Here is a 72089-nt window from a genome sequence, read left to right as displayed (position 1 = left end):
AACACATACGCCAGTTTTTAGGACTACCTGGTTACTACAGAAGGTTCATCCAAGACTTTTCCAGAATAGCAAAACCCTTGACTGCATTAACGCATAAATGGAAGAAATTTGAATGGAAAGATGAACAAGAGAAAGCGTTTCAATTGTTAAAGAAAAAGTTAACTACGGCACCTATATTGTCATTACCTGAAGGGAATGATGATTTTTTGATATATTGTGACGCCTCAAAGCAAGGTCTCGGTTGTGTATTAATGCAACGAACGAAAGTAATTGCTTATGCATCTAGACAATTGAATATTCACGAACAGAATTATACGACACATGATTAGGAATTAGGCGCGGTTGTTTTTGCATTAAAGACTTGGAGGCACTACTTATATGGGGTCAAAAGTATTATATATACCGACCACAAAAGTCTTCAACACATATTTAATCAGAAACAACTGAACATGAGGCAGCGCAGGTGGATTGAATTGTTGAATGATTATGACTTTGAGATTCGTTACCACCCAGGGAAGGCAAATGTAGTAGCCGACGCCTTGAGCAGAAAGGACAGATAACCCATTCGTGTAAAATCTATGAATATAATGATTCACACTAACCTTACTACTCAAATAAAGGAGGCGCAACAAGGAGTTTTAAAAGAGGGAAACTTAAAGGATGAAATACCCAAATGATCGGAGAAGCATCTTAATATTTGGGAAGACGGAACCCGGTATAGGACTGAAAGAATTTGGGTACCAAAATTTGGAGATATGAGAGAAATGGTACGTAGAGAAGCTCATAAAAACAGATACTCAATACATCCTGGAACGGGAAAGATGTACAAGGATCTCAAGAAACATTTTTGGTGGCCAGGTATGAAAGCCGATGTTGCTAAATACGTAGGGGAATGTTTGACGTGTTCTAAGGTCAAAGCGGAGCATCAGAAACCATCAGGTCTACTTCAATAACCCGAAATCCTGGAATGGAAATGGGAAAACATTACCATGGATTTCATCACTAAATTGCCAAGTACTGTAAGTGGTTTTGATACTATTTAGGTAATAGTTGATCGTCTCACCAAATCAGCACACTTCCTTCCAATAAGAGAAGATGACAAGATGGAGAAGTTAGCACGACTGTATTTGAAGGAATTCATCTCCAGACATGGAATACCAATCTCTATTATCTCTGATAGGGATGGCAGATTTATTTCAAGATTCTGGCAGACATTACAGCAAGCATTAGGAACTCGTCTAGACATGAGTACTGCCTATCATCCACAAACTGATTTGCAGACCGAAAGGACGATACAAACGCTTGAAGACATGCTACGAGAATGTGTTATTGATTTCGGAAACAGTTGGGATCGACATCTACCGTTAGTAGAATTTTCCTACAACAACAGCTACCGTTCAAGCATTGAGAGGGCGTCGTTTGAAGCACTTTATGGTAGAAAGTGCAGGTCTTCGATTTGTTGGAGTGAAGTGGGGGATAGACAGATTACGGGTCCGGAGATAGTACAAGAAACTACCAAGAAGATTATCCAAATTCAACAACGGTTGAAAACCGCCCAAAGTCGATAAAAGAGCTACGCCGACATTAAAAGAAAAGATATAGAATTTGAAATTGGAGAGATGGTCATGCTTAAGGTTGCACCTTGGAAAGGCGTTGTTCGATTTGGTAAACGAGGGAAATTAAATCCAAGGTATATTAGACCATTCAAGATTATTGATCGTGTAGGACCAGTAGCTTACCGACTTGAATTACCTCAACAACTCGTGGCTGTACATAACACTTTCCACGTCTCGAATTTGAAGAAATGTTTTGCTAAAGAAGATCTCACTATTCCATTAGACGAAATCCAAATCAATGAAAAACTTCAATTCATCGAAGAACCCGTCGAAATAATGGATCGCGAGGTTAAAAGACTTAAACAAAACAAGATACCAATTGTTAAGGTTCGATGGAATGCTCGTAGAGGACCCGAGTTCACCTGGGAATGAGAATATCAGATGAAAAAGAAATACCCGTACTTATTTCCAGAAGATACGTCAACACCTTCAACTGCTTAAAATTTCGGGACGAAATTTATTTAACGGGTAGGTACTGTAGTGACCCGAACTTTTCCATGTTTATAGATATTAAATGAAATTGATATTTACATGATTAAGTTTTTCCAACATGTTAAGCAATCAAACTTGTTAAGACTTGATTAATTGAAATAGGTTTTATATAGACATTTGACCACTCAAGTTGTCCGGTGATTCACGAACGTTAAAACTTGTAAAAACTAAATGATGACTTATATATGGTTATATATATATATATATAGTTAACATTTAACATGATAAATGATAAGAAATCATGTCATTAAGTATATTAACAATGAACTACATATGTAAAAACAAGACTACTAACTTAATGATTTCGAAACGAGACATATATGTAACGATTATCGTTGTAACGACATTTAATGTATATATATCATAATCAAATATATTAATACATCATGATATCATGATAATGTAATAATTTAACATCTCATTTGATATAATAAACAATGGGTTAACAACATTTAACAAGATCGTTAACCTAAAGGTTTCAAAACAACACATACATGTAACGACTAACGATGACTTAATGACTCAGTTAAAATGTATATACATGTAGTGTTTTAATATGTATTCATACACTTTTTAAAGACTTCAAGACACTTATCAAAGTACTTCTACTTAACAAAACTGCTTACAATTACATCCTCATTCATTTTCATCAACAATTCTACTCGTATGCAACCGTATTCGTACTCGTACAATACCCAGCTTCTAAATATATTTACTATTGGTATATATACTCCAATGATCAGCTCTTAGTAGCCTTTTGAGTCACCTAACACATGTGGGAACCATAATTTAACATCTAGCAAGAAATATCTAGCAAAACAACAAACTAATGGAGCCTATATGGACTCCATACTTCACGTGAATATGGCACACCACAAACACATTCACTTTTCAATTTTATTGAATCAAATTACTCTCTATCAAGTGTTCTTCCATTGTTCTAAGTGTTCTTCATCATTTTCAACAAAATCTAGCTCAATCTAGTTCATAAATCCATACATAAACCAAGTTATAAAACAAATACTCAAGAACACACCAACAACACTTTCAAGTTTGCTAGCTTACTTCCAATCTTGCAAATACACTTTGAGTGATCATCCAACCTCAAGAAATCTTTCTTATTTACAGTAAGATATCTTTCTAATATAAGGTAATACTCATATTCAAACTTTGATTCAATTTCTATAACTTTAACAATCTTATTTCGAGTGGAAATCTTACTTGAACTTGTTTTCATGTCATGATTTTGCTTCAAGAACTTTCAAGCCATCCAAGCCATCCAAGGATCCTTTTGTAACACCCCAGCTTAACATGACCACAATATTGTCCGCTTTGCCCGCAGGCGCACGGCTTTTTCTTGGCGACCACACACGAGAAGCACTTTCCCAGGAGGTCACCCATCCTGGTAGTGCTCTCGCCCGAGCACGCTTAACCATAATGTACTCGCACTTCTACTCAGCATGTGATCCCAAAACGCGTTGTGTCATTTAAGCGTGAGTATTACCTTATAATCCCATGATCACTCATGTTCGTGGGCGATGTGGGATTTGCCTCGATGAGGTTTGCCCCACCACCCCCAACGGTACATGAGCGGCTCTGATACCATTCTGTAACAGTCCAGCTTAACATGACCACAATATTGTCCGCTTTGCCCGCAGGCGCACGGCTTTTTCTTGGCGACCACACACGAGAAGCACTTTCCCAGGAGGTCACCCATCCTGGTAGTGCTCTCGCCCGAGCACGCTTAACCACAACGTACTCGCACTTCTACTCAGCATGTGATCCCAAAACGCGTTGTGTCATTTAAGCGTGAGTATTACCTTATAATCCCATGATCACTCATGTTCGTGGGCGATGTGGGATTTGCCTAGGGTGTTACACCTTTGAAGCTAGATCTATTTTTCTCATTTCCGGTAGGTTTATCCACAAAACCTGAGGTAGTAATGATGTTCATAACATCATTCGATTCATATATATAAAACTACCTTATTCGAAGGTTTAAACTTGTAATCACTAGAACATAGTTTAGTTAATTCTAAACTTGTTCGCAAACAAAAATTAATCCTTCTAACTTGACTTTTAAAATCAACTAGACACATGTTATATATCTATATGATATGCTAACTTAATGATTTAAAACCTGAAAACACGAAAAATACCGTAAAACCGGATATACGCCGTCGTAGTAACACCGCGGGCTGTTTTGGGTTAGTTAATTAAAAACTATGATAAACTTTGATTTAAAATATGTTCTTCTGGGAAAATGATTTTTCTTATGAACATGAAACTATATCCAAAAATCATGGTTAAACTCAAAGTAGAAGTATGTTTTCCAAAATGGTCATCTAGACGTCGTTCTTTCGACTAAAATGACTACCTTTACAAAAACAACTTTTAATCTGTATTTCCAACTATAAAATTATACTTTTCTGTTTAGATTCATAAACTTAAGTTCAATATGAAACCATAGCAACTTGAATCACTCAAAACGGATTTAAAACGAAGAAGTTATGGGTAAAACAAGATTGGATAATTTTTCTTGTTGTAGCTACGTGAAAATTGGTAACAAATCTATATTAATCATATCCTAGCTAACTTATATTGTATCGTACATGTATTCTAATATATTATAGATAATTTTTCTTGTTGTAGCTATAGACACTTTATATGCAGTAATGTTGGAGTTAACTATACAGGGTTGAGGTTAATTCCAAAAATATATATACTTTGAGTTGTGATCTAGCCAGAGACGTGTATACACTAGGTCGTGGATTGATTCAAGATAATATATATCAATTTATTTCTGTACATCTAACTATGGACAACTAGTTATAGGTTACTAACGAGGACAACTGACTTAATGAACTTAAAGCAGCAAAATGTATTATAAATATTGTAAATATATTTTGAACATACTTTGATATATATGTACATATTTGATATAGGTTCGTGAATCGACCAGTGGCTAAGTCTTACTTCCCGACGAAGTAAAAATCTGTGAAAATGAGTTAGAGTCCCACTTTTAAAATCTAATATTTTGGGATGAGAATACATGCAGTTTTATAAATGTTTTACGAAATAGACACAAGTAATTTAAACTATATTATATGGGTGAATGATCGAAGCCGAATATGCCCCTTTTGCTTGGTAGCCTAAGAATTAGTAAACCGATCTACTAATTGACGCGAATCCTAAAGATAGATCTATTGGGCCTAACGAACCCCATCCAAAGTACCGGATGTTTAGTACTTCAAATTCATTTTTATCATGCCCGAAGGATTTCCCGGAATGATAGGGGATATTCTTATATGCATCTTGTTAATGTCGATTACCAGGTGTTCACCATATGAATGAATTTTATCTCTATGTATGGGATGTATATTGAAATATGAAATCTTGTGGTCTATTGTTACGATTTGATATATATAGGTTAAACCTATAACTCACCAACATTTTTGTTGACGTTTTAAGCATGTTTATTCTCAGGTGATTATTAAGAGCTTCCGCTGTTGCATACTAAAATAAGGACAAGATTTGGAGTCCATGCTTGTATGATATTATGTAAAAACTGCATTCAAGAAACTTATTTTTTTTATGTAATATATTCTTATTGTAAACCATTATGTAATGGTCGTGTGTAAACGGTATATTTTAGATTATCATTACTTGATAATCTACGTAATGCTTATTAAACCTTTATCGATAAAACGGTGACTTTTGACATCAAGACAAGTGGTCAAGCAGAAATCATCTAACGTCGTTCATGTTCTTCAACTTCCCGGGAGATTAGAAGGTAGTTGACTTATGGAAAACCTTCAAACCATTCGGTTCAGTCAGAGATGTCTTCATCCCACACAAGAAGCTCCGTGACGGCAGAACATTTGCTTTTGTAAGGTTCGCTGAGGTTCTTGATATCTACAGGTTACTCAAAACACTTGAAGGTATCAAATTCATTGGCATTCCTATAAAAATCTTTCCTGCTACCGAGAGAAACCATAGGTCAAATGATAGGGTGACAAAAGACAGAATGGAAAATGAGTATGGTGTGAAGGAGAAAACTGCTACTTGTGGTCCTAGATCTAGTGTTTATTGTAATGATAAAACATTTTGTGATCTGTTGAGAAATCAAATGGAAGATCTAAGATCCATTCTTAATAACAAAAAGGGCAGGGGTTTTAACAACTCACATACATGAGGTGACTTGGCTAAATTTAAGATGGTGGTGGTTGATGATATCTGCAATGAGGAGTTACCTTAAAATGCAATAGTATGTGAAGTTTCAAGCTTGGAGGTCCTAAAAAAGTTTGAGTTAATTATCAAAGAAGAAGGCTTCAATGACCTACAGGTCAAGATTCTCGGTGGTCTTGGGGCTTTGATTATCTTTAACTAAAAGGAAACCGCCTCTAAAGTGATCGAACAAAACAATCACCTGCTGAAAAAATGGATACATAAGGTGACTTGGTGGGATGCGGATAATTGGCCGGAAGGGAGGATGACATGGCTCAGAATTACAGGAGTACTGGTTCATTGTTGGATGCATAAGACTTTCACCTCTATTGCAGAATGGTGGTGAACGCCATACGAACTCGATAACTGTTCACTTGTAGGGAACCAAAAGTTAAACCATGGTCAGGTATTTGTAAGATTATCCAACCCTGAGATGGTAAATGACTCGATTAAACTTAAACATAAATCGCGCACATACTTTATCAACGTTAAAAAATAAGAGAAACTATGCCCTGATTGGTGTGTTGAAGAAGACGATAGCGACAGTCAAAGTTACTTCTCAGAAGGCAGTTCGGAATTTGTGGACTCTGACGAATTGTCGAACAGTAATGGTGATTATTGTGTTTCAATGGATGAGGAAGATCTCCATCGTGATGTACACAATAGTTTAAATCAGAATGATGGTTCAGAAAAGACGTCTGATTCTGTTAAGGGACCTGCAATGGAAAACTCCAGCAACGATGCCGGAATGTCTTACCTGAAGGAAAATGATAACGAAGAAGATAGAGAATCAAGTTGCCTTGGGGTGGATCAGCTTTTTGTGGATACCGAGGTCGTGAAAGAGACGTGTGATTACAGTGCTCAGGAAAACAAAGAGACGGTTGAAGAGTCAAGGGAGAATCCGTTGGTTAATAGCCCAAACCCTAGCCAGAAGACAAACCGCTCTGAACCTGAAGTAGAGTACGGAGAAGAGAATATTGGGGGGTCAACGTGTTAATGCCAGGTGTGACAACTGTTTTGATATGGATAAATGTGTCGATGGGGATAAATACAAGCCCAATTGTTGTAAGCCCAGTTGTATTAATGGTGTGGACAACTATATCAATGTGGATATATGTAGTGTAGTGACCCAAACTTTTCCATGTTTATATATATTAATTGAGATTGATATTTACATGACTAAATATTTCCAACGTGTTAAGCAATCAAACTTGTTAATACTTGATTAATTGAAATAGGTTTTATATAGACAATTGACCACCCAAGTTGACCAGTGATTCACGAACGTTAAAACTTGTAAAAACTATATGATGTCATATATATATGGATATATATATAGTTAACATGGTATTATTATAAGTAAACATATCATTAAGTATATTAACAATGAACTACATATGTAAAAACAAGACTACTAACTTAATGATTTCGAAACGAGACATATATGTAACGATTATCGTTGTAACGACATTTAATTGTATATATATCATATTAAAATATATTAATATATCATAATATCATGATAATGTAATAATTTAACATCTCATTTTATATAATAAACAATGGGTTAACAACACTTAACAGGATCGTTAACCTAAAGGCTTCAAAACAACATTTACATGTAACGACTAACGATGACTTAACGACTCAGTTAAAATGTATATACATGTAGTGTTTTAATATGTATTTATACACTTTTGAAAGACTTCAAGACACTTATCAAAATACTTCTACTTAACAAAAATGCTTACAATTACATCCTCGTTCAGTTTCATCAACAATTCTACTCGTATGCACCCGTATTAGTACTCGTACAATACATAGCTTTTAGATGTATGTAATATTGGTATATACACTCCAATGATCAGCTCTTAGCAGCCCATGTGAGTCACCTAACATATGTGGGAACCATCATTTGGCAACTAGCATGAAATATCTCATAAAATTACAAAAATATTAGTAATCATTCATGACTTATTTACATGTAAACAAAATTACACATCCTTTATATCTAATCTATATACCAACGACCAAAAACACCTACAAACACTTTAATTCTTCAATTTTCTTCATCTAATTGATCTCTCTCAAGTTCCATCTTCAAGTTCTAAGTGTTCTTCATAAATTCCATAAGTATAGTTTCATAAAAATCAAGAATACTTCCAAGTTTGCAAGTCTACTTCCAAGCTTTCTAATCCATTCCAAGTAATCATCTAAGATCAAGGAACCTTTGTTATTTATAGTAGGTTATCTTTCTAATTCAAGGTAATATTCATATTCAAACTTTGATTCAATTTCTACAACTATAACAATCTTATTTCGAGTGAAAATCTTACTTGAACTATTTTCGTGTCATGATTCTGCTTCAAGAACTTTCAAGCCATCCAAGGATCCTTTGAAGCTAGATCCATTTTTATAATTTCCAGTAGTTTTATCCAGAAAATTTGAGGTAGTAATGATGTTCATAACATCATTTGATTCATACATATAAAGCTATCTTATTCGAAGGTTTAAACTTGTAATCACTAGAACATAGTTTAGTTAATTCTAAACTTGTTCGCAAACAAAAGTTAATCCTTCTAACTTGACTTTTAAAATCAACTAAACACATGTTCTGTATCTATATGATATGCTAACTTAATGATTTAAAACCTGAAAACACGATGAACACCATAAAATCGGATATACGCCGTCGTAGTGAAACCGGAGGCTGTTTTGGTTTGGATTATTAAAAACTATGATAAACTTTGATTTAAAAGTTGTTCTTATGGGAAAATAATTTTTCATATGAACATGAAACTATATCCAAAAATCTTGGTTAAACTCAAAGTGAAAGTATGTTTTCCAAAATGGTCATCTAGACGTCGTTCTTTCGACTAAAATGACTACCTTTACAAAAATGACTCGTAACCTGTATTTTCGACTACAAACTTATACTTTTTCTGTATAGATTCATAAACTTAAGTTCAATATGAAACCATAGCAATTGGATTCACTCAAAACGGATTTAAAATGAAGAAGTTATGGGTAAAACAAGATTGGATATTTTTGATCTTTTTAGCTACGAGAAATGTTTAACAAATCTATACAAATCATATCATAGCTAACTTATATTGTATTATACATGTATTCTAATATATTATGTAATCTTGGGATACCATAGAAATGTATGCAAATGTTTTGACATATCATATCGACCCATGTATATATATTATTTGGAATAACCATAGACACTCTATATGCAGTAATGTTGGAGTTAGCTATACAGGATTGAGGTTGATTCCAAAAATATATATATACTTTGAGTTGTGATTTAGTCTTTGAAAAACGTCTCATATAGAGGTCAAAACCTCGCAATGAAATCAATTAATATGGAACGTTTATAATCAATATGAACGGGACATTTCATGTAGAAGCCCAGTAACAAGTCCATAACCAATTTCGGTGGGAATAATTCTAGTTCTAGTGGGCCTAAAGAAAAGAAAGTTTCCAGCAAGAATCCCTATCCTAATAATGTGGGTGAAAAAAAAAATTGAAAGCGACTTCTAGAAATAGCAGCAAGTCAGACGAGGTTTCCATGTGTAATGGCTGTTACTTCAAATGCAACATTCAAAATACTGTCAGACGAGGTTTCCATGTGTAATGGCTGTTACTTCAAATGCAGCAAGTCAGACGAGGTTTCCATTAGTCAGACTTCTAGAAATACTGTGGAATTTGGAAGGTGACGAAACTTCAAAATACTTTCACTCTTCAATAAGAAGGAAGTAAAACAAATGCAACATTCGAGGGTTAAATATTAACGGGTTGTGGAATGAGGATCCTACGGATGTAAAGGCCATGGTCCTAGCACATTTTCGTAATATATTTGGGGAGAAAAATAATAACATGCCTACTTTTTTGAACTTGACCGCAACAAAAAATGGGTCGGTATGTCTCGGAAACAGTAGCAATTTAACAAGAATTGGAAATGGGCCTATTGATTCTGGCCAAAGTGGTATCAACGTGGAGGTTTCAAACATTAGCAAGCTAGTTGGGCCTGGGCATGGGCCATTTGCTTCTGACCAACGTAACATTTGTGATGAGGCTATTTCTTTTGAATCTTATGGTACCAAGTTGACAATTGAAGAAGCTACTAGTTTAGAAGTGGCATTTAGTGAAAATGAAATATGGGAAGTGGTTAAAGATTCTGGAAGCTTGAAGGCTCCCGGGCTGGATGGTTTTAATTTGAGATTCTACAAAAAATTCTGGAACATTATTAAAGACGATCTAATTTGGGCTATTAATAATTTTTGGGAAAATGGTGAGATTTCAAAGGGATGTAATGCTTCGTTCATCACCCTTGTCCCGAAAAAATCAGATCCCGTAGGTTTGAATGAGTATCGGCCGATTAGTTTAATTGGTAGCTTCTACAAGGTGATTGAAAAAATCCTTTCTAATCGTCTCAAGAAAGTTATCCCTAATTTTGTCGGGTTTGAACAAAGTGCTTTTATCAAAGGAAGGATTATGCTAGATGGGGCTCTCATTGCTAACAAAACTCTTTCGTTCCTAAAGCATAAACGCCTTAAAAGTGTGATTTTCAAAGTAGATTTCGAGAAAGCCTTTGATTGTCTTAGTTGGAATTTTTGTTAGAAATTATGGGTTTCAGGATTAAATGGAGAAATTGGATCTTGGCTTGCTTAAAGTCGACTTCTATCTCGATCCTTGTTAACGGTTCCCCAACAAGCGAATTTAACTTAGAGCTGGGGGGTAAGACAATGTGATCCATTATCCCATTTCTCTTTATATTGGCGGCGGAATGTTTGAATATATCAATGAAAAAGGCCGTGAGAAACAACTTCTTCAAGGGAGTAGAAGTAGGTCCTGATAAAATCCTCATCTTGCACCTTCAATACGCGGACGATACAATCTTCTTCGGGTCATGGAGTGAGGGAAATATTCAAAATCTTATGAAACTTCTCAAATGTTGTAACAACCCAACCCATTATCCAACCAATAACGCGAGATAAAAAAAACAAATTTCTTTGTTCAGCTAGTGGCGCGGCCCGCCATGACCCCGTGCGGCGCGCAGAAAGGCCTGGACAGGCTGCTGTCTCAAAAAGTCAAAAACATAAAAATGTTTGACCACTTCCCGACGTAATTAGACAAAACGCTTTTCACAACATATTCACATATGAAAAACTAACACGTTCCATTCATAAAATAAGTTTTACGAGACCGGGCCCACATCGGCCATTTTACGACTTTCGTACAAAATACAAGTTTTCAACCACATGATTTTTAATACAAAATAAAGCCGAGCATGGCGATTGGGTTAGCTATATAACAGAGCTACATCACAAGAATACATTAACATATATATAACAGAGCGGAAAACCGCCCAAGGTTTCCCATCGGTGTTCGTAACAACCGTTAGTGTACAACACATATATCACTAACCCTTGAACAACACATATCCATTCATGAAACCGTTAGCGTACAATGCATATATCACTAACTTGGACAACACATATCCATTCATAAAACCGTTAGAGTACAACACATATATCACTAACTTGGACAACACATATCCATTCATAAAACCGTTAGAGTACAACACATATATCACTAACTTGGACAACACATATCCATTCATAAAACCATTAGCATACAACGCATATATCACTAACTTGGACAACACATATCCATTCATAAAATTAAACACATCACAATTCAATATCAACCCTTCGCCATTGGGGGTATCCAATTCACAACCACGTGTGATAATGTACACACAAAACGTGCACCTTGCTAAAGGTGGTCAACCAAAACGTACATCCGTGCTAATTGGGCCTATACACAAGTCCATCAAATCCACCTATATGTGAAGTGAGTTCTATAACCGAGAACCACTTCACCCGACCCGCACCCATCCTACACATACATATGCACATATGATATTAACACTCACCTTGAAGTCTTGATGGATGCCAAAACAAAATCCGAAATCACCGATGGAATGTACCTATTCCATTTATCACATAATAAGTAACACAATTAGGGTTGACTTACAAACCAACCCAATTGACAGTGCAATTTCGACCCAAATGCACTTCCAAGTACAAACCGCGCCCAAAATTAACCAATAATCACTAACACAAGTGAGAATGGTCCTAACACGCCAATTAAACCCAATCATAGGTGTTAAACACCTATCTTGCCCAAAATAACACTTAAACCCTAATTTGACCCATAAGAAGTCAATATCACGCCATTAGCAAGTTTTGACACCAAAACATATTTAACTCGGTTCTATGCTTTAACTTAATCCATTTTAAGTTTATAAACCTTATTAAATCGGCAATTGAGTCATAATCATCACCAAACCCTAATTTTGACTCTAGTCAAAATTAGTCAACCCAAATTCACCTAAAGTGGTTCCAACACTTCCATAATCACTAAACCTAGTGATTAAACTCAAGATTAAAGCCTAATCAAGGCCAAATCGTCAACCAACCCAAAACCCGCCAAGTGACAAGAATAACTAGTCAGCATAAACCCATTTCATCATCTAAAAGGGTTTCACAACAAATCAAACACAAACCCTAACTAGAATATCAAATCTAACAAATGTAATTCGGAGTTTGAACTTACCAATACCACCAAAATGATGCCGTTGACGAGTAGAACAACTTTAAAACCCGAGCTTTGGTGAGAATCCAACTCCTTCTTCTCCAATTCAAGCTCTCTCACTCTAGAACCCTTCCTCTCTCTCTAGATATGGATGAGAGTGTTTGTGCGGGTGAGAAATGAGCTCCAATGGAGTTCTAGATCAGTTTTGGTGACCCTAAACCGACCCTAAATGAAAAGACCAAAGTACCCCTCATTTAAATCTTTTAAAAAAGCTGAAAATTGCATCAGACGGGATCAGAGCGCCGCTCCATAAGGTGGAGCGCCGCTCCAACCTTCAGGTCAGTTTTCAGTTTCTTATTTTGTGCATAACTTTTTGACCGTAGCTCCGTTTTCGATGAATCAAATATCGTTGGAAACGTAATAAGATTTTCTTTCCAATGGTAAGGCGTTTAAACATCAACTCAAACTTTATTTGGGGTTGAAAAGATACGTACACACCTTGTCACTTCAGACAACGTCCAGTCTCCTTCGACGTTCGAGCAAGCAACACGTACGTGCTTCGTACACTTCATACACGCATCGTACACCATAAATACATTATGTACAATAAATATTTGGGTCTTAAAACTCTCCCCCACTTAAACTCGATCACGTCCTCGTGATCTTCTCCACTTAACCAATCCGGAACTACTCAACGGCCCTCAATCCTAAGTTCCAATCCGAACTTTCCTAGACAATTCTTCCCAATGAATCACCTTTAACAACTAAAATCGTCACCCTCGATTTATCAAAACCACAATCCTAGTACTAAAACCCGCTCAAGTCCCCATATCGGGAAAAACTCAACCCATCTTGTACCGAGATATCAATTCCTTAGCGTACCTTTACCAAGAACAACGCTAAAAACGACCAAGTCTCAACCTAAAGTCAACAATCCGAACGTTGAAGATAGAACCACATGAATCCTTACAGATTACACTTACCACTAAACATCCTTTGTAGTGCGCAATACAACCAATACGCCACTATCCTAACATCATAAGCAACGGCTAAAACCAAAAGCGCCCAAAACGACTATGGTAACGCTAATCCTAAGGTGTACAAAATCGACTATTGTCACACCTGTAACAACATGTGAGCGAAACACGGCTATCACCTCACTAATCCCACGACATGGTCCTCACGACCCCACCATCGGCGTATAAAACCACTGTTAGTTCACACAACGTGGTCCTTACGACCCCACCATTGGCGTATAAAACAACCAATAGATCGCACATCCAACAACATGAAGGCTGGCAGAAAACTACACGCGACCCACTTCCCAAATCTCAACACCGGATGAAGTCAGCGGACCCCGTCAACGGTCAAGCTTCACCGATATAACACTACACCCATGATGAAGTCAGCAGACCCCGAAGGTCATGCTTCACCAGTCAACGATCTCACGATGAAGTCAGCGGACCCCGAAGGTCATGCTCCACCAATCAACGATCCCATGATGAAGTCAGCGGACCCCGAAGGTCATGCTTCATCAATCAACGCCCTTTTGGCCTCGAACGACGAGTAGCGTAACATCGCGCTCTGCTATGCCATAGTGAATCCTAACGGATACCACTAACCATTCACACAATCGAGCAGGAACCACCTATATCAAACATAGGTACCAAACAATAATTATCCAAAAGAGAACCCGACTCACACACTTCCCTTAACCGAGGGATTTTCCCTTGCTCGCCAAACACGTCCATTATCTCTCAACGAGATTTACCATCTTACCACCTTGGTGATAATTTACAAGTCCAAAATCATAAGTACAATTTAACCGAAATTGTACTCTACCACGAATCGACCAAAACTAGGTCTCGACCAAATTTCCGGATCTACTAAAAGCATCATCCGAAATCTCACACCAAAACCTCCTCGTGCGGGAGTGTAACTCTCTCACTTGGAACTACGTTCCAATATCACAACTCGTACAACCGTACAATGCTACCAAAGGTAGACTTTACCAACAATTGGGTTCACAAGGCCCATCACCATGTCTTGCTTCAACTTTGAGCATACCAAGGATCCTAACCTATCCTTAAACACTTCGAACAAAAAGTGTACCACAAATTACACGAACTATACACTCGCAATCGTCCAACTGCTTTAGTTTGTCGAATTTCACCCGATCACTCATGTACCTAAGGGTTTCACTTCGGTACCCTAAGTACAATGTAACCGCAACACAATCGGAGTCGAACACCACGCTAGTAGGTATAAAAAGGCACCTAATGTCGCGTCACGTAGACTCCTCTACCAACATACATCGAGATCAACACTCGAATTCAAGAATTTCAATCCACCCGACGAACCTCATGGTTCATCAACTTCTACGCGAAAGTGAACATGTGCTTAACGACCGAACACCAAAACCCATTTCCATGGTTTGGTAGAAACATGTCCCAAATACTAAGGGATGCTTGGTTGCACCAAGTCTTACACCCTTCGCCCGACAATCCAAAGTCACCATAGGGTACTTCCATTAGGAACGTCACCCATATCAATAACATGCACAACACAATTGAGACCTTAAGGGTCTCACTCGAACGAGCTTAACGACCCGATACCAACCAAAATGCCTAAGCACCCAAGGATTCGCACCATAGGGTCAAGGCACAACACACCACTTATACACTCTAATGAGAGCAAACCGGAACCATAAACGTAAACCGCCCGCTTGCTACAAATTATCTCCAATGGAGAATAAAGTTTAGCTAAGACTTACGCACATACCGCATGTTATTACAAACGAACAACATATAATTTCGTACTAAAGGTACCTGATGTAGCACTGTTGAGCTTCCGTGCTCCACTACCCATCATGTATTCGCGCTCTAACCTCCTAACCCGATCGTCATGCGATTCGGAACACTCTGAGTTCTGGTGTCCCTCCATCTGGCAAATGAAACACCTGATTGAGCCTAAAGGCACCACCGTACAATCTTGTGCCAAATGACCCCGTTCCCCACACTTAAAGCACGTGAGCTTGTAACCCTTCTTACTCTTCTTCTTCACATTCCCGATGACTTCAGGCGTACTTCATGCCCTCTTACCATGAGCACCATGTAATCCTAACCTTGCAAGTACATCTTCATCATCGCTACCTCGAGGTTTGGGAAACCTCTTTTCAAACTCTTCCTTTACAACTTTAGTCACTTGGTCTCGGACCATTTCCGTCATTTGTCTTTCGACCAACTCCTTGGTTACTTCTCTAACTTTGCCGGTGAAAATCGAGACATATTGTTCAAACACGGCCTCAATCTTTAACATTAACTCATCCTTCCCTTCGTGAATAGGCTCACTCATTCCGCATCCATCTTCCATTTTCATTCTAAGGGATGCAAACAATTAGATCACAAATGTATAGACCACACGCACAACACCGTCCCATCTTGCTAAACACTCGTCGTACATCACTTGTTAGACATGATTTGCACCCGTAATAATGTTTGCAAGTCCTTATTACGCATATACGCTGTATCAACTCGTTAGTACAACGACCGCCTCGCTTGATGTCATAAACAAACACAAACAAATTCTACACGACAACAACACACGCGAGAATTATTATCACAACACAATAATATATTAATAATATCCGCATCACTAATATAAACGTTAGTCCACTTACAAACAAGGCACTAACTATAACCCATTCCGACCCGTAATCCTACAAGTCCCGCAACAAATTAAGCACACTCAAAAGTCTAAGTCTAGGCACCTATCTCAAGTCGCCTAAATCCCTTAGACCATGCTCTGATACCACTTGTAACAACCCAACCCATTATCCAACCAATAACGCGAGATAAAAAAAAACAAATTTCTTTGTTCAGCTAGTGGCGCGGCGCGCCATGACCCCGCGCGGAGCGCAGAAAGGCCTGGACAGGCTGCTGTCCCAAAAAATCAAAAACATAAAAATGTTTGACCACTTCCCGACGTAATTAGACAAAATGATTTTCAAAACATATTCACATATGAAAAACTAACACGTTCCATTCATAAAACATGTTTTACGAGACCGGGCCCACATCGGCCGTTTTACGACTTTCGTACAAAATACAAGTTTTCAACCACATGATTTTTAATACAAAATAAAGCCTAGCATGGCGATTGGGGATACACTACCCAATCCTAATCGAATCCAAAAGCATGCCTCTAAAGCAACTACGCGAGCCACTAGTTCCCACGCTTACCCGAGCCACCTCATCCAAGCAAATCTATAAAAATGTAAACAACGAGAGGGTAAGCTAATGCTTAGTGAGTGAGAATATACTACCTACATATATATGCATAAAATGGACATGCCACACAAATAATCAAATACCGCATACCGGAGCATCCAAGCATAAAGGCAAGCTAAGCTAAGCATACCGTATAATCACTAAGCAACAAGCTAGTAACAACAACCATAAAGTAAGTCACCAACGACGATGTGAACAACGCCCATAAGCTACACCCGAAGGGTTAGCTACATCACAACAATACATTAATATATATATATAACAGAGCGTAAAACCGCCCAAGGTTAACCAATCGTACAAAGGAATGGTACTTGAATTCCCCATCGGTGTTCGTAACAACCGTTAGTGTACAACACATATATCACTAACCCTTGGACAACACATATCTGTTCATGAAACCGTTAGCGTACAATGCATATATCACTAACTTGGACAACACTTATCCATTCATAAAACCGTTAGAGTACAACACATATATCACTAACTTGGACAACATATATCCATTCATAAAACCGTTAGAGTACAACACATATATCACTAACTTGGATAACACATATCCATTCATAAAACCGTTAGAGTACAACACATATATCACTAACTTGGACAACACATATCCATTCATAAAACCGTTAGCATACAACGCATATATCACTAACTTGGATAACACATATCCATTCATAAAATTAAACACATCACAATTCAATATCAACCCTTCGCCATTGGGGTTATCCAATTCACAACCACGTGTGATAATGTACACACAAAACGTGCACCTCGCCCAAGGTGGTCAACCAAAATGCACATTCGTGCTAATTGGGCCTATACACAAGTCCATCAAATCCACCTATATGTGAAGTGAGTTCTATAACCGAGAACCACTTCACCCGACCCACACCCATCCTACACATACATATGCACATCGGATATTAACACTCACCTTGAAGTCTTGATGGATGCCAAAACAAAATCCGAAATCGTCTATGGAATGTACCTATTCCATTTATCACATAACAAGTAACACAATTAGGGTTGACTTACAAACCAACCCAATTGACACTTAGTGCAATTTCGACCCAAATGCACTTCCAAGTACAAACCGCACCCAAAATTAACCAATAATCACTAACACAAGTGAGAATGGTCCTAACACACCAATTAAACCCAATCATAGGTGTCAAACACCTATCTTGCCCAAAATGACACTTAAACCCTAATTTGACCCATAAGAAGTCAATATCACGCCATTAGCAAGTTTTGACACCAAAACATATTTAACTCGGTTCTATGCTTCAATTTAATCCATTTTAAGTTTATAAACCTTATTAAATCGGCAATTGAGTCATAATCATCACCAAACCCTAATTTTAACTCTAGTCAAAATTAGTCAACCCAAATTCACCTAAAGTGGTTCCAACACTTCCATAATCACTAAACCTAGTGATTAAACTCAAGATTAAAGCCTAATCAAGGCCAAATCGTCAACCAACCCAAAACCCGCCAAGTAACAAGAATAACTAGTCACCATAAACCCATTTCATCATCTAAGAGGGTTTCACAACAAATCAAACTCAAACCCTAACTAGAATATCAAATCTAACAAATGTAATTCGGAGTTTGAACTTACCAATACCACCAAAATGATGCCGTTGACGAGTAGAACAACTTTAAAACCCGAGCTTTGGTGAGAATCTAACTCCTTCTTCTCCAATTCAAGCTCTCTCACTCTAGAACCCTTTCTCTCTCTCTAGATATGGATGAGAGTGTTTGTGTGGGTGAGAAATGGGCTCCAATGGAGTTCTAGATCAGTTTTGGTGACCCTAAACCGACCCTAAATGAAAAGACCAAAGTACCCCTCATTTAAACCTTTTAAAAATGCTGAAAATTGCATCAGACGGGATCGGAGCGCCGCTCCATAAGGTGGAGCGCCGCTCCAACCTTCAGGTCAGTTTTCAGTTTCTTGTTTTGGCCATAACGTTTTGATCGTAGCTCCGTTTTCGATGAATCAAATATCGTTGGAAACGTAATAAGATTTTCTTTCCAATGGTAAGGCTTTGAAACATTAACTTAAATTTATTTGGGGTTAAAAAGATACGTACACACCTTGTCACTTCAGACAACGTCCAGTTTCCTTCGACGTTCGAGCAAGCAACACGTACGTGCTTCGTACACTTCATACACGCATCGTACACCATAAATACATTATGTACAATAAATATTTAGGTCTTACAAATGTTTTAAACTAACGTCGGGACTTACGGTAAATTTCCACAAGAGTAACCTTATTGGGATTGGGGTTGAAAAGATTGAAGTTGAGAACATGGCTCGTTTATTTTGTTGCAAAGTTGGTACTACTCCATTTATTTACCTTGGTCTTCCGGTCAACAGTAACATGAAAAAGGAAGAGAGTTGGGTACTGTGACAACCCGAAAATTTTTGACCAAATTTAAACTTTATCTTTAAATGATTTAACGTTTCCGACACGATAAGCAAAGTCTATGAAGTTGAATCTCAAAATTTTAGAACTGTTTCATTACATTTGACTGCTCTTGACGATTCATGAACAATTATATGTATGTATATATATATATATATATATATATATATATATATATATATATATATATATATATATATATATATATATATATATATATATACAAGTAAAAACGACTTTCCTACAGTAAAACACTATTTGCTACAGTAAAACACTATTTGCTACAATGAAACCGTATTTTGCTACAGTGCTACAGTGATTTACTGCATTAAACGCTATTTGCTACAGTAACACTATTGCTACAGTAACACTATTTGCTACAGTGCACTATTTGCTACAGTAAACCCTATTTGATGTGGGCGAACTAGCAAACAAAAACGGATAAGGCAGCCATGCGATCGCATGGCAAAAATACTGAAAACTCATGCGATCGCATGAGGTACTGTAGCAGGCCACATACTATAAAAGCTCGATTCATTCCTCCGTATTATTATTATTTTTTATATTATTATTATTATTATTATTATTATTATTATTATTATTATTATTATTATTATTATTATTATTATTATTATTAAGATTAATATTATTATTATTAATCTTATTATAATATTATTATTAGTAGTATATATACCTAAAATACTACGACAAGGTTATGAGCGTGTCACCTTCAAAATGGGTTTTTGAGCGGGATAGAGCTAAGGAAATTATGGGTTATTGCCAAGGAGGTTATGGGTAATGTTCGAGGGTATATTTGTGAATCAAATCTAGTGTTTATCATCTCTGTTGCATCTACGTACTTTCCTACAATATTGAATCTCAATATTGATACGTAAGCACTCATATTTTATCTTTTATACATTAATTGTGTATCCATGTCTAGTGCTCGAGTATATATATTTATGCATGCTTGTATGCTAAATTTTGTCGTTAAACAGTTATGATGAATCACGAAGTAAATACATATATTACTGATAAAAGGTATATGATATGCATGTTTTTGGAAAGCTGGCGAAAAATCAATAACTTTTCATTTAGAAATCGCGTAATTTCGGTGAACGAATTAAAATATATGATCAACTGAATTATGATTGACATTGATTGAAATTGCTTTTGAAACTTGTTTGTAAGAATGATAAATTGGATTTTTGAATATTACCAGCCAAGTAAATGAATCCATATATAAGGCACGTCTCGTTTTGTTGAATTATTGTCAAAATTGACTTTTTGAAACGACTTTGGATAACTTTTGTATGTCAATCTCGAGCATTAGGATTGTTATACACTATGACCTGACCTAGCTTGATAGACATTTATTGACCAACATATGTTCTCTAGGTTGAGATCTACGATTATTTGGTAATCCGAGTTTCGATCACATTTTGGTGAACGACTTTATATGCTGCTAAGGTGAGTTTCATTTGCTCCCTTTTTAATTGCTTTTGCAATCTATATTTTTGGGCTGAGAATACATGCACTTTATTTTAAACGCAATGGATACAAGTACATACTTAATTGTACACTGAGTTTGAACCGAAAATCCCTTAGCTTTGTTAACTAGTAACTACCAGTTATAAGAACTGGTGGGCGCGAGTAGTACTATATGGATCCATAGGGCTTGATATCCCCGTCCGAGCTAGAGCACTAGCCTTTTAACGGACTTATGCTATTTGAGAAGCGTACACATTGGTTTGCGTGTATTATTAAGATGATTATACAAAGGGTACAAATTATATATACGTTAAGTTTAGTTACCAGGGTGCTCAATTTTGTAGAATATTTTGATAAACGTTTCTGGATTGAACAACTGAAATCTTGTGATCCACCTTTATATACAGATTATGCGTAACATTAAAACTATGAACTCACCAACCTTTGTGTTGACACTTGTTAGCATGTTTATTCTCAGGTTCCCTAGAAGTCTTCCGCTGTTTGCTTATATGTTAGACAAGCTATGTGCATGGAGTCATACATGGCATATTTTTCAAGGAAACATTGCATTCACCAAATCATCACCATGTATCTTATTTTGACTGCATTATCAACGGAAGTATTATTGTAAATTATTATATTACGGTGATTGTCTATTTGTAGAAATCATCAGATGTCGAAAACCTTTGATTTAAATATTCATTTATGGTGTGCCTTTTCAAAAGAATGCAATGTTTACAAAACGTATCATATAGAGGTCAAATACCTCGCAATGAAATCGATGAATGACGTGTTCGTTCATATGGATTTGGAGCGATCGTCACCGTTGGTATCAGAGCATTAGTCCTAGCGAACCAGGTCTTGCATGAGTGTGTCTAACTGATAGTTGTTAGGATGCATTAGTAAGTCTGGACTTCGATCGTGTCTGCATGTCAAAAGTTTTGCTTATCATTTTTTGTCAGAAATTACCTGCTTATCATTCCTAGTCTAGACACGTTTTACTGCATTGATTGCATGAATAGTGTATAGACAAAATTCATATCTTAGCGTATCTGTTACTGTAAACTTTTCCTGACATCTTCCAAAAATTTCTCCGTGATTTATGGAATTTGGTATTATATATACATATGTAAATTATGTATTGAAGAATACCAAACTAAATTCTATAATCTAATTCATATAAAAAAAATCATCTTCCTAATTATACAAGATGGATCCCGTATCTAGTTCAAATTCCTTAAACTCTGACAGCTATTCCGATATGGATATTCACCTGAATTCCGAAGACAGTGTAACCGGAATGGATCAACCAATTAGCCATCATCTATTCTGGATGAATTGGGGATGAGTTCGTAGCCTACTTAATTATTAGAGACAAGAAGAAAGCGATCCTTTCCATCCACCACATTGCCCTCTTGGCGAAGAACCTGAAGCACTTACCGGCGAACCTGTTCGTAATACCATTTTCTCTCTCATCTCCAGAATATCTCGTCATGATCATATACTCTCTTAAATTCTAGATCTTATTCATCCGCTCGTCCGAACTGCCAATCATCCCGGTGTAGTAGAAGAAGTCAACGAGCTTCGCGCTCGGGTAGTGGCTTTGGAGAATATGGTGCAAAGGTTACAAGCACCAGCAGAATCTCCGGCATCAACAGTACCATCGACAACAACACCAACAGTACCATTACCACCACCAAAAACATCCGCAACGCAAGCCTCAACATCATAATATGTACCTTGAACATCAACGTCATACGCATCGTAGTTACCAAGAAATACCAGCAACAATAACCGATGAAGTATTAACTTATTTCCCCTGAAGAAATTTTATGTATATTTAATATATATGAATTTTGAAATCAAAATAAATCTTTTCGCACTAAGCTATTACGTGTGAATCTTAACTGGTAGGTACTACTCGGTTAGTTCATATTACTAATATGCAATGATGTACATCCTTCCTTAACAACTTAACCATTGTTAACTACAATCTCTGTTTCAACTTAATGAATTCCATTTCATAATAAACCAAGTGTATTATTCAATTACATAATTGATTTTATATTTTCATTTTCGATGTACTCGTAACTTTCCAGAAAACATCATCTGTGCCTTGTAAGGTTCACAAAGATTCCACAAGCATCAACATCCTTCACCGAGAAATAAGAATAAATAATGAAGTATCAATTACATTAGCAAAATACTCTGCAAAGATTATGTAATCTTTAATATTTTAGAGATTAATCATTTCTAAGTCAAGTCGAAAATCAAATGAGCTTAATATGATATTAACTCATTAAATCTGTATTAGATTTGAAAAAAAAATATACATACATATATTTTCATAAAGACGGTAATAAAAATTCTTTTGTACAAAGTATTAATTGTGAAATCTTTAACGGGTAGGTATTACTCGAGAAATATTTAAGTTCACAATTAATATGTTACACTGTACATTCTTCAATTTTGATTCAAAAATCATTAACTATACTCACTATCTTCACAATGATACACAATCATTTCATATAAATTCAATCACATATTATGATATCGACAGATCAGAATCCAAGCCATAACTCTGAACCGGTGACATCATTCTTAGATCTCTACATCTTTCAAAGCTATACTTTGACTTCAAAACTATGCAAGATCCTTTAGCATTGTTTTTACCAAAAAATAACCTTGCAATTCCTTTTCAAAGTATCCAGTATTATAAACCATTCAACCAGTCAATGACGACCTTTCAGACTTGTAATTTTGGCATATACGTTTTCGTTACTGGGGAACCTTTCATGTTCCACCACATTAGCAGTAAATTTACTAACAACTTCATTGATCTTTGACCTTCCAAAAAATCCTTATACTCATTGAAACTGTATCATGTACTCATCCACATCTTGTAACAATAATTGCCATATCAACTACCGGGAATTAGCAATCAGTATTTCGAATATCGCAGCAATTCTACGTCAACAGTTATATATACATATAATGTCTATCTTCTAGACTTACATACTTCAAATGTGAAGTTTCTGAAAAACATCCCAAACTATGAACTAGTTCTCTGAAATTGGAACAATACTGATGAAGCAGCAAAAACTGTAAACGACCTTAATAGTCAAAAGTTTAATGATAAAGAATAGTATGGTGATAAAGCTGAGAAAAAGAGAAGGTTTGGAACAGGAAAACGGATTGAGCAAAGTATGAAGGAGGCTGTGGATAAATCACAAAGACTGAACCTGCCTTCAAAGAATCCAAATGATTCAGTGTCTGCTGAAATCCTTAGTAAATACCTTGCTCTTTACTCTAAAACCTTTGCGGACAATATTCTTCATCATCATCATTATCTTAAATATTCTAAGATATCATCATATCTTTCATTATAAATATCATCGATATTTCTGAAGATATTTTCATAACCATTCTTATTTGAAATCATTCATCTCTTCGCGCTATCTGTGTTATAACATAAAGAAACTATTTTAGTTTCTAACATCTGAAAAATTCGAAAAAAATTTAATGTTTTGAAGTAGTGTTGGGAACTGAAGCATGAATTAGTATAATATAATGACACTTGATCAACGTGATTATATTACAGTAAGTCATGCTGAGTTTCTAATGGAACGTGATAAGGGTTCACAGATTCCACCCTCATCATGTGCCATGTTACATGACTCTTACATTCTAATCTCTAAACATATCAAGAAAATATTTTTCTTGATGATTCGGTCTTTTCCAGATATTCTGGTAATTTGACAAATCAATATCGTGCCATTACAATTTCTTTCTTAGAACGTTAGTATTGTTTTCCAAAATTTCATACCTACGAATTCTGAACCATTATTCGCTTGACTTAAAGTCGGGAAGAGAAAACGAAAGCATGAAGCTCCAAAATATAAAGGAGAATATAAGCCCGATAACAACCCCGAAATTTACAAACCGTGTATATCAATGCGTATAGCAATATAAAGATACAAAAGAATAAAAAACACTATAACCCCAAGGTAATGGTAGAAGAAAATAACTTCCTCTGGTGACAGATGAAAAAGAAGAATGAATGATATGATAGCCAAGAAAATATCAAGAATCAGAACTGGATGAAGGATTTTCACAAATCTTTTGTAAGTATGAAATAAGAAAGAAAATTATAGGAGTGGTGAGAATAAATGAAATGGAAGAGGTTAATTTATAGCAAAATATCAGACATAGCAATCGAGGCAGATTACGCATTTAATCAAAGGAAATCCTAATTTCCTTAAATTCCGAAGAATCAAATCTTATTTAAATTATGAAGATTTTCTATTCCTTAAATTCCGAAAATCAATCGTTACTACATCAAGAGATAAGACGAATCTCTATTCTCCATTTCACTCTATTACGATAACTTCTCACATACGCTTCGAGTAATCGGATTGTTTTATCCGCATTATTCAATGGTGATAAAATTCTATTTACCAACTCATATTCGTCATGAAAACATTTTTATTGTCAGCCATGACGACCTCACTCAAATTTCGGGACGAAATTTCTTTAACGGGTAGGTACTGTGACAACCCGGAAATTTTTGACCAAATTTAAACTTTATCTTTAAATGATTTAACGTTTCCGACACGATAAGCAAAGTCTATGAAGTTGAACCTCAAAATTTTAGAACTGTTTCATTATATTTGACTGCTCTCGACGATTCATGAACAATTATATGTATGTATATATATATATGTACAAGTAAAAACGACTTTCCTACAGTAAAACACTATTTGCTACAGTAAAATGACTTTGCTACAGTAAAACACTATTTGCTACAGTAAAACACTATTTGCTACAGTAAACACTATTTGCTACGGTAAACACTATTTGATGTCGACGAACTAGCAAACAAAAACGGATAAGGCGGCCATGCGATCGCATGGCAAAAACACTGAAAACTCATGCGATCGCATGAGGTACTGTAGCAGGCCACATACTATAAAAGCTCTATTCATTCCTCCGTATTATTATTTTTTTATATTATTATTATTATTATTATTATTATTAAGATTAATATTATTATTATTAATCTTATTATAATATTATTATTAGTAGTATATATACCTAAAATACTACGACGAGGTTATGAGCGTGTCACCTTCAAAATGGGTTTTTGAGCGGGATAGAGCTAAGGAAATTATGGGTTATTGCCAAGGAGGTTATGGGTAATGTTCGAGGGTATATTTGTGAATCAAATCTAGTGTTTATCATCTCTGTTGCATCTACGTACTTTCCTACAATATTGAATCTCAATATTGATACGTAAGCACTCATATTTTATCTTTTATACATTAATTGTGTATCCATGTCTAGTGCTCGAGTATATATATTTATGCATGCTTGTATGCTAAATTTTGTCGTTAAACAGTTATGATGAATCACGAAGTAAATACATATATTACTGATAAAAGGTATATGATATGCATGTTTTTGGAAAGCTGGCGAAAAATCAATAACTTTTCATTTAGAAATCGCGTAATTTCGGTGAACGAATTAAAAGATATGATCAACTGAATTATGATTGACATTGATTGAAATTGCTTTTGAAACTTGTTTGTAAGAATGATAAATTGGATTTTTGAATATTACCATCCAAGTAAATGAATCCATATATAAGGCACGTCTCGTTTTGTTGAATTATTGTCAAAATTGACTTTTTGAAACGACTTTGGATAACTTTTGTATATCGATCTCGAGCATTAGGATTGTTATACACTATGACCTGACCTAGCTTGATAGACATTTATTGACCAACATATGTTCTCTAGGTTGATATCTACGGTTATTTGGTAATCCGAGTTTCGATCACATTTTGGTGAACGACTTTATATGCTGCTAAGGTGAGTTTTATTTGCTCCCTTTTTAATTGCTTTTGCAATCTATATTTTTGGGCTGAGAATACATGCACTTTATTTTAAACGCAATGGATACAAGTACATACTTAATTCTACACTGAGTTTGAACCGAAAATCCCTTAGCTTTGGTAACTAGTAACTGCCAGTTATAAGAACTGGTGGGCGCGAGTAGTACTATATGGATCCAAAGGGCTTGATATCCCCGTCCGAGCTAGAGCACTAGCCTTTTAACGGACGTATGCTATTTGAGAAGCGTACACGTTGGTTTGCGTGTATTATTAAGAATATTATACAAAGGGTACAAATTATATATACGTTAAGTTTAGTTACCAGAGTGCTCAATTTCGTAGAATATTTTGATAAACGTTTCTGGATTGAACAACTGAAATCTTGTGATCCACCTTTATATACAGATTATGCGCAACATTAAAACTATAAACTCACCAACCTTTGTGTTGACACTTGTTAGCATGTTTATTCTCAGGTTCCCTAGAAGTCTTCCGCTATTTGCTTATATGTTAGACAAGCTATGTGCATGGAGTCATACATGGCATATTTTTCAAGGAAACGTTGCATTCACCAAATCATCACCATGTATCTTATTTTGACTGCATTATCAACAGAAGTATTATTGTAAATTATTATATTACGGTGATTATCTATATGTAGAAATCATCAGATGTCGAAAACCTTTGATTTAAATATTCATTTATGGTGTGCCTTTTCAAAAGAATGCAATGTTTACAAAACGTATCATATAGAGGTCAAATACCTCGCAATGAAATCGATGAATGATGTGTTCGTCCATATGGATTTGGAGCGATCGTCACAGAAACTGGGCATTAAGAAGTTTGAAAAGAGGCTTTCAAATTGGAGGGAAAGATAGATTTCATTTGGTGGACGTTCGACTCTTGTAAAATCGGTGTTGAATAGTCTCCCATTGTACTACTTTGCGCTCTTTCGTGCCCCACCATGTGTGTTAAAAAAACTCGAGTATGTAAGATGTTTTTTTTTTTGGGCGGAAGGGGTACCAAATCAAAAATTTCTTGGGTTAAATGGGATGATACAGTTTTACCTTATCGGGAGGGTGGGTTAAATTTGGGCTCATTAAAAACAAAAAATATGGCTTGGATTAGCAAGTGGTGGTGGGGGTTTAAATCCGAATCCAACTCTTTGTGGGTCAAGGTCATATCAAGTGTTTACGGGTTTTCGGGTGGGCTTTCATTTGATGAGTCGCTTCAAAATGACTATTTTAATTCTACTTGGAAGGGTATTATAAAAACGGGGCTTAACATTGAAGAAACGGGTCTTCCGTTTAGAAGTTTTTTTGTGAAGGAAATAGGTGATGAAGCTTCTACTTCATTCTGAAACGAGGCTTGGATTGGTAGTAAGAAGCTAAAAACACTTTCAAAAGACTATCAAGGCTTGAAACGGATTTAAAAGCTACAATTAAAGATAGACTATCTTAGGACGGTGCAAAATGTGAAGGTACATGAGCGTGGGCAAGAGATCCAAGTGGTAGGGCGATTGACGAGCTAAAGCGATTAAATGGTATGATATCCGATGTGAAATTTAACCTACAAGCAAGGGACAAATGGAAATGGGTAACAAGTGGCGGCGGAAATTTTTTTACAACAAAAGCATTGACATCCTTGATTAATTCGAGGGTACTTATTCCAAATAGTACTTTAAGCTAGACCTTGAGTGTGACAACCCGGAAATTTCGACATGATAAGCAAAGTCTGTAATGTTGAGTCTCAAAAACTTTGGAACTATATTCATGTAACCAATTACCCTTTTTACTGTGCTCGACGATTCACGAACATTTATGTGTATGTAGATATGTATATATAAAATATAGTTACATTAATTGAAAACGTTAACAAAGTATTAGAGTTATAATACTTTACATGAACATAATTGTTTCAATATATGTTTAATATATTTATCGACGGAATTAAATGATAATATCAAATGATTGAATTATCAGATACATCGTGATATGATTACGGGTCTCTGTTGTGAGGTCCACTGTGATTTAAGAAATCTGTTCTTTTTAACAATATTCTGAAAATGGTAAAGTGATTTACAAGTAAGAACAAATGTGTCAATTAACGAGAACTAGACAAAAGTAGTGGAGATTTCTGTTAAATTTTCAATGCATGCTTTACAATATCTTCCTCGTGACTCTTGATAAGTTAAATTTTTGACTTTCATAAAACTAATAGTAAGAACATGAAATATAAATGGATGTCGACAAAATAAGCAAATGGATATGTTGATTTAAAACAATTTCATACGTTTAATTGTCCATTGGACTTAACCCTACGATTCACGAATAAACTATAACTAAAAACTGGAAACCATTATGACTTATATATTATATGATTTTACTTTATTAAATGAAAATGTTTTATGATATAACAATTTCTATTATTTAAACCTTTTAATAAAATGATTTTGAATATAAGTAGTTTTGGAAAACTAAACCTTATAGTATTATTTGATTTAGTTTCAAACGTACGGAAATATTTTTTCGATATAATAGAATTTGATTATAAAATGTTTTTATGGATTTTCAGTAATATAAAAATAAAAAGATAAAATAAAGGTTTCTAATGAGCATTAAAAGACTACAATATTTCATCTCAAGATTACAAATTAAAATGATGGAAATCACTAAACCTGCGCACTTGCATGAGAAAAATCATAACTAAATCATACTGACTCAAAAAAGGGTGATTCCGGTGTTCGAACGTCCGTAACTCAAAAATCTACAACTTTCGTGAAGACATCATACGCGGATCGCATACCCATCTACGCGAAACGCGTAATGTTTCAAAAGATTACGCAGAATTTGTAATCATTACGCGAAACGCGTAATGTTATGTTTATCGACATAATTGAGGCGGCTTTACTGTTTTTCACTGTTTTAACACGTTTTTTATTCATTATATTATTATATTATAATTATTATATTATATTTATATTATTATATTAATATATGATATGTATATATATGTGATATGTTCGATCAGTTTCTGCGAAAAGGAATTGATATTACTCAGTATCATATTTATCATGATCCTTCTTATTATTATTATTTTAATATTATTATTATTATTATTAAGATGATGATGATGATTATTATTATTATTATTATTATTATTATTATTATTATTATTATTATTATTATTATTATTATTATTATTATTATTATTATTATTAATCTTACATAATATTAGTTATGTATACATAAAATACTACGATGGGGTTATGTTCGAGTGATTTCAAAACGGGTTTTCAAACGGGTTAGAGCTAAGGAAATTACGGGTTATAGCTAAGGAGGTTATGGGTATTGCTCGGAAGTTTTGATCATGAGTTAAAGGTCAACCTAGCGTTTATCATCTCCGTTGCGTCTACGTACTTTTCTGCAATATTGAATCACAATATTGATACGTGAGCATTCATATCTTGTCTTTTAAAATATTAATAGTATATCCATGTCTAGTGCTCGAGTATATATATATTTATGCATGCTTGTATACTTTAATTTTGTAGTTAGATAGTTTATGATGAATCACGAATTTGATACATATGCTACTGATATAAAGTATATGATATGCATGTTTTTGGAAAGCTGGCGAAAAATTATTAACTTTTCATTTAGAAATCGCGTGATTTCGATGAACGGATTAAAAGATATGGTCAACTGAATTATGTTTGACGTTAATTGAAATTGTGTTTGAAATTGTAAATTAATATTTAAACAACTTGTCTATGAGATTAATAAATTGGATTTTTAGATATTACTAATCGAGTAAATAATTTCTATATAAGGCATGTCTCGTTTTGGTAAACAATTGTCAAAATTGACTGTCTTATCAGGTTTTAAAGCTTTATAAACACTATAATCTGATTTTACAAGTATTGGAAAACTATGTTAAATAAATAATATTTTGAGTTTGATAAACTATAAATTCGTTCAATTATCAAGACTTATACTATGATAATAAATATGTGTAGATTTAAAGATCATATTGGGTCAGGTTGACTTTTGAGATGACTTTTGTTAACTTTTGCATGTCAGTCTCGAGCATTAGGATTATGATACACTATGACCTGACCTAACTTGTTAGACATGTATTGACCAATATATGTTCTCTAGGTTGAGATATACGGTTATTTTGCATTCCGAGTTTCGGTCACATTTCGGTGAATGACCTTATGTGCTGCTAAGGTGAGTTTCATTTGCTCCCTTTTTAATTGCTTTTGCAATATATATTTTTGGGCTGAGAATACATGCACTTTATTTTAAACGCAATGGATACAAGTACATACTAAATTCTACACTGAGTTAAACCAAAAATCCTTAAGCTTTGGTAACTAGTAATTGCCGGTTATAAGATGTAAGGCCCGAATATTTCCTTGTTCATATGTGTAATTAGGTTGAATGAATTGTGGGGTTTCTTTGTATATTTTAAAAAGAGAAAGGAATTCTGCCCAGGCTATCTGCGCGCCGCGCAGAATTATGGCGCGCCGCGCCATTACGGGCTGACAGCTCATCACTTGCTTTTAAATTAGATATTTTAAGGGCTTTTTGGTAAATTCACATGGGACCCGACTTTAAGGCTTGGGATCAGTTGTTGGAGTCTCATTTAATCCATTTCCATCTACCTTATCACTTTCCATTAAATCCTAGAGAGAGAGAGGAAGTTCTAGAGTGAGAGAGCTCCATTAAAGGAAGAAAGAGGTTGAATTGGGTCTTAGTGCGAGTTCTAAAGTCGTTCATCTAGTCGTTAGCCACGTTTTGGTGGTAGTGGTATGCTCTAATCTTGATTTCTTGATTTTAATTTGATTAAGGGTTAGGGTTTGGGGTAAGTGATGAACTTAAAACCCATTTGTTGGTGAACTGGGTGTTTTGGGTGAATTTGGGTCATGTAGACTCAAAGATGACTAACTAGGGTTTTTAAAGTGTTAAATTGATGTTTACGAACTCAAATTAGTTAGTAAATTGTTAGCACACCTATATATGTGTAAATGGGTGATGTGTGGATTAGTGGATGACCCGAAATGGGTGTGTTGACCTTAAATTGGTCAAATGGGTCAAAATGGACCTAAGTTAGTTAATGTTTGTGATTAATGCATAAACCTTGTGTTGAAGTGTGTTTTAAACCTATCTTAGCTAATATTAGGGTTTTGGTGTGAGTTGACCCAATTTTAGGGTTAAGTGTCCAAATAGGTCAAAATGACCTAGTAATGGTGAGTGTTGTGAGTTTGACCAACTTGAATGGTTGATTGATTATATGTACATTATAATAGGTGCGTTACCTTGAAGATTCAAGCTTGGTTTATTGATTCACCGAAGGCGTAAGGTGAGTGGAATAAGTATACATGTACGTATATGATGTGTTTATTTGTAGAAATGGATATGTGTTATCCAAGTTAGTGATATATGCGTTGTACGCTAACGGTTTTAAGAACGGATATATGTTGTCCAATTTAGTATTATATGTGTTGTACACTAATGGTTTATGAATGGATATGTGTTGTCCAATTTAGTGTTATATGTGTTGTACACTAACGATTTTATAAACGGATATGTGTTGTCCAAGGGTTAGTGATATATGTGTTGTGCACTAACGGTTGTTATGAACACCGATGGGAAATTTGAGTACCATTCCTATTACGATTGGTTAACCATGGTTGTATGAATTGTGCATTAGCATATTTAATTATGAACTATATTCTCTTGTTATTGCTAGCTCAATGTGAATTGCGGTTATTGGTATATGCATAATGTTTTGTATAGTTGTCGAATTGCTAGCTTGTGTACGGTATTGTGTAAGTGTTTGCAAGTAGATATATTATATATGTATATGTATAATTATTGCATTCACTAAGCTTTGCTTACTCTCTCGTTGTTTACCTTTTTATAGGTTCGGTTGTGGACAAGGGTAAGGGCATTATTTTGGAGTAGAGTTCCCGCTTTGTTGATAGGGGATGCCTTTTTGGAAGTGTTGGCTTTTTGGAGTTTTGACCGAGACTTGGGTAGTTTAACCCCAAACACCATGCTCGTTGAGTCGTTTGGCATTTAAACTTTTTGGTGGTCGAAACTCTCGTTATGTATTAAACTCGTAAAACGGTCGATGTGGGCCCCGCTTTGTAAAACTCATTTTATGTTTGAATGGTGTTAGTTTTACATGTTTGAATATGTGGTTAAAAGCATTTTGTCTAATTATGTCGGGAAGTGGCCGATCTTTTTCGCAAAAATGGAAAAATGGGACAGACCGTTTTGGCGCGCCGCGCCGCGCAGGCTTTTGGCGCGCCGCGCCATTAGCTGAACAGAGAATTTTTTTTTTTGTTATATTTTAAGCGGGTTCGATTGTGATTTGGTTTGGGTTGTTATAAGTGGTATCAGAGCATGTTCTAAGGGATTTAGGCGACTTGAGATAGGTGCCAAGACTTAGACTTTATTGCGTGTACGCTTTATGCGGGACTTGTAGGACTTTGGGTCTACTCGGGAATTGTTAGTGCTTTGGTTTATGTGAACTAAACTTGTGCTAATTGATTGTGTTGTGTTTAGCAATCATCAAGCAAGATGGACGTTGTACTAGCGAGTTAATGCGACGTGTTCACGTAACAATGATTAGCTACCATTGTTACGGGTGCAAATCGTGTCAAACAAGTAATGTACGACGATTGTCGAGCAAGATGGAGTAGTGTGGTATATATGTATATACAATTGTGTTATGTCCTTTCATTTCGTTGTTTAATCTAATTCGTTTTATAGAATGAAGATGAGAAATGGACACGACACCGATAATGGAGGTACGAGTGAGGACGCCGAGTTGGCGGCCAAGATTGAGGCCATCCTTAAGGCTCAAAAGGCGGAGTATCTAGTAGAGATCAAGAAGATGTTTCTAGATTCAATTGACGAGCAATTAGTCAATGTAGTCAAGGAGCAAGTTAAGGCCGTTCTTCACGAAGATAATGTGGGAAGATGGGACTTTTTCTTTATGAATTTTAAGGATGCTCAACCTCCCACTTTCGATGGCGAAAGGGACCCTCTTAAAAGTGCCCGTTGGATCTCCGATATGGAGGGGGCTTTCCGTACTTGTGAATGTCCTCTCGATAAGAAGACATGATACGGGTGTAGTATGTTGAGGGGCGATGCCAAGTTGTGGTGGGACGCAAAGATCCAAGTCTATGGGGAAGAACAATGCATGGACTTCACTTGGGATGAATTCAAGGTGGAATTTTTCAATGAATACCGAATTCGGCCGATCTTACAAGGCTTAAGGATGAACTACGTTCCTTGAGGCAAGGGTCGATGGATTTGAACTCTCTTAAATCCGTGTTTTTGTCCAAGACCCAATTTTGCCCGGAGTATGTCGGGAATGATAAAATGTTGAAAGAAGATTTCTATCGAATCTTGAATGATAATTATCAAGAGAAAATTAGTGTGAATGTGGTGAAGAGCTTCGATGAATTGTTCAATATGGCGAAGGGTTTTGAAGCGCTTGTATTGAGAAAGAGTAGTTTTACTTTTGGTAAGAGGAAGTTCGAGAATTCGAGTCAATCGAGCTTTTCCAACAAAAAGAACAAGAAAGGCTCCGAAAGTGTTAATAGCGTGAAGAAAGGTGGATCCGGTGGTCATGTACCCACTTGCTATACTTGTGGACAAAAATGTCACATCTCTCGTGATTGCCCCAACTCACCTTCCACACCCAAATTTACTTGTTTCAATTGTGGTAAAGAAGGGCAAAAGAGGCCCGAGTGTCCCGAGTTGCGCAATAATAATGTTAAGCGGTTAGAAAAGGCGGCGGGTACGGCTAGAGGTCGAAATTATTTGATGACCAATGACGAAGCCAAACAATCGAATGAAGTTGTTTCAGGTACTTTTATGGTTAACTCTAATCCGGAAAGGATCCTATTTGATAGTGGTGCAAATTTGTCATTTGTATCTCTAAAATTTTTTCCTAGACTTAATAGACCGTTAGCTAAGTTAAGTCGTCCGATAGAAGTCGAAATAGCGGACGGTAAGACGGTGCTAGTGGTTGATGTGTGTAAAAATTGTGATGTCGTTTTTGGTGCTGAAAACTTTAAGTTTGATCTTATCCCGATGACTTTGGGCGATTTTGATATCGTTGTTGGTATGGATTGGCTCGATCATAATAGAGCCGATATTGCATGCCATGAAAAATTTATTCGTGTAAAGGCCCCAAGTGGGGGAGAGTTAATTATTCACGGTGATAAGCGTAGAAGACTTGTGCCGATATGTTCTTTTGCACGGGCACGTCGTTTTCTTGTTAGTGGTGGCATGGCTTTTCTTGCCCATGTCGTTGATACTCATGATGAGCCACCACCTATTCGTGAAATTCCGGTGGTAAGTGAATTTGAAGATGTTTTTCCGGATGAGTTACCGGGTGTTCCAGCGGAAAGACAAGTTGAATTTCGCATTGAGTTGGTTCCGGGAGCTACTCCCATTGCTAAAACTCCTTATCATTTAGCGCCGACGGAAATGCAAGAATTGTTAAATCAAACCCAAGAGTTGCTTGAAAAGGATTTTATCCGACCGAGTGCTTCGCCATGGGGCGCTCCGGTTTTATTTGTGAAGAAGAGGGATGGTAGTATGCGGATGTGCATTGATTACCGGGAGTTGAATAAAGTGACGATCAAGAATCGTTATCCATTGCCTCGGATCGACGATTTGTTTGACCAACTCCAAGGTGCGACGTATTTCTCAAAGATTGACCTACGGTCCGGCTATCACCAAATGCGGGTCCGTGAGGAAGATAATGAGAAAACGCCTTTTCGAACGCGTTATGGGCATTTTGAGTTTGTAGTTATGCCTTTTGGTCTTACGAATGCACCGGCGGCATTCATGGACCTTATGAATCGAATGTGCTAACCTATGTTGGACAAGTCGTTGATTGTGTTCATTAACGACATACTAGTCTATTCGAAAAGTATGAACGAACATGAACGTCATTTGCGTGAAGTATTGAAGACGTTACGAAAGGAGAAGTTGTATGCTAAGTTCTCCAAATGTGAATTTTGGCTAAGAGAGGTTCAATTCCTTGGCCACATTGTGAAAGAAGACGGTGTTCAAGTAGATCCGGGGAAGATTGAGACGGTGAAGAGTTGGAGACAACCGACTACGCCTACAGAGGTCCAAAGTTTTCTCGGATTGGCCGGTTATTATCGTCGGTTTATCCAAGACTTTTCTAAGATCGCTTATTCGTTGACGAAATTGACGAGGAAGAACGCGAGGTTTAATTGGGAGAACGAGCAAGAAATTGCTTTTCAATTGTTAAAAGAGAAATTGTGTCAAGCTCCAGTGTTAGTGTTGCCGGACGGAGTGGAAGACATGACGGTTTATTGTGATGCTTCGTTAAATGGGCTCGGGTGTGTTCTAATGCAAAGAGGTAAAGTCATCGCTTATGCCTCTCGACAATTAAAGGAACACGAAACGAGATATTCGACTCATGATCTTGAGTTGGCGGCGGTGGTACATGCGTTGAAAATTTGGCGCCACTACTTGTATGGTGTCAAGAGTACGATTTATTCGGATCATAAGAGTTTGAAACATCTCTTTAATCAACGAGATTTAAATTATCGTCAACGTAGGTGGATGGACGTGGTGAAAGATTATGATTGTGAAATACTTTATCATTCGGGCAAGGCGAATGTGGTCGTGAATGCGTTAAGTCGAAAGAGTCATCACCCGGCGTTACGATTGGGATTGTTACGTATGATTATTACTAACGATTTTCTTGAAAAAATTGGTGTGATTAAAATAGAGGCTTACGTTCACAACAAGCATGCAGAACGAATTGTGGGGCAATCGGAATTCATTACTATGGGTTCGCGTGGTTTGTTGTATTTTCAAGGAAGAGTGTGGGTGCCAAAGATGGGTGATTATCGACAAGTGCTATTTGATGAAGCACATAAGTCAAAATATTCCATTCACCCGGGCGCGACGAAAATGTACCTTGATTTAAGGAAAGATTATTGGTGGCCGGGCATGAAACGTGATGTTGTGAAGTATGTTGAGCAATGCGTCACGTGCTTGCAAGTTAAGGCCGAGCACCAAAAGCCGTATGGTAATTTACAACCGTTAGAAATCCCGAAGTGGAAATGGGAGCACATTACCATGGATTTCATCACAAAGTTACCTAAAACGGCGAGAACCCAATTTGATTCGATTTGGGTGATAGTTGATCGATTGACGAAAAGTGCTTTGTTTCTTCCCATTCGGGAAGCGTGTCATAACCCTAACTTTTTCTACTAGGTTATTTAATCTAACCTTTCAAAATTAGAATTTTTTTTTCTTGACTAGTATATTTAATAAAATACGTCTTGATTTATTTTAGGGTTTGTATAACCCTGGTCTTACATTTAAGTCTTGATTGATCGAGGATTGTTATACATATACACAATTCCTAGAAACCCTAGTTTACCACCATAAATCCTAAGACTTGAAAAAAAAAACTACACACTTGTATACTTGTGAAATTAAGTATATAACATGATCAAGTATTATTGATTAAGTAATCATCCTTAATCCACCTAGTTAGTAAAATACTACAACATTAGTCATTAACTAAGTCTTACTCAAGATTATAACACCTAATTATATACTTACATCTAAACTTAAAACTAATCTAAGATTAACCAAAAGACTACATGTAATTAACATTACTTAATTAGCACTAATTACATGCAAATATAACAAACACTTGTCATTTCCATGCATAATTAACTAAGTAAAGATTGATTAGTCATCTTCTCTTTTCTTCTCCTTATGCCACATTACATACACATGTCACTTCCATGCATGATTAGCTAGTAAGTGTGCTTAGTCATTTAACCTCTTTTTCTTCTCCATGTTACATGCCATCATCATCATTCCCATAAGATCAAATTGGTAACTCTTGAACTCACTTACTAATCTTAATCATTCACTAAATCCTCTCTAAGTTACAGCCATTTCTTTCTTCTTTGTTCATCTTCATCAACTCATACATCATCATTACTCAAGGTATAATTACCAAGAACACTTCTTTTATTTCTTACCAAGTTACTTTCAAGAGAAATGGGTGTAAAAGCTTAATCTAGAGTGTTAAAAACACTCAATGATGATTACATGGCTAACTCTAATCTTGATCATAAGTAACTAAAAATATGTTTTACATATGTTTAACAACCTAAAATAAACTTAAAATGAAAAGGGATATAGTTAAAATGTATTAAGATTACTAGTTAGTTCTTAACTTACAAAGAAACCAAATCAGTCTTCATTTGGTGGAATTTTTAGAAAATACTTACACTCACTTTTTCTACTGGAATTTTTTAGATTCTAAAACTTTTATGAGTCCTAGACCTTCTGTAAAAATCCCATGATTTATAAAGTAGTTTAAGTATTTCTTTTGTATTTTTAGTTTTTATGGGTACTGATTTGGACAGAATCTGTCCAACACACATGTATCACCAAAAATGAGGTACCAACGTTTAGATCTGAAAACTTAGGAGATTTGAATTATAAAATAGACTAAAAATAGAACATGTTAGGCTTTGGAATCATATAAAAAGCTTAAGAAATGATTAGGATATGGTCTTGTACATTTAAATAATGGGTTTTAAACTTGTTGAAACTGTCACCAATTAGAATATAAAGACAATGTACACAACTTATGTTTTCTGAGCAAAACTAATTTTTGAACTAAAATATAACTATATTGGAGTAAGACTTCAAAAGGATAAGTCTAAATAAATTAATTTACTATTTTTAGTGATATTAAACTTTAAACTAGTTAAAACAGTCCACTTGTAGTAAAATAATTCTATAAAATTCATTTTTATGATATAAATTACAAATCTTATATTTTTAGACCTCCAACACATATACCTTCACATATAAAATAAGAATTACCTTATATCACTATTTTTAAATAAGAAATCAACTTCTAAAACTACTTGTAAAATCAGTCCACATAGAAACCTTAACTTGTAAACCGAGAAACCGTCTTTTAAAAGCCGAGTACACTATGTTACATTTGAACATAAATCAAATCATTAGTATTACTAATATTAGTAATAACACACCTCTGACCTTAACTTATGTATTTAGGTCCCTTGCTCGAAGTACATCAAAGTACTTAAACCACAAATCCAAGCTTTATACCGCATAACATCACCTGTGAGTATCATAGTCCCATTTTACTTGCTTTTAGCAAACTTACTATTTTGGGATGAGAAACATGCTTCTTTTATGTTTTACATTATGGACATAAGTGCTTAAAACTATATTCTATTGTGTTGAGTTTGTGACTTAGCTTAAACCCCGATTCTGATATCGTTAATTACTTGTTTATGGTAAACGCGAATAATGTGGATAGATCTATTTGAGGGTGACTCCTCACATCCAGCATAGTCTTCAGGCTAGCTAATGCATAACCTTCGACTTTGTAGCTCTAGCTAAGTGAGACTACATGATTTCGGGTTCTTGATTGTTAAGTTCGATATCGGGAGCTCATGTTTATTTAGAATATATTTACAACTGTTTATACTTGAAAATCTTATGGTCCATACATTTATATACATTAAACCTATGATCTCACCAACATTATTGTTGACGTTTTTAAGCATGTGTTTTCTCAGGTCCTTAAGCAGGAGTCCGCATACATTCAGGTTGGCTTTTGGGATGTCGTCAGGATATAGGGACGTCGTTTTAAAAATAAATCATCATGCACTATGTTTAAGTGTTGTACTTTGTTATGTTATGGTTGTAATTGTTGTACTTTACTTTTAAGTCCCGACATGTAACTCAAAACTTGTACTTGTGTGTTGAAATAAAAACGTTTCCGCTGTCGTCTTTAGAAATCGTTAACTATAACTGGGACACCTATCACGTCACATTTCGGGATCGAAATGGGGTCTTGACAGACATGGTATCAGAGCCCACGTTATAGGGAACCAGGACTGCATTAGTGTGTCTAAGATTCTAGGATGCATTAGTGAGTCGGGTCTATAACGGAGTCATTTTCGTCTTTCACGTATTTTAGTCTTTTGTTGTCATTTTGCTTATCGAAACTTCTATATGTTAACTTGTATGTTTTTGTGTGATGACTTAAGATGGCCACCTCACAAAGCTCTATATCTTCCTACTACTATCCCGACCCGATAGTGAACTCAAGCTCAACTGGTGATGATAGCTCCGACGAAGACGCGAATGTTTACCAGTCATTTTGGAGACGTTGGGGTTGGGTTAGAACCATGATTTCCTCTTGGGTACATGAGGAAGGTACACCTTATCATGAGGTGCACGTTCCACCATCCCGAGGAGGTGTTGATGTCTTGACTGGCCAAACTGTTAGGGACACTCTTTTTACCGTTATTTCCCGAATTCGCCGTCTTGATAACCGTATCTCTAGGGTTTTTGAATCTGTTTATGCGTTATATGATTCCGATAAGCAAGAGGAATTAGAGGCTTCTATTAAGGATCTTAAGGATGACTATGATGACCTTTATGCTAGGGTAGAGCTCAATAAGCAGTGGATGGAGCGACATTCAGATAGTGTTGATAGTATGGAGCGATATGCGGGTAATATTGATAGGATGGAGCGTAACATGATTGATTTTGATTCGAGGTTGGGTGCTATGGAGGCGATGCATTTAGCAGACTTGCAAATGTTCGCTCAAGATCGCCAATGGAGATCTTAGATTGCTTTAGGAGATTGTGGTGATCCCTACTAGTGTTCTATGACATTAGTATATTTTGACTATCTATCACCTAATCGGATATATATAGGAATAGTAGTAGTGACTTAACTTGTACTAGTAAATTATCTAAGTGAACTGTAATGGGTAGATATTACCCAAGTTTTGTAATTATAGAATGCTAATGGAAAAGGCTTTTATTATTATGAAGTTTAGTTCATTTCCTTAATTGTGCCATTATGTACAATCACTACTATTTATTTTGTATATATTACTCTAAGTAATTGATGTCTCTTTTTGATTATCATGAAGGATAATGCAAACACGAAGGACTTTTACTGACGCTCAAGTTGACGAGATGATTAGTCAAAGGGTTAATGAAGCTTTAGCCGCTGCTGAGGCACGGAGAGTGCAAGCTAATGCGAGTCAAGCTGGAGGTTCAAGTGGAAATAATGTTCCACAAAGATGTACCTACAAGGAGTTCTCCAACTGCAAACCTCAAACTTTCACTGGAATAGAAGGACCGGTTGGTTTGATGAGGTGGTTTGAGAGGCTCGAGTCAGTCTTTCGAATAAGCAATTGTGCAAATACGGATAGAGTAAAGTTTGCTACTTGTACTCTTCAAGATGGTGCCCTGACATGGTGGAACAATTATGCTCAGCCTGCAGGAATGGACGCGTCGTATGCAATGCCATGGGAAGAATTCAAACAAGCAATGATCAGTGAGTATTGTCCAAGAAACGAAATTCAGAAACTAGAAATGGAATTGTGGAATTTGAAAATTTAGGGGAATGACATTATGGGATATACAAAATGATTCCTAGAACTTGCCCTATTGTGTCCGAAGTTAGTTACTACTGAAGCAAAGAAGATCGAAAGGTATGTGTGGGGACTTTCGAAAGAAATCCAAGGTAATGTAACGTCATCCAAACCAGAAACACTCCAAAGTGCTATTCGAATGGCACACAACCTAATGGATCAGATTACATGTCATGAAAACCCGGACGCAACAACAGATACAAAAACTCAAGGCGGTAAGCGTAAGTGGAACGAGAACCAAGGAAATAGTTCTCACCAGAAGAAACAAGATACCACCAAGTTTGAGAATGCTAATGCCAAGAAGAATTATAATGGCAAGAAACCTTATTTCAATCGATGTTATAAGCATCATTATGGAGCTTGTACTATTGTTTGTGATAGGTGCAAAAAGGTGGGGCATATGTCCAAAGATTATACAGTCAATCTCGCACAGCCAACTGGAAACAAACCTAAAACTTGTTATGGATGTGGACAAGTGGGACACATGAAGAATCAGTGTCCGAATGCCAAGAAGGATGGAAATGCAAAAGGTAGAGCATTTAATATCTCGGCAAAAGGAGCTCGTGAAAATCCTGATTTAGTCACGGGTACATTTCTTCTAAACAACTGCATTGCTTATGTACTATGTGATAGTGGTGCTGATAGAAGTTTTATTTCTAAGGACTTTAGTACCGTAATTAACGTACCTCCAACTGCTTTAGATACTAAGTATATCATAGAATTGGCTAATGGCAAAACTTTGAAAGTAGATAAGATCTTTCAAGGTTGTGCTCTAACGTTAGCTGATAAACTATTTGAAGTTGACCTTATGCCTGTTGAGTTAGGTAGTTTTGATGTTATTATTGGTATGGATTAGTTATCTAAGAACCATGCGAACATTGCTTGCACGGAGAAATCCATTCGTATTCCTCTCGCGAATGGTGAAACTTTGGTAGTTCAAGGAGAAAAGAGTGGCGCGAAACTCAACATCATTTCTTGCATGAAGGCTCGAAAATATTTAAGAAAAGGATGTCAAGCCATCCTCGTGCACGTAAAGGCAATGAAGTCATAGAAGAAGCGACTTGAGGATGTACCGGTAGTAAAGGATTTTCCTGGAGTTTTTCCTGAAGATTTACCTGGTCTTCCTCCACATAGGCAAGTTGAATTTCAAATTGACTTAATTCCGGGAGCTGCACCTGTTGCTCGACCACCGTATCGATTAGCACCTTCAGAATTGCAAGAGTTGTCGAACCAATTACAAGAACTGTTGGATAAGGGATTTATTCCACCTAGTTCATCGCCCTGGGGTGCTCCTATCTTGTTCGTAAAGAAGAAAGATGGATCTATGAGGATGTGCATAGATTATCGAGAGTTGAATAAATTGACGATTAAGAATCGGTATCTACTACCGAGAATCGATGATTTGTTTGATCAACTACAAGGATCTAGTGTATATTCGAAGATTGATTTGAGATCTGGTTATCATCAGTTAAGAGTCAAGGAGGATGATATTCCTAAGACAGATTTTAGGACGCGATATGGCCATTATGAATTCTTAGTCATGTCATTTGGTTTGACTAATGCACCTGCGGTATTCATGGATCTCATGAACCGTATGTGTAAGCCGTATTTGGACAAGTTTGTTATCGTATTCATCGACGATATTTTGATCTACTCTAAAAGTAAAGAAGAACATGAAGAACACTTGAAGATAATTCTTGGATTGCTAGAGAAAGAGCAATTATACGCCAAGTTTTCAAAGTGTGATTTTTGGTTGCAGTCGGTACAATTTTTGGGTCACGTGGTTAGTAGCCAAGGTATTCATGTTGATCCTACCAAGATCGAGGCTATTGGCAACTGGGAAGTTCCTAAGACTCCAACTCAAGTGAGACAATTTTTAGGTCTTGCTGGATATTACCGAAGGTTTATCCAAGATTTTTCAAAGATTGCGCGACCTTTAACTACACTGACTCACAAAGGAAAGAAGTTTGAATGGTTAAAGGAACAAGAGTCTGCATTTCAACAATTGAAGCATAAACTAACTACTGCACCCATATTATCTTTACCTGAGTGAAATGAAGATTTTGTGGTTTATTGTGACTCCTCGCGTCAAGGACTTGGATGTGTTTTGATGCAGCGACAGAAGGTCATTGCTTATGCATCACGACAGCTGAAGGTGCACGAACAGAACTATACAACTCATGATTTAGAATTGGGAGCTGTTGTCTTTGCCCTTAAAATGTGGAGACATTATTTGTATGGAACTAAATGCACTACATTTACGGATCACAAGAGTCTTCAACATATTTTTGATCAGAAACAATTAAATATGCGACAACGGCGTTGGGTTGAATTGTTTAATGATTATGACTGCGAAATCCGTTATCATCCTGGGAAGGCTAACGTGGTTGCCGATGCGTTGAGTCGAAAGGAAAAGATTAAACCTCTTCGAGTTAGAGCACTGAATATAACTATTCGTGCAAATCTTGTTTCGCAAATCCGAGATGCTCAGTTAGAAGCTGTGAAGGAGGAACATTGGAAGGATGAGGCGATTAAAGGATTGATTAAGCAAATTGAAGTAAAGGGTGATGGGACCCGATACTTTGTAGGACGTCTATGGGTACCAAAGTATGGTGAATTAAGAAAACTTGTGTTAGATGAAGCGCACAAGACGAGATACTCAATTCACCCTGGAACTGGGAAAATGTATCACGATATCAAGGAATTTTATTGGTGGCCTAACATGAAAGCTGACGTTGCCACTTATGTGAGCCAATGTCTGACTTGTGCGAAAGTCAAAGTGGAGAATCAAAAACCGTCAGGGTTGTTACAACAACCGGAAATCCCACAGTGGAAATGGGAAAGAATAACCATGGATTTTATAATGAAGCTACCAAGAACCGTGAGTGGTTACGACACTATTTAGGTGATTATCGATCGTCTCACTAAGTCTGCACATTTCCTACCTATGAAAGAGACGGATAGGATGGAGAAATTGGCACAATTATATTTGAAAGAAGTTATTTCAAGATACGGAGTGCCTGTCTCTATTATATCCGACCGTGATAGTCGATTCACGTCAAGATTTTGGCAATCTTTACAAGAAGCTTTAGGAACTCGTGTGGACATGAGTACTGCCTACCATCCGCAAACTGACAGACAAAGTGAAAGGACCATCCAAATCCTAGAAGATATGCTACGGGCATGTGTTATTGATTTTGGTAATGGATGGGATAAATATCTACCATTAGCAGAATTTTCATATAACAACAGTTATCACGCGAGTATTAAAGCCGCACCATTTGAAGCTCTCTATGGTAGAAAATGTAGATCACCTCTATGTTGGAGTCAAGTGGGTGATAGATAACTCACTGGTCCAGAAATCATACATGAGACTACAGAGAAAATCTTTCAGATTCAAGAGAGATTGAAGACTGCCATGAGCTGACAAAAGAGCTATGCTGATGTTCGAAGAAAATCCTTAGAATTTCAGGTAGGAGATAAAGTCATGCTTAAAGTGTCTCCCTGGAAGGGTGTGATTCGATTTGGGAAATGAGGAAAACTAAGCTCGAGATATGTTGGACCTTTCGAGATAATTGAAAGGATTGGTCCTGTGGCGTATCGTTTGAAACTACCTCAAGAATTGAGTGGTATCCATGATGCTTTTCATATCTAAAACTTAAAGAAGTTTTTGTCCGATGACACTCTCGTTATTCCATTGGAAGAGATTCGTATAGACAATAAACTTCATTTTATCGAGGAACCAGCTGAGATCATGGATCGCGAAGTTAAGCGCTTAAAGCATAGTAGTATTCCGATTGTCAAAGTTCGTTGGAATGCTCGTAGAGGACCGGAGTTTACTTGGGAACGGGAGGACCACATGAGGCAGAAGTATCCACATCTTTTCACCGATATCACACAAACGTCAAGTACCACCTAAATTTCGAGGACGAAATTTTTATTAACGGGTGGGTAATGTCATAACCCTAACTTTTTCTACTAGGTTATTTAATCTAACCTTTCAAAATTAGAATTTTTTTTTTCTTGACTAGTATATTTAATAAAATACGTCTTGATTTATTTTAGGGTTTGTATAACCCTGGTCTTACATTTAAGTCTTGATTGATCGAGGATTGTTATACATATACACAATTCCTAGAAACCCTAGTTTACCACCATAAATCCTAAGACTTGAAAAAAAACTACACACTTGTATACTTGTGAAATTAAGTATATAACATGATCAAGTATTATTGATTAAGTAATCATCCTTAATCCACCTAGTTAGTAAAATACTACAACATTAGTCATTAACTAAGTCTTACTCAAGATTATAACACCTAATTATATACTTACATCTAAACTTAAAACTAATCTAAGATTAACCAAAAGACTACATGTAATTAACATTACTTAATTAGCACTAATTACATGCAAATATAACAAACACTTGTCATTTCCATGCATAATTAACTAAGTAAAGATTGATTAGTCATCTTCTCTTTTCTTCTCCTTATGCCACATTACATACACATGTCACTTCCATGCATGATTAGCTAGTAAGTGTGCTTAGTCATTTAACCTCTTTTTCTTCTCCATGTTACATGCCATCATCATCATTCCCATAAGATCAAATTGGTAACTCTTGAACTCACTTACTAATCTTAATCATTCACTAAATCCTCTCTAAGTTACAGCCATTTCTTTCTTCTTTGTTCATCTTCATCAACTCATACATCATCATTACTCAAGGTATAATTACCAAGAACACTTCTTTTATTTCTTACCAAGTTACTTTCAAGAGAAATGGGTGTAAAAGCTTAATCTAGAGTGTTAAAAACACTCAATGATGATTACATGGCTAACTCTAATCTTGATCATAAGTAACTAAAAATATGTTTTACATATGTTTAACTACCTAAAATAAACTTAAAATGAAAAGGGATATAGTTAAAATGTATTAAGATTACTAGTTAGTTCTTAACTTACAAAGAAACCAAATCAGTCTTCATTTGGTGGAATTTTTAGAAAATACTTACACTCACTTTTTCTACTGGAATTTTTTAGATTCTAAAACTTTTATGAGTCCTAGACCTTCTGTAAAAATCCCATGATTTATAAAGTAGTTTAAGTATTTCTTTTGTATTTTTACTTTTTATGGGTACTGATTTGGACAGAATCTGTCCAACACACATGTATCACCAAAAATGAGGTACCAACGTTTAGATATGAAAACTTAGGAGATTTGAATTATAAAAGAGACTAAAAATAGAACATGTTAGGCTTTGGAATCATATAAAAAGCTTAAGAAATGATTAGGATATGGTCTTGTACATTTAAATAATGGGTTTTAAACTTGTTGAAACTGTCACCACTTAGAATATAAAGACAACGTACACAACTTATGTTTTCTGAGCAAAACGAATTTTTGAACTAAAATATAACTATATTGGAGTAAGACTTCAAAAGGATAAGTCTAAATAAATTAATTTACTATTTTTAGTGATATTAAACTTTAAACTAGTTAAAACAGTCCACTTGTAGTAAAATAATTCTATAAAATTCATTTTTATGATATAAATTACAAATCTTATATTTTTAGACCTCCAACACATATACCTTCACATATAAAATAAGAATTACCTTATATCACTATTTTTAAATAAGAAATCAACTTCTAAAACTACTTGTAAAATCAGTCCACATAGAAACCTTAACTTGTAAACCGAGAAACCGTCTTTTAAAAGCCGAGTACACTATGTTACATTTGAACATAAATCAAATCATTAGTATTACTAATATTAGTAATAACACACCTCTGACCTTAACTTATGTATTTAGGTCCCGAGCTCGAAGTACATCAAAGTACTTAAACCACAAATCCAAGCTTTATACCGCATAACATCACCTGTGAGTATCATAGTCCCATTTTACTTGCTTTTAGCAAACTTACTATTTTGGGATGAGAAACATGCTTCTTTTATGTTTTACATTATGGACATAAGTGCTTAAAACTATATTCTATTGTGTTGAGTTTGTGACTTAGCTTAAACCCCGATTCTGATATCGTTAATTACTTGTATATGGTAAATGCAAATAATGTGGATAGATCTATTTGAGGGTGACTCCTCACATCCAGCATAGTCTTCAGGCTAGCTAATGCATAACCTTCGACTTTGTAGCTCTAGCTAAGTGAGACTACATGATTTCGGGTTCTTGATTGTTAAGTTCGATATCGGGAGCTCATGTTTATTTAGAATATATTTACAACTGTTTATACTTGAAAATCTTATGGTTCATACATCTATATACATTAAACCTATGATCTCACCAATATTATTGTTGACGTTTTTAAGCATGTGTTTTCTCAGGTCCTTAAGCAGGAGTCCGCATACATTCAGGTTGGCTTTTGGGATGTTGTCAGGATGTCGGGACGTCGTTTTAAAAATAAATCATCATGCACTATGTTTAAGTGTTGTACTTTGTTATGTTATGGTTGTAATTGGTGTACTTTACTTTTAAGTCCCGACATGTAACTCAAAACTTGTACTTGTGTGTTGAAATAAAAACGTTTCCGCTGTCGTCTTTAGAAATCGTTAACTATAACTGGGACACCTATCACGTCACATTTCGGGATCGAAATGGGGTCGTGACAAAGCGATATCGTCGAAGACCTTGGCTAAGTTATTTATCAAAGAAGTCATCTCTCGACATGGAGTTCCTATATCTATTATTTCGGATCGAGATACTCGTTTTACATCTCGGTTTTGGGAAAAGTTTCATGAAGATATGGGTACGCAATTGAAATTGAGCACGGCGTATCATCCTCAAACGGACGGTCAAACCGAATGTACGAATCAAACATTAGAGGATATGTTACGGGCGTGCATTATTAATTTTGGTGGTAGTTGGGATGAGCACTTGCCTTTGGTGGAATTCTCGTACAATAATAGTTATCATACTAGTATCGGGATGCCACCTTATGAGATGCTTTATGGGCGAAGGTGTCGAACTCTAATTTGTTGGGGTGAAGTGGGTCAAAAGGAAATCGGAAGTACCGATTTGGTTTTGGAGACGAATAACAAGATTGATATTATTCGGGATCACTTGAAGAAGGCTCAAGATAGGCAAAAGTCGTATGCCGATAAACGTAGACGAATGATCGAATTTCAAGAAGGTGACATGGTGATGCTTAAGGTTTCGCCATGGAAAGGTATTATTCGATTTCGAAAACGGGGAAAGTTACCTACTCGGTTTATTGGGCCATTTAAGGTTTTAGCTCGTGTTGGTGAAGTCGCGTATCGTTTGGAATTACTCGAAGAGCTTTCGGGGATTCATAATACTTTCCATGTCTCCCATCTCCGTAAGTGTCTTGCAGATGATTCATCTTGGGTACCATTAGACGAAATTGAGCTAAACAACAAGTTAGAATATATTGAGGAGCCGATTGCCATACTCGATGAGAAGGTCAAAAGGTTGAGAAATAAAGAAGTGAGGACTTTTAAAGTTCAATGGCGTCAAAGTAAAGGTTCCGAGTTTACATGGGAGCCCGAAGAGTTCGTGTTGGTTTATCTTCCCTCTTGTCATGCAGCTTGGATAGCGAGGACGCGTTTCGATTCAAGTGGGGGAGAGTTGTAAGACCCGAATATTTCCTTGTTCATATGTGTAATTAAGTTGAATGAATTGTGGGGCTTCTTTGTATATTTTAAAAAGAGAAAGGAATTCTACCCAAGCTATCTGCGCGCCGCGCAGAATTATGGCGCGCCGCGCCAATACGGGCTGACAGCTCATCACTTGCTTTTAAATTAGATATTTTAAGGGCTTTTTGGTAAATTCACATGGGACCTGACTTTAAGGCTTGGGATCAGTTGTTGGAGTCTCATTTAATCCATTTCCATCTACCTTATCACTTTCCATTAAATCCTAGAGAGAGAGGAAGTTCTAGAGTGAGAGAGCTCCATTAAAGGAAGAAAGAGGTTGAATCGGGTCTTAGTGCGAGTTCTAAAGTCATTCATCTAGTCGCTAGCCACGTTTTGGTGGTAGTGGTATGCTCTAATCTTGATTTCTTGATTTTAATTTGATTAAGGGTTAGGGCTTGGGGTAAGTGATGAACTTAAAACCCATTTGTTGGTGAATTGGGTGTTTTGGGTGAATTTGGGTCATGTAGACTCAAAGATGACTAACTAGGGTTTTCAAAGTGTTAAATTGATGTTTACGAACTCAAATTAGTTAGTAAATTGTTAGCACACCTATATATGTGTAAATGGATGATGTGTGGATTAGTGGATGACCCGAAATGGGTGTGTTGACCTTAAATTGGTCAAATGGGTCAAAATGGACCTAAGTTAGTTAATGTTTGTGATTAATGCATAAACCTTGTGTTGAAGTGTGTTTTAAACCTATCTTGGCTAATATTAGGGTTTTGGTGTGAGTTGACCTGATTTTAGGGTTAAGTGTCCAAATGGGTCAAAATGACCTAGTAATGGTGAGTGTTGTGAGTTTGACCAACTTGAATGGTTGATTGATTATATGTACATTATAATAGGTGCATTACCTTGAAGATTCAAGCTTGGTTTATTGATTCACCGAAGGCGTAAGGTGAGTGGAATAAGTATACATGTACGTATATGATGTGTTTATTTGTAGAAATGGATATGTGTTGTCCAAGTTAGTGATATATGCGTTGTACGCTAACGGTTTTAAGAACGGATATATGTTGTCCAATTTAGTGTTATATGTGTTGTACACTAATGGTTTATGAATGGATATGTGTTGTCCAATTTAGTGTTATATGTGTTGTACACTAACGATTTTATAAACAGATATGTGTTGTCCAAGGGTTAGTAAAATATGTGTTGTGCACTAACGGTTGTTATGAACACCGATGGGAAATTTGAGTGCCATTCCTATTACGATTGGTTAACCATGGTTGTATGAATTGTGCATTAGCATATTTAATTATGAACTATATGCTCTTGTTATTGATAGCTCAATGTGAATTGCGGTTATTGGTATATGCATAATGTTTTGCATGGTTGTTAAATTGCTAGCTTGTGTACGGTATTGTGTAAGTGTTTGCAAGTAGATATATTATATATGTATATGTATACTTATTGCATTCATTAAGCTTTGCTTACTCTCTCGCTGTTTACCTTTTTATAGGTTCGGTTGTGGACAAGGGTAAGGGCATTATTTTGGAGTAGAGTTCCCGCTTTGTTGATAGGGGATGCCTTTTTAGAAGTGTTGGCTTTTTGGAGTTTTGACCGAGACTTGGGTAGTTTAACCCCAAACACCATGCTCGTTGAGTCGGTTGGCATTTAAACTTTTTGGTGGTCGAAACTCTCGTTATATATTAAACTCGTAAAACGGCCGATGTGGGCCCCGCTTTGTAAAACTCATTTTATGTTTGAATCGTGTTAGTTTTACATGTTTGAATATGTGGTTAAAAGCATTTTGTCTAATTATGTCGGGAAGTGGCCGATCTTTTTCGCAAAAATGGAAAAATGGGACAGACCGTTTTGGCGCGCCGCGCAGGCTTTTGGCGCGCCGCGCCATTAGCTGAACAGGGAAAAAAAAATTTGTTATATTTTAAGCGGGTTCGATTGTGATTTGGTTTGGGTTGTTACATAAGAACTGGTGGGCGCGAGTAGTTATATATGGATCCATAGGGCTTGACATCCCCGTCTGTTCCAGGTATAGAAACCCTAGCCTGAACTATAAAACAGACGTATGCTATTTGAGTTTAGTACATGTTGGATTGCGTGTATCGTACATGTTGGTTGCATGTATGTCAAAATAGGGGTACTTATTATGACGTTAAAGTTTAGTTACCAGGGTGCTCAATCTTGTAGAATAATTTGATAAACGTTTCTGGATGAAACAACTGAAATCTTGTGATCCACCTTTATATTCAGATGTTGCGCAACAATAAAACTATGAACTCACCAACCTTTGTGTTGACACTTTTAAGCATGTTTATTCTCAGGTTCCTAGAAGTCTTCCGCTGTTTGCTTATATGTGATACAAGCTATGTGCTTGGAGTCATACATGCTTTATTCAAGAAAACGTTGCATTCACAAAATCATCACCATGTATCTTATTTCGACCGCATTATCAATGGATGTAGTATTGTAAACTATTTATTACGGTGATTGTCTATATGTAGAAATCATCAAACGTCAAAAACCTTGGAATTTGATATTAAATTATGGTGTGCCTTTTCAAAAGAATGCAATGTTTACAAAACGTATCATGTAGAGGTCAGTACCTCACTGTGAAATCAATGAATGATGTATTCGTCCAAAGGGATTTGGAAGGATCCTCATAGTTGGCATCCGAGATTGAGGTCATAGGGAACCAGAATTTGCATTAGTGTGTTTAACTGGTAATTGTTAGGATGCATTAATGAGTCTGGACTATGAACGTATCTGTTTTTACCTAGTTTTACTTATCATTTCTTGTCGGAAATTACATGCTAATCATTCTTAAATCTAGACACGTTTCCTGCATTTATTGCATACATAGTGTACAGACGAATTCATATCTTAGCATATCTATTACTGTAAACTTTCCTTGACATCTTCCGAAAATTTCTCCGTGATTTATGAAATTTTGGTATTATATATACATATGTAAATTATGTATTGAAAAGTACCAATCTAAATTCTATAATCTATTTCATATCAAAAATCATCTCCCTGATTATACAAGATGGATCCCGTATCTAGTTCAAATTTCGTAAACTCCGACAGCTATTCTGATATGGATATTCACCTGAACTCCGAACACAGTGTAACCGGAATGGATCAACCAATCAGCCATCACCTATTCTGGATGAATTGGGGATGGGTTCGTAGCCTACTTAGTCATTGGAGACAAGAAGAAAGTGATCCCTTCCATCCACCACATTCCCCTCTTGGCGAAGAACCTGAAGCACTTACCGGCGAACCTATCCGAAACACCATTTTCTCTCTCATTTCCAGAGTGTCTCGTCACAATTATATATTATCTCAAATTCTAGACCTTATTCACCCGCTCATCCGAACCAACAATCATCCCGGTGTAATAGAAGAAGTCAACGAGCTTCGCGCTCGGGTAGTGGCTTTGGAGAATATGGTGCAAAGGTTACAAGCACCAGCAGCATCACCGGCATCAACAGTACCACCTACAACAACACCAACAGTACCATTACCACCACCAACAACAACCGCATCGCAAACCTCAACTTCATAATTTGTACCTTGAGCATCAACGTCATACTCACCATAGATACCAAGGAGTACCAACAACAATAATCGATGAAGTATTGATTCATAACTTCATTGGAGAAATATTCTGCGATGATTATGTAATCTCTAAAGTCTTAGAGATTATCTATTCCAGCCGTAACCGTAAATCAAATAAGTGGACCTAAATGATAAAAGGAAGAGTAAAAACCCTGACCAGAATGGTGCACGATTTACAAGCTAGATTTGTTTTACCAGCAGCATCAACAGTACCGTCAGCATCACCAGCACCGTCAGTACCGTTAGCATCGTCAGCATCAGCAACATCTACAACATCACAAGCTCCGCCAGATCCATAATCACCGCAAACATCATCACTAATCAACAACGCGTATATCGTATCAACGAGTTATGAAGTATTAACTCATTCCATCTAGATAAATTATATGTATATTTTATATATATATGAATTTTGAGATCAAAATAAATCTTTTCGTACTAAGCTATTACGTGTGAATCTTAACTAGTAGGTACTACTCGGTTAATTCATATTACTAATGTGCTATGATGTACATCCTTCGTTAACGACTTAACCATCGTTAACTACAATCTCTGTTTCAACTCAATGAATTCCATTTCATAATAAACTTAGTGTATTAATCAACTACATGTTTGATTTTACACTTTTATCTTCGATGTACTCGAAACTTTCTAGAAAACATCATTTATCTTATGAAGTTCATAAGAATTCCACGAGCACTAATATCATTTACCGGGGAAATATCAATAAAAATGAATAATGAAGTATTGATTCATAATTTCATTTACGTTGAAGAGATAATCCACGAAGATTACGAAATTTCTGATGTTTTAGAGATTATTCATTTCTAGTTTCAGCTGAAAATCAAATGAGCTTAATATGATATTAACTCATTAAATCTGTATTACATTTGAAGAAAATGTACATACTAATATTTTCATAAAAATTGTAATAAAATTTTCTTGTACAAAATATTATTTGTGAAACTTTTAACGGACAGGTAATACCCAAAAGATATATAAATTCACAAATAATATGTTACATTCTTCGATTATGATTCAACAAATCATCAACTATACTCACTACTTTCACAAACGATATACATTCTTTCCTAGAAATCAAAACAACCATTCGCATTCAAATTTGATTACATATTCTGATTTTGAAAAATCAGAATCCAAGCCAAGATTTAACAGAAAACATCACTCTTAGATTCATACATCTTTCAAAGCTATACTTTAACTTCAAAACTGTGATAGAACATCACTTCTACTCATAAACCCAGAAAAAAAATATTTGTATCATTCAAAATTCTAAAACATCATATATATCTTGACAATTACAATCTTCATGCAAACTCTTCAAACTTTTGAAAACACCTCGGATTGATAACCGACGATTCGGTTATGATAACTTTGAATACTGATGAAGCAGCAAAAACTGTAAACGACCTTAACAGCCAAAAGTTTAATGATAAAGAATAGTGTGTTAGCAAAGCTCAGAAAAAGAGAAGGTTTGGAACTGGAAAACGGATTGAGCAAACCATGAAGGAGGCTGTGGACAAATCACAAAGACTAAACCTGCCTTCAAAAAATTCAAATGATTCAGTGTCTGCTGAAGTCATTAACAAATACCTTACTCCTGACTATAAACCTTTGCGGACAAATCTTCTTCATCATCTTTCGATATTAGAAATTCTAAGATATCATCGTATCTTTCATTATAAATATCCTCGATATTTCTGGAGATATCCTCGTAACTATTCTGAAATCATTTATCTCCTAGCGTTATCCGTATTACATCATAAAGGAAACTGTTTAGTTTCTATATTCTGTAAACCTTCGAGTTCAAATTATGAATGTTTTTGAAGAAGTGTTGGGAATTGAAGCATGAGTTAGTATAATATAACGACATTTGATCAATGTAGTTATATTACAGTAAGTCATGCTGAGTTTCTAAATGGAACGTGATGATTCACAGATCATAACATCATCATTTGCCATGTTACATGACTCTTGTATTCTACTTAAACTCTAAACATATCAAGAAAATATTTTCTTGATGATTCGGCCTTTTCCGAGGTATTCTGGTAATTTGACAAATCAAGATCGTGTCATTACAATTTCCTTCTTAGAACATTAACTATGTTCATTCCGAAATTCATATCTGCGAATTATGGACCATTACATGCGGTGCTTAATGGATAGAAGAGAAAACAGAGCATGAAGCTCCAAAATAGAAATGGGGGTATAAATCACAGCAAATAGGAGAGAGCATTAACTGTGGATGTCGATGATTATAGAAAGACAGAAGCATAGACTCTGAAAAATAAGGAAAGATATAAAGCCCGATGACAACACATAAATTACAAACCGTGTATATAAATAAGTATTGCAACGTAAAGACACGGGAGAACTAAAAATACTATAAAGCCAAGAGTATAGTAAAAGTGGATAGATTCCTCCAGCGGCAGATGAAAAAGAAGAATGATAGATATAAAAGTTAGGAGTATATCAAGAATCAGAACTGGATGAAGCATATTAACGAATACTTTAAAGTATGGGTTGAGGGAGGAAGAATAGAAGGTGAGCTATGGAAACAAAGAAACAAAGGGAGTGGATTTATAGCGAAAAGTCTGACAGAGCAATCGTGAAAGGATATCGCATTTAATCAAAGAAGATCCTAATTTCCTTAATTATCGAAGAATCAAATCTTATTACGAAATTTTATCTAAATCCTTGAACTCCGGAAATCAATCCTATCTACATCAAAAGATATGACGAATCTACATTTATTCATTTCACTCTTTTGTGATAACTTCTCCCGTACTCTTCACAAAATTGAATTGTTTTATTTATATTACTCAATGATGATAAAACTCTAATTTTCAGCTCGTATGCGTCATGAAAACATACTTATTGTCATCCATGACCATCCCAATCAAATTTCGGGATGAAATTTCTTTCACAGGTAGGTACTGTGACAACCCGGAAATTTCTGATCAAATTTATACTTAATCTTTGTATGATTTCGACATGATAAGAAAAGTCTGTAATGTTGAGTCTCAAAAACTTTGGAACTATATTCATGTAACCAATTACCCTTTTTACTGTGCTCGACGATTCACGAACATTTATGTGTATGTAGATATGTATATATAAAATATAGTTACATTAATTGAAAACGTTAACAAAGTATTAGAGTTATAATACTTTACATGAACATAATTGTTTCAATATATGTTTAATATATTTATCGACGGAATTAAATGATAATATCAAACGATTGAATTATCAGATACATCGTGATATGATTACGGGTCTCTGTTGTGAGGTCCACTGTGATTTAAGAAATCTGTTCTTTTTAACAATATTCTGAAAATGGTAAAGTGATTTACAAGTAAGAACAAATGTGTCAATTAACGAGAACTAGACAAAAATAGTGGAGATTTCTGTTAAATTTTCAATGCATGCTTTACAATAACTTCCTCGTGACTCTTGATAAGTTAAATTTTTGACTTTCATAAAACTAATAGTAAGAACATAAAATGTAAATGGATATCGACAAGATAAGCAAATAGATATGTTGATTTAAAACAATTTCATACGTTTAATTGTCCATTGGACTTAACCCTACGATTCACGAATAAACTATAAGTAAAAACTGGAAACCATTATGACTTATATATTATACGATTTTACTTTATTAAATGAAAATGTTTTATGATATAACAATTTCTATTATTTAAACCTTTTAATAAAATGATTTTGAATATAAGTAGTTTTGGAAAACTAAACCTTATAGTATTATTTGATTTAGTTTCAAACGTACGGAAACATTTTTTCGATATAATAGAATTTGATTATAAAATGTTTTTATGGATTTTCAATGATATGAAAATAAAAAGATAAAATAAAGGTTTCTAATGAGCACTAAAAGACTACAACATTTCATCTCAAGATTACAAGTTAAAATGATGAAAATCACTAAACCTGCGCACTTGCATGAGAAAAATCATAACTAAATCATACTGACTCGAAAAAGGGTGATTCCGGTGTCCAGACGTCCGTAACTCAAAAATATACAACTTTCGTGAAGACATCATACGCGGATCACGTACCCATCTACGCAAAACGCGTAATGTTTCAAAAGATTACGCAGAATTAATAATCATTACGCAAAACGCGTAATGTTATGTTTATCGACATAATTGAGGCGGCTTTACTATTTTTCACTGTTTTAACACGTTTTTTATTCATTATATTATTATATTATAATTATTATATTATATTTATATTATTATATTAATATATGATATGTATATATATGTGATATGTTCGATCAGTTTCTGCGAAAAGGAATTGATATTACTCAGTATCATATTTATCATCATCCTTCTTATTATTATTATTATTTTAATATTATTATTATTATTATTAAGATGATGATGATGATGATGATTATTATTATTATTATTATTATTATTATTATTATTATTATTATTATTATTATTATTATTATTATTATTAATATTAATCTTATATAATATTAGTTATGTATACATAAAATACTATGACGGGGTTATGTTCGAGTGATTTTAAAACGGGTTTTCAAACGGGTTAGAGCTAAGGAAATTACGGGTTATAGCTAAGGAGGTTATGGGTATTACTCGGGGGTTTTGATCATGAGTCAAAGGTAAACCTAGCGTTTATCATCTCCGTTGCGTCTACGTACTTTCCTGCAATATTGAATCACAATATTGATACGTGAGCATTCATATCTTGTCTTTTAAAATATTAATAGTGTATCCATGTCTAGTACTCGAGTATATTATTTATGTATGCTTGTATACTTTAATTTTGTAGTTAGATAGTTTATGATGAATCACGAATTTGATACATATGTTACTAATATAAAGTATATGATATGCATGTTTTTGGAAAGCTGGCGAAAAATTATTAACTTTTCATTTAGAAATCGCGTGATTTCGATGAACGGATTAAAAGATATGGTCAACTGAATTATGTTTGACGTTAATTGAAATTGTGTTTGAAATTGTAAATTAATATATAAACAACTTGTCTATGAGATTAATAAATTGGATTTTTAGATATTACTAATCGAGTAAATAATTTCTATATAAGGCATGTCTCGTTTTGGTAAACAATTGTTAAAATTGACTGTCTTATCAGGTTTTAAAGCTTTATAAACACTATAATCTGATTTTACAAGTATTGAAAAATTATGTGAAATAAATAATATTTTGAGTTTGATAAACTATAAATTCGTTCAATTATCAAGACTTATACTATGATAATAAACATGTATAGATTTAAAGATCATATTGGGTCAGGTTGACTTTTGAGATGACTTTTGTTAACTTTTGCATGTCGGTCTCGAGCATTAGGTTTGTGATACACTATGACCTGACCTATCATGTTAGACATGTATTAACCAACATATGTTCTCTAGGTTGAGATCTACGGTTATTTTGCATTCCGAGTTTCGGTCACTTTTCGGTGAATGACCTTATGTGCTGCTAAGGTGAGTTTCATTTGCTCCCTTTTTAATTGCTTTTGCAATATATATTTTTGGGCTGAGAATACATGCACTTTATTTTAAATGCAATGGATACAAGTACATACTAAATTTTACACTGAGTTAAACCAAAAATCCCTTAGCTTTGGTAACTAGTAACTGCCGGTTATAAGAACTGGTGGGCGCGAATAGTTATATATGGATCCATAGGGCTTGACATCCCCGTCTGTTCCAGGTATAGAAACCCTAGCCTGAACTATAAAACAGACGTATACTGTTTGATTTTAGTACATGTTGGATTGTGTGTATTGTACATGTTGGTTGCATGTATGTTAAAATAGGGGTACTTATTATGACGTTAAAGTTTAGTTATCAGGGTGCTCAATCTTGTAGAATAATTTGATAAACGTTTCTGGATGAAACAACTAAAATCTTGTGATCCACCTTTATATACAGATTATGCGCAACAATAAAACTATGAACTCACCAACCTTTGTGTTGACACTTTTAAGCATGTTTATTCTCAGGTTCCTAGAAGTCTTCCGCTGTTTGCTTATATGTGATACAAGCTATGTGCATGGAGTCATACATGCTTTATTCAAGAAAACGTTGCATTCACAAAATCATCACCATGTATCTTATTTCGACCGCATTCTCAATGGATGTAGTATTGTAAACTATTTATTACGGTGGTTGTCTATATGTAGAAATCATCAAACGTCAAAAACCTTGGAATTTGATATTAAATTATGGTGTGCCTTTTCAAAAGAATGCAATGTTTACAAAACGTATCATGTAGAGGTCAGTACCTTACTGTGAAATCAATAAATGATGTATTCGTTCATAGGGATTTGGAAGGATCGTCACATTGAGTAATAATTTGGTGCCAAAAAAGATTGAAGTTTTTGTTTGCCGAGCAAGGAAAAAGCGTCTCCTGGTGTTGGTGAAACTTGACTATTGATCTACATTCGATTCGATGTCCATTATGCGATGATGCTATTGAAACGGTTGATCACTCACTTATTATGTGTAAACATGCTCTCGATGTGTGGGGTAAAGTGTTTGATTGGTGGGGTCATGGTGGCATCCTATTTGTTACTACCGAGGACCTCTTTCTATATTCGGGGCAAGCAAATTCGTTCTTGGGCAAAACTATTTGGCAAGCGTTAATTTAGGCTTGTAGTTATCTCATTTGGAAAAATCGAATCCAAAAGGTTTTTACAAATAAATGTTGGAACGTGCCGGCGGCATTAAACGAGATTCAAATTAAATCCTTCGAGTGGGTCGCAAAAAGATGTATAACGAAGACTATCGATTGGCATACGTGGTTACATAACCCGCAAGTTATAATTTCGTAGCACTGTGATCTTTATTTTGATGCTATCTTGGCATCCTTGGATTTGTAGCCTTGTGTGTGTGTTGTATAACACCCCTGATATATATATATATATATATATATATATATATATATATATATATATATATATATATATATATATATATATATATATATATATATATATATATATACAGCGGAAGACCAATTTATTAATATATTATAAGTATAAAATCCCATTAATAATAAACACGTCAATAAATAAATGACCGGGTGTTATATTAACCGTAAATACAACTTTTAATAGAAAAGACACGACATCAGAGTTTCCAGCTTTGCCAAATATATCTTCCAGCATCCCATCTTCACCCTGATAAATATCATACAACAAATCCATAACCTACAGGGAAGATGTGGGGGATTAGCACGAAGCTAAGTGAGTGCAACTAACTACAGGCAATAGTATACAAGAACCGTCATACTAATCATGTCATATAATCTAACACATAAACATCACCCAAGTGCCGTCTACAGAGACTCTGGCGGCTCGGCCAAACCATTAACCACCAGCTGATCGACCTGGGCTTACCAGAAGTTCCTCCACCACCGTATGTATATACATAATCCACACGCGACGGATGCGTCATTCACATATATATACACCACGGCTGTCTAGGCTACCACAGAGGAACCCAACCCGCAGGTTGATCTCTCCTACCGAGGCTACCACACAATAGGGACGCACTGGGCTCCAGCAGACAAGCATCAACTAACATGCAGTCATCACAAGTACTAACTAACCACAACAATAAGTATATCTAACAAGCATGGCAATCATAATATAACATGCTTCTATATACTATATTCTCCAGTTAGTCCCACTCACCGATACCGACATCACTCGGTAGTCTAATGTCACCGAGTCTTCTCCTCGTCTGTATCACCTGAAAACAATACTCACAACTTAGTTATAATATTATGATCATCAAAATACAAACGGGCAGTATAACGGCTAAAAATCAACTCTTAGTAAAATTTTACACTGCCAAAGACACTCGGTCGACTGTCAGAGACAGTCGGCTGACTGTCTACACTCACTCGGCTGAGTGTCTAGACACTCGGTCGATGGTCTCTCACAGACACACTCGGCCGATGGTCGAGTCAGTCGGTCGATTGTCAAGAGACAGCCGGCCGACTGTGTTTATCTGCAGAAAATGAAGAACAAAGTGACGGGTTTCACCCAAAATCGACCAATTCTTGCTCTAGAGCTCGATTACGACCTCAAAACTGACCAAATCAAAGACACTAAACATGTAGAAACATAAACCCGCAAGAATCAAATTTAACCACTTTGACCCAAATTACACACTTTGTAAAAACTTACACAAAAATCCAATTTTCTCAAAGATTAAAGTATGAAAACTTGTGATTCTTACCTTGATAGAATCAGTAAATCGCAAGGAACACCAAGATACAAACGATTTGAGCTTTAAAACAAGAATTAAGGATTAGGGTTTGGTGTTGGTGGAGAAGATGAAGAACGAGGTTTGAGAATAAAAGTCTAGAAAATGGGAAGAACACAGCTCGCTAGTCACTTAATTGGGTTTAATTCCCATACTGTGCAACACACGGGTATTTATCAGTTATCTGATATCTTTCGTACATCATTTGGAAACCCAAACGAAGTCCAAATTAGATAACAAACCTGTTTTGTGACCCTTGTCACAAACTGGTCCTAACCACATCATTATTTAATAATAAATATAAAATTAAAGTAAAAGCATATAATAACACCACACACCCTGAGGGCAAAAATAGTAATCTAACATCTAGGCCCGCTTCGAGGGTGTTACAAATCTACCCCCCTTAAAGAGATTCCATCCTCGGAATCTGCTAAGTCAAAGCCAACACGGGTCACAGGTAACAAATATCAACACAACTGGTCACACTGGTAGCTACATCAAAACACATCCTAAGATAACAAGCGTTACCAAGGTTCACTAATTTTCTCATCTGTCAACCCATAAGCCAAAATCGTCAATTTAAAAACTCACCGTCACTAAGTTAATGCCAGCCCTATCTGTTACGGCTAACTCTAATCACGCAACACAACATTCAGATAATTTATCTCACGATTGTCTATAGCATCACAATTATCGCTTGAAGGGGTAACTAAGTACCAACAATCTACTATTTAACAAGGGCCGTGCACGTCATCTTTTATCCTAGCGCTAAGCTAGGAGGATAATGATCAAACAATTCAACCCTAGAAGTAATCAACATTCATTCAAATACAAGACAACCCAAAAGTAATATACAAACCCATCATCAACTTAATTGATTTCCACGAAATGGTTCACAACAAGTTTCCGCTTACATATCGTATTCTCGAATCATATGTAACTATCCATCATTTAGTCCTCCAATTTACATCAATCAGTCTGATTTCCTCGATTTTCCCACGAAAAGTTTCACGTCAAACTGTCACTACACCCCACTTTCTGAAGATACCAACGGTTATACACTGTCAATTTCATCGAATCGGACTGATCCATCAAATTTCCCATTCAGTTTATTCTAAGTCATCCGTCTGTTGCCCACGTGTCGCATGAAGATACAACTCAATTAAGCCTACAATTCTACATCATCAAATCAACAACGGTCATGGGTATTACAAACCACCACAACGGGCTACAACATAATCTAAGTCAAAACATGTCCTACGGTCATACACCTTACAAAGCTCCATCCATTCTCGTAGGTCAAAAGCTAACTTATCGATCTAAGGCCAAACACACCATCTACTAGTCTACTATCCAAGGGTCAAAGACCCACCATACACCGATCTGCAAACTTACTTACTCACACTACACGATATCTGCACTGTTCCTCACATTCTAATCTTAGAAAACAGTCTTTACCACGAGTTAAAGAAATTCAATGCTGACAACCTACCGCTATCTAATAACTGAACAAGTCTAATTTCGTCTAAATTCCAAACTTGGTCTATCATTAATCTTACAAAATACCACAAAAATTCCATCTCCTGCCTAGATTTTACACACCAACTCTCGAGTCACTACTAATGACCCACTTCCTGAAATCTGTCAATCATGATTTGAGGTTATCCCCGAGTCACCATCATCGAATCTCCTAGATCAACTCACTCTAAAACACTGAATAATGGTTATCATTTACCTTAGAATACACAAACTTAGCTAGTTTCATCACTACAACATAGCCAAATAAACTCGGATTACACTAAATTTCCCAAACTCCGTAATTTAATACTTGTTTCAATCCCGATATTCAAGAATTTCATTGAAATTCGCTTATCTGGTTCAATATTCACCCAATTATTCAACGACTAAATCGTGATTCTGGTCTACTCAATCATAGTAGAAATGATTACCAACTCAATTTCAAATCAATTCAATCATTACATCACAAATCTTGAGTAAAGAATAATCGTCCACACATTCTGAAAGTAATTATCTAATTAATAATTTCCTTAAGTAACATCAATACACATGCCCAACACCGATACAGTTACATCAGAAAGATCGTTACTTGGTTAAAGTGCTACCAGAACCCGAAATTAAATACCTAGTTCAAAATCGATTTCTAAGGGTTTCGTCATAAATCACTTATCTAGGTTGATACTTACCCAAAATTCATCATTAGAAGAAACACTTACAAATGCAATATTAAACCAACATTAATCATTCGAACATGGATTTCAAGTCAATGATATCCACTACCACAAGCAATAAACATCCATCTAACAATTAAATCTGTCAAATGATCTCAATATACGCGTTTGACACCACTAAAACTATCTCTGCATTGACTTAATTTTTCTTCGAACTTCATCAGAACTCAAAACTAAGGCTTATACGATCATCAATAGCCTAGTCCAGATATGGTTCAACTAACCTTACTATGTCGGAAAAGTCTACTCTCAGTCCACGGTTCATCGAAAATCACCTTCATCGTCAAACAACACTCGATTTAACACTCGATACATCTCTTCCGACTCTCGAAACTACTATATGATTTACTTACAATGTATTTTCGTTGGCCAGACGTAATACATCATTCTAAATCACACTTTCATTTTGAGTATTTCAGAACAAGATCTTAATAGAGTTTATCAATACAACACGGTCTATTTTCTCAAGTCACTGGTAGTTATAAATCTTCACTATACCCCAATCAAATAGATTTTACAATCTAAGACTATCAAAACCGCAAGAAGTCTTGTAAGTAAACACTTAACTTGGTTCTAGCTCGATCTTAATTTTACTAAGTCCTCTTTAGAAACCACATTTGAAAATCTGACCCAACATTCAATAAACTATACCTACTTACTTCATCTTATTTGCAAATACTATTATTGTCCGTCCTCGATCATGCATTCAAATCTTCAAAAGATAAGATATTCACATTAGTCACTATCAAACTATTAGATCAATGATTCTACCTTAACAGTAAGATGATCACTGTTCTAATCACGTCTCCCGACCTAGTCAAAATTCATCACAATTCAGCTTGAACTGAATTCCTATTCCGATTAAAGTCTTCTCCACTTCTAAGAAAGTCACTAAACGAACGTCTCCTACACTGATATCTAATGAGTCACATCAATTCACAAAAGTTAACAACTTCTCAGGACAACTCTACGAGTCCTACATAGCTAGTCAAATCCTGCAATGGTACGGCCAGGCTAGTAATAATCCTCACATAACAACAAAACATAATTTTCCTATCTTTAATCAAGACTACATGGAAAGCTCCTTTCAAACATACTTCTTAAAGGTCACCACCAACTCACATGAGTCTAAGGCAGGAAAAGCGAATCCTCAAGGTCTTACTACGATCACGAACATCTGAACCAAAAGTCTACATCATACATGACACGCAAACTATATACATACGACAGTAACAAACAGGGTCTGGGTCCTCTTATTAGAAGACAAGAAAACTACTACTCTATCCCAATCCTTACGGGCCATTAGGTGTGTCACGCCGATCCATGGAAAGGAATTATATTTCACCTAAGTCCAACACAACTAGTCCCGTTATACAACAATATCCTAGGGTCCATCATTTACAGGTTCAGTCACGGTCGACAAGCATGAAATCTACACTTCACATAGTTACACAAAAGGTTCTGGGACCTTCACCAATCATCAAGGTGTCACTACCCTAATCAGTCTCTATGGGTCACTAAACGTGTCCCGATAGTCAATGGTAAAGATAAGACTTCATATTCGTCTTGGTTAATACCACAAATTATTCACCTCAATTCTTCCAGTCTAGGCCAACGGTAGTCTCACGTATAGTATAACAGGCCATATAACAACAATTCACAAAAGCATGACACAATATTCCAAAGGTCATGTCTATAAAGTCTCACAGAACATAGCAGTCAATCTAAGGGAATAAAATCCCGATAGTGGCAAGGGTAGTTCCAGACACAATCGTCTTAACTATATCCGTCAACTATCATCTACTTCTATCTTACAGGAATAATTACCCAGTCGCAACTAGAATCACTAATCATTACAGATTATCATTACAACAAACACACAATTGACAAAAGCATGAACACAATCTACAGGTTCATTAATAACAACAGTTACAGTAATGTAACGGGAATGTACCTTTATGAATAAGAAGACATCTTCTGTTTCTATCAACACCTCGATCGCACCCGCACCCTTAACCCTCATCAACTTTGCAACTGAATCCTCATCATTGGAGCCACGTCAACTAATACTCGTCAAATCCTTCATCCAAATCGGCATAAAAACGCATCCACCGAAGTTCTGTCAGCACTGAGGGTCAACGGGGCACCAGCAGGGTGGAATCGATCTTCATACCTGTCTTATCACAACATCTCACACACAAAAGCTTAGTAGATAATCTGTTAGTTTCCGCCAACTAACTCGTCAATACCTACTTCACTCACTTAACCCACCCACAAGATATGTTTGACTCAACACACGGTTTGGGAACATGTCACTTCCGTGCACACGCTGCCAAACCATTGCTCTGATACCAACTTATAACACCCCTGATTATATATATATATATATATATATATATATATATATATATATATATATATATATATATATACATCGGAAGACCAATTTATTAATATATTATAAGTATAAAATCCCATTAATAATAAACACGTCAATAAATAAATGACCGGGTGTTATATTAACCGTAAATACAACTTTTAATAGAAAAGACACGACATCAGAGTTTCCAGCTTTGCCAAATATATCTTCCAGCATCCCATCTTGACCCTGATAAATATCATACAGCAAATCCATAACCTACAGGGAAGATGTGGGGGATTAACACGAAGCTAAGTGAGTACAACTAACTACAGGCAATAGTATACAGGAACCATCATACTAATCATGTCATATAATCTAACACATAAACATCACCCAAGTGCCGTCTACAGAGACTCTGGCGGCTCGGCCAAACCATTAACCACCAGCTGATCGGACTGGGGCTTACCAGAAGTTCCTCCACTACCATATGTATATACATAATCCACACGCGACGGACGCGTCATTCACATATATATACACCACGGCTGTCTAGGCTACCACAGAGGAACCCAACCCGCAGGTTGATCTCTCCTACTGAGGCTACCACACAATAGGGACGCATTGGGCTCCAGCAGACAAGCATCAACTAACATGCAGTCATCACAAGTACTAACTAACCACAACAATAAGTATATCTAACAAGCATGGCAATCATAATATAACATGCTTCTATATACTATATTCTCCAGTTAGTCCCACTCACCGATACCGACATCACTCGGTAGTCTAAGGTCACCGAGTCTTCTCCTCGTCTGTATCACCTGAAAACAATACTCGCAAGTTAGTTATAATATTATGATCATCAAAATACAAACGGGAAGCATAACGGCTAAAAATCAACACTTAGTAAAATTTTACACTGCCAAAGACACTCGGTCGACTGTCAGAGACAGTCGGCCGACTGTCTACACTCACTCGCCCGAGTGTCTAGACACTAGGTCGATGGTCTCTCACAGACACACTCGGCCGATGGTCGAGTCAGTCGGTCGATGGTCGAGTCAGTCGGTCGATTGTCAAGAGACAGTCGGGCGACTGTGTTTATCTGAAGAAGCTGAAGAACAAAGTGACGGGTTTCACCCAAAATCGACCAATTCTTGCTCTAGAGCTCGATTACGACCTCAAAACTGACCAAATCAAAGACACTAAACATGTAGAAACATAAACCCACAAGATTTGGACTCAAACAACATCAAATTTAACCACTTTGACCCAAATTACACACTTTGTAAAAACTTACACAAAAATCCAATTTTCTCAAAGATTAAAGCATGAAAAATTGTGATTCTTACCTTGATAGAATCAGTAAATCGCAAGGAACACCAAGATACAAACGATTTGAGCTTTAAAACAAGAATTAAGGATTAGGGTTTGGTGTAGGTGGAGAAGATGAAGAGCGAGGTTTGAGAAGAAAAGTCTAGAAAATGGGAAGAACACAGCTCAGTAGTCACTTAATTGGGTTTAAACACACGGTATTTATCAGTTATCTGATATCTTTCGTACATCATTTGGCAACCCAAACGAAGTCCAAATTAGATAACAAACCTGTTCTGTGACCCTTGTCACAAACTGGTCCTAACCACTTCATTATTTAATAATAAATATAAAATTAAAATAAAAGCATATAATAACACCACACACCCTGAGGGCAAAAATAGTAATCTAACATCTAGGCCCGCTTCGAGGGTGTTACATGTTGTATTTTTTATTCTGTTTCGTGTGCTGCTAATTGAATGCATCTTCATTTTTGTTGTACTGTGTTTCTTTATCTTTGATAAAAATTGTTGTCTTTCAAAAAAAAAAAAAAAAAAAAGGACTGAAATGTTAATGTATTTTTGTTGTGAAGGGGCTTGATGTTAATGTATTTTTGTTATGAAGGGGCTTGATGTCAATTGGTTAAAAGTTCAAAAGTGCAGATCAAGTTTATTACTAGGGTTAAAGTCAAAAATAGGTTACAAACTTACACAAATGTACCGATATCTCTCACAAACTCATTTTCGTCCTACTGTCGCCTACAAACTTATAAAAAATGTGCTGATGTTAACATTTCGTTACCGGTTACCTACTGAACCGGTAAAGTTAATTATTTAACTTTTTTTATTCATTTTATATGTTCCGATGTCGCCCATATACATTCAGTTGTGTCTCGATGTCGCACATATACTTTCAGTTGTGTCTCGATGTCGCCTATATACTTTCAGTTCTGTTTCGATGTATCACCGACGTGTCATGACTACTTAGAAGTCACGTAATCAACCATTTTGGTTGACGGTTAAAAAAAGTATTTTGTTTATATTAGCACATTTTTTAAAAGTTTGTAGGCGACAGTAGGACGGAAATGAGTTTGTGGACGACATCGGTACATTTGTGTAAGTTTGTAGCCTATTTTTGGCTTTAACCCTTATTACTATTATTAAAGTTTGATAGAAGTTCAAGGGCTATTATTGTCATATGAAAAAAGATTAAAGAAAATAAAATAAAAATAACAGATCGGACCGTTCTTTGGCATACATCATATCAATCTCTCCCTCCGTTCAACGTTTCACCATAATTGAAGAGAAAATTCAATTCAATCAATCAAATCATCACCATCATCAACTGTTATACGCAACAACAAATACATATACATACATACACGTATATCTCGATTTATAAACCCTAATTCCACGATTCTTTCTTTGAATATAATCAATCCAATGCGTTGCTGTTACGAAAACAACTCACTAAATCACAACAATCACTCGATCATTATCATAATCACAAACGTCATCGAGTGTCGATTTCAATCGCGTAACCTGATCGGATCTGATTATAATGAAAACCTCGCTTACGAAATCATTATTGCAGAAGATCAATAGAGAGGAATTTGTAATCGTCGGTGGTGGTGGTGGTGGTGCTAGGGTTAGGGTTTATTTGTTTGAGAAGGAAATTAGGGCATCATTATGCAGCTACACTTATCACCTAGTATGAGAAGTATAACGATATCGAGCAGCAATGGATTTATTGATTTTATGAAGATTAAAATAGCAGCTCGTCATATTTCATACCGTACACTTTTTCATACGATTGTTATTCTTACTTTCTTGTTACCATTTGTCTTCATCTTCACCGCTTTTGTTACTCTTGAAGGTGTCAATAAGTGTTCTTCATTAGGTACATTACTACTACATATATGTTTTATGTTATATAACTTTAGTGCATTTCTTGATCTGTTATGCCTTATGCGTATCTATAGTATGGGTTTATATATTGTGGATCTTGATAAATGGTAGTTTAGTTAGATTTTGTTCCAGATGTTTAATCAGAATTCAAACTAACTGGCGTTCGTATCTTGGTTTTAAAATCTATTGTGACAATATTGAGTCGTTTTAGAAACAATGTAAGTATATATGAAGCTAAGCTCAATTGTGTTGGTTCAGATTTACATAACTAGATTTATTCAAGTGATGTGTAGTTGTCTGTGGTTGTAATTGTGATCGTGATCGTGATCGTGATCATGATCAGGTAGAATTAATCTTGAAAAGTTATGGATTAGGTATTATTATAGTTTGATATTGACTTCTTGATCTTGCTGCCTAGCTGCTTCAATTGTGGTACTTTGATGTTGATGCTGCTGTAATACTTGTTGCTAGATGCAACTGTTTTCACATTTGGTCAAACGTAGATATTTCTACGTCGAGATCTCTGTTTCTCTTAGGATCATTTTACACTTGTAAGCCTATTCTCTTCTTCTTTGCCCTTAGGCTAATAATAAAGATGAGGTACATAGTTGGGAATTTGTTATATACGTTATTCTAGTTATATTTTCTAATGCCTTTCAATCCCTAGTTCCTTATTAAAGGAATCCAGCATTTCTGATTATGTACTTTTCATTATATCATTTCTTGGTAACAAACATTGTACATTTGTGCTGATTTTATTTTTTCTATGACATTGATTTATATTTATATGCCGTTTATTATACATTTGCCCGGCAGCATCTGATCATTTAGTAATCTCACGTTCAGATTGTTTAGGCAGGCGTTTGGGACCAAAGCTATATAGGAGGGGTGATGATTCAGGGGTAAAACAGTTCTATACACATATCTGCATCATTTAGCTTCATTTGAGGCTCATTATATCTAACATATATTTGTCATGGTCTAAACAGAAGCTTGTTAGTGAACTTTATAAGACCTTTCATCAAGTGAGTTCTGTAGAAGTCCCAGATGATTTGGAGCTCCCTAAAAACTTTTCACATCTTGTCACAGAAATGAAAAGCCACAAGTACGATGCAATTGGATTTGCTGTTATATTGAAAGGAATGGTATGTTGACTCACTTGGTATCCTTGTTCTCACCTATGTTATGATTCTTTATGATATTCATTTTTTTTTTTTTTTTTATATGTAGAATGAATACTATTAAGGGAGTGTTTGGTTAAGCCTATTTAAGCAGCTTATGACTATTTTGTTCTTATAAAATTCAATAAGTCTACTCAAACACTTATTAGGGGGTGGTTATCGTGTTTTCAAGGATTAAAATTTAGAAAAGTTGGGCTGAGATGGCTTATAGTAAAAGCTCAAGCTATGCAACATAAAGCTATACTCAAACTCCTTCCAAAATATGATGATATTTGGAACATCGTTTTCAATATTAATGAATAATATTTGCTAATGATTAATGAATATATGCTATCGAGCTTATTTTCTATATTGAAACTTGACAGATGGAGAGATCTGAAAAGGAGATCAGAGAATCTAAATTCGCAGAATTAATGAATAAACATTTTGCAGCAAGTTCTGTTCCAAAAGGCATCCATTGTCTCTCGTTGCGGTTAACTGATGAGTACTCTTCGAATGCTCATGCTCGTAGACAATTGCCTTCACCAGAATTGCTTCCAGTTCTTTCAGACAACTCCTACTATCACTTTATCTTGTCAACTGACAATATCTTGGCAGCTTCGGTTGTGGTCACATCTGCTGTTCAGTCATCTTTAACACCCGAGAAAATCGTATTTCATGTGATAACCGACAAGAAAACTTATGCAGGCATGCACTCCTGGTTTGCTCTAAATCCTGTTTCACCTGCAATCGTTGAGGTGAAAGGTGTTCATCAGTTTGACTGGTTGACTCGAGACAATGTTCCGGTTCTTGAAGCTGTGGAAAATCATTATGGAGTTCGGAATTATTACCATGGGAACCATGTAGCAGGTGCTAATCTTAGTGGGACCACTCCAAGATCGTTTGCCTCAAAATTGCAAGCTAGAAGCCCTAAGTATATTTCGTTGCTAAATCATCTTCGCATATATTTGCCCGAGGTAATCAGAATTAGACGGTATACATGCTTCTCGTACAATATATCATTGTAACCAAGCCTTTGTACTTCTTACTCATTTGTACATATTAGCTGGGCGGGTGCTGGTTGGGTAATGGGTCGAGTCAGGTTGGCATGACGTGAAACACTTTATGCCCAGATTCTTACTAGTTTATATATATATATATATATATATATATATATATATATATATATATATATATATATATATATTATACATAGCATATAAATTAAATAGCATGTTAAGTATGATTAGAAAACTATCTTTTGTCGATGTTAATAGTATATTAAGAGATTGTATGCATTAATACCCTTTGGATGTCTCTGTACCTGTTTGATGGTCAACCTGTTGCATTTTCAACTAATTTGTGATTAAACTCTGTTGATTCATTGGAGATAAAACATAAATGAAACCAACACATTCATAAGTTAATGGGGCTAACATGTTACATCTTTTGCCTGCTCTGTTATTCATGAAGTATGCAGTTATATATGAGAAGTGATAGGCAATTAAATGGTTCAAAAAACCTGATGAGTTGTGGATCCTTGATTTGGATATTGAACACCTTAGCAGTTATTCTAATCAATTTCAATCCATTTAGTTTCTTTTATTACATTTAAGGAAGTCTAACAATTGGAAGCGACGAAATGGGCGGGTCTTGCAATGGTTCAAATTAGTTTCGGTAGAAAATGCCCATCTTCAATATTTGGGTTAAACTGTGTTGGTTGACCTTCACATATTAGTACGATCTATACACGTTTTATGCTGAACTATTGATTTAAAAGGCCTTAAGCATCGTACTTAAATACACTTCTTATCCTGTCAAATCCTTTTTAACCCCAATTGAAACACTTACTAGTACTATCTATATACATGTTTCACCTGCTGATAATAAATTATAACCTTTTCGTATTAATAAGTTAAAACGGTGACGTCT

At 35.7% G+C, this 72089-nt stretch overlaps 2 protein-coding genes across 3 annotated transcripts in view; both read left to right on the top strand.

Moving 5' to 3' along the window:
• The first annotated feature begins 41726 nt into the window (after positions 1–41726).
• Positions 41727–44496, top strand: LOC139848908 (uncharacterized). Its single transcript, XM_071838589.1, has 5 exons — positions 41727–42432; positions 42697–42890; positions 43347–43451; positions 43884–44389; positions 44493–44496. The coding sequence occupies exons 1-5, from the start codon at positions 41727–41729 to the stop codon at positions 44494–44496; spliced, it is 1515 nt and encodes a 504-aa protein (XP_071694690.1).
• A 23884-nt stretch (positions 44497–68380) lies between these two features.
• The window catches only part of LOC139846692 (probable galacturonosyltransferase 14), a 5975-nt gene continuing 2266 nt past the window's right edge, over positions 68381–72089 (top strand). The window contains exons 1-4 of one of the 2 annotated variants that reach the window (XM_071836176.1): positions 68381–68989; positions 69853–69899; positions 69987–70142; positions 70544–71134. In XM_071836176.1, coding sequence (XP_071692277.1) covers positions 68779–68989; positions 69853–69899; positions 69987–70142; positions 70544–71134 — 1005 coding nt within the window. In that variant the 5' untranslated portion in view covers positions 68381–68778. Of the gene's footprint in view, positions 68990–69843; positions 69900–69986; positions 70143–70543; positions 71135–72089 lie in introns of both variants that reach the window. The other variant, XM_071836175.1, reaches the window with a different exon arrangement.

Source organism: Rutidosis leptorrhynchoides, chromosome 5 (genome assembly GCF_046630445.1).
Source record: "Rutidosis leptorrhynchoides isolate AG116_Rl617_1_P2 chromosome 5, CSIRO_AGI_Rlap_v1, whole genome shotgun sequence".
Taxonomy (NCBI): Eukaryota; Viridiplantae; Streptophyta; class Magnoliopsida; order Asterales; family Asteraceae; genus Rutidosis; species Rutidosis leptorrhynchoides.
Note: the sequence above shows the minus strand (reverse complement) of the source record. Positions and strands in the feature narration are given on the sequence as shown.

What these genes read in the sequence shown, in the direction of transcription:
- LOC139848908 (XM_071838589.1), top strand. Translation starts at nt 41,727, where the DNA reads ATGGCACACAACCTAATGGATCAGATTACATGTCATGAAAACCCGGAC. An exon ending in TAGTTTTGATGTTATTATTG is followed by an intron (nt 42,433 to 42,696) that starts GTATGGATTAGT and finishes TTTTTCCTGAAG; the next exon opens with ATTTACCTGGTCTTCCTCCA. An exon ending in TTCCTAAGACTCCAACTCAA is followed by an intron (nt 43,452 to 43,883) that starts GTGAGACAATTT and finishes ATTTTTGATCAG; the next exon opens with AAACAATTAAATATGCGACA.